Source organism: Hyla sarda, chromosome 9 (genome assembly GCF_029499605.1).
Source record: "Hyla sarda isolate aHylSar1 chromosome 9, aHylSar1.hap1, whole genome shotgun sequence".
In the NCBI taxonomy this organism is placed as follows: domain Eukaryota; kingdom Metazoa; phylum Chordata; class Amphibia; order Anura; family Hylidae; genus Hyla; species Hyla sarda.
Window position 1 is genome coordinate 74,044,961 of NC_079197.1, and position 72,089 is coordinate 74,117,049.

General features: G+C 45.6%; 1 long non-coding RNA gene and 1 other non-coding gene across 2 annotated transcripts; one reads left to right on the plus strand and one right to left on the minus strand.

The window, feature by feature from the left end:
* Positions 1–4,667: 4,667 nt before the first annotated feature.
* Positions 4,668–50,479, minus strand: LOC130291130 (uncharacterized). Its single transcript, XR_008847800.1, has 4 exons — positions 50,407–50,479; positions 13,039–13,110; positions 12,831–12,908; positions 4,668–4,767 (listed from the first exon to the last, which is right to left on the minus strand). It is a non-coding gene; the product is annotated as an uncharacterized LOC130291130 (long non-coding RNA).
* On the plus strand, positions 17,053–17,239 carry LOC130292232 (U2 spliceosomal RNA). The gene has a single exon (XR_008848139.1). It is a non-coding gene; the product is annotated as a U2 spliceosomal RNA (small nuclear RNA).
* Positions 50,480–72,089: the final 21,610 nt, after the last annotated feature.

Below are 72,089 nucleotides of genomic sequence, written 5' to 3' on the forward strand. Positions count from 1 at the left end.
ATTTAAATAACTAATTAATATAATATAAATAACAACATAAATAAACATAAAAAAATTGTAAACAATAAAAGTGCAATGTTAAACTGTAGTAACATGAAAAGTGCAGAAAGTAAGTGTCATAGTGAATCAAACATCAGCAGCCATGTCACTTGCTGGGTATTCATCAGGCCAGTGGAATCCAATATATTGCCCGTCAGGATCTGGAAATTCAGACCTAATAAAATTGACGACACATGATGGTATTGGCTTTCGTTGTTTAGGCCCAAGGATTCCATGCGCAAAACAAGAGTAGGATCTATAAGCGGACTTGCGAATAACCCTACAAATAAAATAAGATTAAAATAGTGTAAAAATTATGAATAATTTACAGATATGTGGATTTAGATTCAAATTTCACAAACGTGGGGGAAGACTTATAAAGACCTACATCATGTTGTTACACTTACATGAGTTCATAAGGCTGTGGTGGAGCTAAAACCATGTGCTACCGTATCCCTGCCGTATGGTAAATCATTTCAATGAGCCGACCGGAGTGATCCTCAGTGAGGTTGGCTCATTTTTGTCCCGTATGCACTTTCAACCGTACCTAAAAAGGTGAAGTAAAACCATGGTCGACTATGGCTTTAGGTCTGTGGAAAAAGCGCATACAGGGCAAAAATGAGCCAACCATAATCGGCATTTCACTCCGGTCGGCTCATAGAAAGGAATTAACATACGGTTGCATATGGCAGGGATACGTGATCCCCCGGTTTTATCTCCCCCAGCCGTATACGCTAAAGTTTGTGTAAATGTACTTTGAGATTGGTAAATTATTTGCACACAAAAAAATAAATAAAAAATAAAATGAATTGTAATAGCAACTGCAATTATGTTCATGTAAACACAGAGAAATGCTGATATGCACATTTTTAATTTTCAAGTTTTATGAAAAGGTCAAAAAAAGAGAGTAATATTTAAAAACATAAAGAAAAATGTTTCTAAAAAAGATATAAAAATTAATATACAATACAATATTATTACCTTTTGCGATTTTTTAACAATTCTTTGGCACTTATCCATCCACTGAACTTTTTTCTTTAACCCCTTAAGGACACATGACGTACTGGAACGTCATGTGTCCACTCCCGATCTATAACGCGGGGCCACGGCGTGGCCCCGCGTCATAGCGGGTCGGGCCCGGCCTCTAACAACGGCCGGGACCCGTGGCTAATAGCGCGCGGCATTGATCGCTGTGCCGCGCGCTATTAACCCTTTAGACGCGGCGTTCAAAGTTGAACGCCGCGTCTAAAGTGAAACCGAAAGCATCCCGGCTAGCTCAGTGGGCTGTTCGGGATAGCCGCGGTGAAATCGCGGCATCCCGAACAGCTGACAGGACAGCAGGAGGGCCCCTTCCTGCCTCCTCGCTGTCCGATCGCCGAATGACTGCTCAGTGCCTGAGATCCAGGCATGAGCAGTCATCCGGCAGAATCGTTGATCACTGGTTTCTTATGAGAAACCAGTGATCAACATAGAAGATCAGTGTGTGCAGTGTTATAGGTCCCTATGGGACCTATAACACTGCAAAAAAAAAGTGAAAAAAAAAAGTGAATAAAGATCATTTAACTCCTCCCCTATTAAAAGTTTGAATCACCCCCCTTTTCCAATAAAAAAAAAAACACAGTGTAAATAAAAATAAAAATAAACATATGTGGTATCACCGCGTGCGGAAATGTCCGAATTATAAAAATATATCATTAATTAAACCGCTCGGTCAATGGCGTGCGCGCAAAAAAATTCCAAAGTCCAAAATAGTGCATTTTTGGTCACTTTTTATATCATTTAAAAATGAATAAAAAGTGATCAATAAGTCCTATCAATGCAAAAATGGTACCGTTAAAAACTTCAGATCACGGCGCAAAAAATAAGCCCTCATACCGCCCCATACACGGAAAAATAAAAAAGTTATAGGGGTCAGAAGATGACAATTTTAAACGTATTAATTTTCCTGCATGTAGTTATGATTTTTTCCAGAAGTCCGACAAAATCAAACCTATATAAGTAGGGTATCATTTTAATCGTATGGACCTACAGAATACATATCAGGTGTCATTTTTACCGAAAAATGTACTACGTAGAAACGGAAGCCCCCAAAAGTTACAAAACAGCGTTTTTTTTTTCAATTTTGTCGCACAATGATTTTTTTTCCCGCTTCACCATAGATTTTTGGGCAAAATGACTGACGTCATTACAAAGTAGAATTGGTGGCGCAAAAAATAAGCCATCATATGGATTTTTAGGTGTAAATTTGAAAGAGTTATGATTTTTTAAAGGCAAGGAGCAAAAAACGAAAATGCAAAAACGGAAAAACCTCCGGTCCTTAAGGGGTTAAATCTCAAGTTGACTAACTCCTCGTGTTGTAGAATACAAGTTAGTCCTTTATCAAAGTGGGGATTAAGAATATCCTCTTCCTGGCAGCAGATGCTCTCATCTATTGTTGGCATAATTTTGCAATTTTGGCACTTGCACCAATGTGTATTCCCAATTCTTGGATCATTATAGTTCAATGTGGTTCAATGTGGATAAATGTAAAGTTATGTATCTGGGTACTAATAACCTGCATGCGTCGTTTGTCTTAGGGGGAATTAAACTGGCAGAGTCACTGGTAGAGAAGGATCTGGGTGTACTTGTAGATCACAGACTACAGAATAGCATGCAATGTCAGGCTGCTGCTTCCAAAGCCGGCAGGATATTGTCATGTATCAAAAGAGGCATGGACTCAAGGGACAGGGACATAATACTCCCCCTTTATAAAGCATTGGTACGGCCTCACCTGGAATATGCTGTTCAGTTTTGGGCACCTGTCCATAAAAGGGACACTGCGGAGTTGGAAAGGGTGCAGAGACGCGCGACTAAACTAATATGGGGCATGGATCATCTTAGCTATGAGGAGCGATTAAAGGAGTTACAATTGTTTAGTCTTGAGAAGAGACGTTTAACCCCTTAAGGACTCAGGGTTTTTCCGTTTTTGCACTTTCATTTTTTCCTCCTTGCCTTTAAAAAATCATAACCCTTTCAATTTTCCACCTAAAAATCCATATTATGGCTTATTTTTTGCGTCGCCAATTCTACTTTGCAGTGACATTAGTCATTTTACCCAAAAATGCACGGCGAAACGGAAAAAAAAATCATTGTGCGACAAAATCGAAAAAAAAAACGCCATTTTGTAAATTTTGGGGGCTTCCGTTTCTACGCATTGCATATTTCGGTAAAAATTACACCTTATCATTATTCTGTAGGTCCATACGGTTAAAATGATACCCTACTTATATAGGTTTGATTTTGTCGCACTTCTGGAAAAAATCATAACTACATGCAGGAAAATTTATACGTTTAAAAATGTCATCTTCTGACCCCTATAACTTTTTTATTTTTCCACATACGGGGAGGTATGAGGACTCATTTTTTGCGCCGTGATCTGAAGTTTTTATTGGTATGATTTTTGTTTTGATCTGACTTTTTGATCACTTTTTATTCATTTTTTAATGTTATAAAAAGTTACCAAAATACGCTTTTTTGGACTTTGGAATTTTTTTGCGCGTACGCCATTGACCGTATGGCTTAATTAATTATATATTTTTATAGTTCAGACATTTACGCACGCGGCGATACCACATATGTTTATTTTTATTTTTTTTTACACTGTTTTATTTTTCTTATGGGAAAAGGGGGGTGATTCAAACTTTTATTAGGGAAGGGGTTAAATGACCTTTATTAACACTTTTTTTTTGCAGTGTTATAGGTCCCATAGGGACCTATAACACTGCACACACTGATCTCTTATACTGATCTCAGGCGTGTATTAACACGCCTGTGATCAGCATTATCGACGCTTGACTGCTCCTGCCTGGATCTCAGGCACGGAGCAGTCATTCGTCGATCGGACACCGAGGAGGCAGGTAAGAGCCCTCCCGGTGTCCGATCAGCTGTTCGGGACGCCGCGATTTCACCGCGGCGGTCCCGAACAGCCCGACTGAGCAGCCGGGATACTTTCAGTTTCACTTTAGAAGCGGCGGTCAGCTTTGACCGCCGCTTCTAAAGGGTTAATACCGCACATCGCCGCGATCGGCGATGTGTGGTATTAGCCGCGGGTCCCGGCCGTTGATTAGCGCCGGGACCCACGCGATATGATGCGGGATCGCGGCGCGATCCCGCTTCATATCGCGGGAGCCGGCGCAGGACGTAAATATACGTCCTGCGTCGTTAAGGGGTTAAGGGGGGATATGATAAACGTATATAAGTATATTAATGGCCCATACAAAAAATATGGAGAAAAACTGTTCCAGGTTAAACCCCCCAAAAGACGAGGGGGCACTCCCTCCGTCTGGAGAAGAAAAAGTTAAGTCTCAAGGGGCGACACGCCTTCTTTACCGTGAGGACTGTGAATTTATGGAACGGTCTACCTCAGGAACTGGTCACAGCAGGAACAATTAACAGCTTTAAAACAGGATTAGATACATTCCTGGAACAAAATAACATTAATGCTTATGAAGAAATATAAAATCCCATCCCTTCCCTAATATCGCGCCACACCCCTACCCCTTAATTGCCTGGTTGAACTTGATGGACATATGTCTTTTTTCGACCGTACTAACTATGTAACTATGTAACTATGTCACCTGGGATGTCATTGATGCTTGGCCACTCTGGATCGTTTTGGAAAGAGTGCTCATGTAGCTCGCCATGTAGTTCTGCCTTTTTTCTTAGTCTTTCCAGAAGAGCTTTTCGTTTCTAAAAATGAATACAAAAAGATAAAAAATTGTATACAATAAAAAAATTTAATCCTCTTGAACAATATATTAAATGGACATAGGGGTGTCACAAAAAATTTTGGGGACCACTTACAGTAGCCCTATGGGGGACTGTTTTATCCAAACCCACCAGTTCCTGCTAAAATGTTTGTCCAATGCATCAAGCTACAGACAAAATAGGAAAGTACAGAAATTTAGGAATAAATTAACCCATTAAACATTATCATTTTGGTGAGTCAGAATACCATTGGAGGCTGAGTATGAAGTCAGCCTCCAGGGTCTATTGTTGGTGTATAGGAATGAATGGGCTAGATCTATAACATTGAGATTTTTTGGCCCATTGAATTCAATGGCCCATTGTGGTCTATGGAGATCCTGTGTCAAATGAAGTAGAAAACTAAACAGCAGGGTACTGGTAGTAATATGTATGGGAGACCCTGGTGTGGGTTCAATTCCTGGGTTCAGCTCAAGTTGTGTGATTATCCTTTAATTAGGTTTGACAGATATAGGTCAATTGATACTTTGAACCGTGGAAACTAGGTTGATTGGATACCATAAATGGGCAACTAGGTTAATTGAAAAAGGAGGTAATGTGTTTTATTCAATTGACCTAGTTCACAAAAGTTCAAACTAATATGAGTATAATCACAGAACTCTATGGGGAAGATTCATCAAAACCAGTGTAGAGGAAGAGTTGTGCAGTTGCCCATAGCAACCAATTGGATTGCTTCTTTCATTTTTTAAAGGCCTCTGAAAAATGAAAGAAGCAATCTGATTGGTTGCAATGGGCAACTCAGAAACTTTTCCTCTGGACAAGTTTTGATAAATCTCCCTCTATATCAACAGAGGAATTGAACCCACACCAGGGTCTCCCATACACATTACTAACAGGACACTGCTGTTCAGCTTTCTTACAAGTTTACCACAATATTGCCATAGACCACAATGGGCCCTTGGACTTAAATAGACAAAAAATCACTATGTTATAGATTTATTAATTTTATTTATTTATTTATATAGCGCATACAGATTCCACAGCGCTTACAATTATGGGGTACAAACAAATACAAGTATCAGACATAAAATTACACAATAACTATTCAAACAAGAGGTGTGGGGATATGTTGGGGATATGTTGAGGCCAATTAGAGACTACTGTAGGCCTGTCTGAAGAGATGTGTTTTTAGGCCACGTTTGAAACTATGGATGTTGTTGTTGAGTCTGAGGGATTAAGGGATAGCATTCAAGAGAACCGGTGCAGCACGAGTGAAGTCTTGTAGACGGGAGTGAGAAGTTCGGATTATAGAAGATGTTAGTGTGAGATCATTAGCAGATCGGAGAGAACGTGTAGGATGGTAGACGGAGATGAGAGAGGAGATGTAGGGAGGTGCAGCATTGTGGAGAGCTTTGTGTGTGAGACTGAGGATTTTGTACTGTATTCTGGACTGAATTGTTAACCAGTGTAGTGACTGGCACAGGGAGGAGTCGTCGGTGTAGCGGCTGGAGAGGAGATGAGTCTGGCTGCGGCATTAAGGATGGACTGAAGAGGAGAGAGTTTGGAGAAAGGAAGGCTTATAAGTAAAGAGTTACAGTAGTCGAGACGGGAGTGAATCAAAGCAATAATGAGAGTTTTAGCAGTTTCAGTAATGAGAAACGGGCGGATTCTGGAAATGTTTTTTAGATGCAGGTGACAAGAACGTGAAAGAGACTGAATATGGGGAGTGAAAGACAGATCAGAGTGAAGTATAACTCCAAGACAGCGAGCCTGCTGCCCGGGAGTTATGGTAGTACCACATACCGAGATGGAAATGTCAGGGTTAGGTACAGTATCAGTTGATGGAGAAAAGACAAGAAGTTCTGTTTTAGAAAGATTTAGTTTCAGATATAAAGAGGACATGATGTCTGAGACGGCAGAGAGACAGTCACTGGTATTCTGTAGGAGTGCAGGGGTGATGTTGGAGGAGGAGGTATAAAGTTGGGTGTCATCAGCGTAGAGGTGGTACTGGAAACCAAATCCACTGATTGTTTTTCCAATGGGGGATGTGTAGAGTGAAAAGAGTAGAGGACTTAGGACCGATTCCTGGGGAACCCCGACAGCAAGGGGAAGAGGAGAAGAAGTAGAGCCAGAAAACGAGACGCTAAACAAGCGGCCAGAGAGATAGGAGGAAAACCAGGCGAGAGCAGAGTCCTTGAGACCGATGGAGCGGAGACTACTGAGGAGGAGTTGGTGATTCACAGTGTCAAAAGCCGCAGTCAGGTCCAAGAGAATCAGTAAAGAGAAATTGCCATTTGATTTGGCCATCAGAAGATCGTCAGTGACTTTGGTTAGGGCCGTTTCTGTGAATGGAGTGAATGGAGCGGAAACCAGACTGTAAGGGGTCAAGGAGAGAGTTCTCGGAGAGATAGCGGATAAGACGGGAATAGACCAAGCATTCCAGGAGTTTGGAGATAAAGGGGAGATTTGAGACGGGTCGATAGTTGGCTGCACAGGAAGGGTCCAGAGATGTTTTTTTCAATAGTGGGGTTATGATAGAGTGTTTGAAGGAGGAGGGAAAGACCCCAGAAGAGAGGGAGAGGTTGAAGATTTTAGTTAGGTGACAGCTGATAGCAGGAGAGAGAGACTGGATGAGGTGTAAAGGCATGGGGTCACTAGAGCAGGTAGTGGGGCGGGCGGAGGAGAGGAGCTTGGAAACCTCATCCTCCATTACAGGCTCAAAAACTGAGAGTGATTAAGAGGAGACGTGGCTAGGAATTGGATCAGAACTTTTAGGGGACTGGGAGAGGATTTCATCACGAATTTCATCGATTTTAGTTTTGAAGTATTTGGCCAGGTCTTCAGCACAGAGATCAGTGATTGGGGTCTGTACTTTAGGCCGAAGGAGAGAGTTGAACGTGTCAAAAAGGTGTTTTGGGTTGTTAGACAGAGAGGAGATGAGGGAGGTAAAATATGTTTGTTTGGCGAGGTGAAGAGCGGAGTAATAGGATTTAAGCATGAATTTATAGTGCAGATAGTCTGAAGAAGTCTTAGTTTTCCTCCAGAGACGTTGAGCACACCTAGAGCATCGCCTGAGAAAGCGGGTTGTTAGCGTGTGCCAGGGTTGCTGCCGTCTGTGTCGGGAGATTCGTGTTTTAGAGGGTGCCATTTGATCCAGGGTAGACTTTAGGGTGTCATGGTAATGTTTGGCTGCTAGATTAGGGAAGGAGAAAGAAGTAGACATGTGCAATTCGGTTCGGCACGAATGTCTAATTTACCCAATTTTACCATTTTCGTGCATTCGGATCGATCCGAATGCACGAAAACATATTTTGAACATTCCCGAATAGCGACGATAATACGAATAGCAAAGTAACGAATACATTCGTTATTTCCCCGAACATATACTGTAAATAACGAATGCATTCGTTATCCGTAAACGAACGTGAAGAATTCATTCTGATAACAAAGATAATGAAAAGGATACAGATACAGTTTGATTTTTCGGATACATTCGGTAGATCTTTTTATTCTTTTTTTGGACTTTAGCGATCCTAAAAAATTATGGAGATACCTTTTTTATTAAAATTTCGTAGGGTATCATAAAAAAATCATAATAAAAAAGATACAGTAGTGATGGAAAAAATTGTATCTAATGAAATGTATCTTTTTTATTATGAAATGTTTATTCATTTTTAAACAGGGATCAATTTATGTGAGCGGGTAAAGCACTAAAAATGTAGCCGACAATAGTAAAAATGTAGTGTGTGCGTGTTTTTCACTTTTTAAAAAAAAAACATTTTTTAGGTAGTACTACTACTCCCAGCATGGAACACACTGTTCCATGATGGGAGTAGTAGTTACCTGTACTAATTGACAGATCGCCGGGGTCCCTTGCGATCCTCTTGTATAATGTACAGATGCGGCGGCTGCTCTTCTATGGTCCCCTGCACTCACGTATATATACACATATTCATATTTCCCGCAGAGCTGTGATTGGCCAAATCATTCCAGCCAATCACAGCTCTCTGTGAGAAATAGGAATATGTGTATATATACGGCCGTGCAGGGGACCATAGGAGAACGGCCGCCGCATTCATACATTATACAGGAGGATCGCAGCGGCTGTCAGGAGTGATACCTGCAGTGATCTTTCCTTTACTACAAGTACTACCACTCCCAACATGGAGTACACTCTGCACCATGCTGGGAGCTGTAGTACCTGCATTCATTGACAGATCGCAGCGGGTGTCAGAAGTAACACTCGCTGCGATCTGTCTCTATTAATGCAGGTACTACAGCTCCCAGCATGGAGCAGAGTGTGCTCCATGTTGGGAGTACTAGTACCTGCAGTAAGGGACAGATCCCAGGGATGTCACTTCTCCTGACACCCGCTGCGATCGTCCTTATCTGAATGTCAGGATCAGCTGTTCTCAGGGCTACAGAGCCGGGAGAACAGCTGACGCTGAGCCGTAGGTATACATCGTATATCTACTGCCCAGCAAGAACTTACAGTGAGCCTGCAATGTGTATACAGTATACACATTGCTGGCTCACTTAACCCCTTGCTGAGCTGTGCGCTATGCGCAAGCCCAGCAAGGGAAGAGTTAACTTACACTGCTGGACAGTGTAGGTTAACCCTTTGGACGGTATACACTATATACAGCTATCTATAGATAGCTGTATACAGTGTATACAGAAGACGAAGTCCAGCTTACTTCCCTCGAGTCCCGGGCCGGTCCGTGTAGCTCCGCCCCCTAGTGATGACGTCATTAGGGGGCGGAGCTACAAAAGGGAGCAAGGCTAGTTAATCTGAAGCTCTGTTCACATTGTACGTTTTGTATAATGTGAACAGACCCTTCTGGCAGTGTCTACCCAGACAGGGAGACTCCAGCTGTTGCTAAACTACAACTCCCAGCATGCCCAGACAGCCAAAGGCTGTCTGGGCATGCTGGGAGTTGTAGTTTTGCACCAATTGGTGGCTCCCTGTTTGGGTAGACATTGCATCATGGGTGCTCTCCCCAGCGGACAGCGCCAAAAATGTCATAACCAATTTTTTTGTGTTTTTTTTCGTTTCAGATCCGTGTATGCAGAGGATTACTGCGGATTCGATGGATTATGGCGGATTATTTTTTTTTCCTTTAATAAAATGGTTAACGAGGGCTGTGGGGGAGTGTTTTTTTAAATAAAATAATTTTTCCAATGTGTTGTGTTTTTTTTTTTTTTTATTGAATTTTCAGGGTTAGTAGTGGAAGCTGTCTTATTGACGGAATCCATTACTAGGCCAGGGCTTAGTGCTAGCCCCAAAAACAGCTATCGCTAACCCCCAATTATTACCCCGGTACCCACCGCCACAGGGGTGCCGGGAAGAGCCGGTACCAACAGGCCCGGAGCGTCAAAAATGGCGCTCCTGGACCTAGGCGGTAACAGGCTGGCGTTATTAAGGCTGGGGAAGGCCAGTAACAATGGTTCTCGCCCACCCTGGTAACGTCAGGCTGTTGCTGTTTGGTTGGTATTGTGCTGAGAATGAAAATACGGGGAACCCTATGCGTTTTATTTTTTATTTTTTTATTTAAATTAAAAAAAAAAACGCATTTAAATATTTATTTAAAAAAACACTCCCCCACAGCCCTCGTTAACCATTTTATTAAAGGAAAAAAAAAATAATCCGCCGTAATCCATCGAATCCGCAGTAATCCTTTGCATACACGGATCTGAAACGAGAAGAAAAAAAACACAAAAAATTGGTTATGACATTTTTGGCGCTGTCCGCTGGGGAGAGCACCCATGATGCAATGTCTACCCAAACAGGGAGCCACTAATTGGTGCAAAACTACAACTCCCAGCATGCCCAGACAGCCTTTGGCTGTCTGGGCATGCTGGGAGTTGTAGTTTAGCAACAGCTGGAGTCTCCCTGTCTGGGTAGACACTGCCAGAAGGGTCTGTTCACATTATACAAAACGTACAATGTGAACAGAGCTTCAGATTAACTAGCCTTGCTTCCTTTTGTAGCTCCGCCCCCTAATGACGTCATCACTAGGGGGCGGAGCTACACGGACCGGCCCGGGACTCGAGGGAAGTAAGCTGGACTTCGTCTTCTGTATACACTGTATACAGCTATCTATAGATAGCTGTATATAGTGTATACCGCCTAAAGGGTTAACCTACACTGTCAAGCAGTGTAAGTTAACTCTTCCCTTGCTGGGCTTGCGCATAGCGCACAGCTCAGCAAGGGGTTAAGTGAGCCAGCAATGTGTATACTGTATACACATTGCAGGCTCACTGTAAGTTCTTGCTGGGCAGTAGATATATGATGTATACCTACGGCTCAGGATCAGCTGTTCTCCCGGCTCTGTAGCCCTGAGAACAGCTGATCCCGACATTCACATCAGGAAGATCGCAGCGGGTGTCAGGATAAGTGACATCCCTGGGATCTGTCCCTTACTGCAGGTACTAATACTCCCAACATGGAGCACACTCTGCTCCATGCTGGGAGCTGTAGTACCTGCATTAATAGAGACAGATCGCAGCGAGTGTAACTTCTGACACCCGCTGCGATCTGTCTATTAATGCAGGTACTACAGCTCCCAGCATGGTGCAGAGTGTACTCCATGTTGGGAGTGGTAGTACTTGTAGTAAAGGAAAGATCACTGCGGGTATCACTCCTGACAGCCGCTGCGATCCTCCTGTATAATGTATGAATGCGGCGGCCGTTCTCCTATGGTCCCCTGCACGGCCGTATATATACACATATTCCTATTTCCCACAGAGTTGTGATTGGCTGGAATGATCTGGCCAATCACAGCTCTGCGGGAAATATGAATATGTGTATATATACGTGAGTGCAGGGGACCATAGAAGAGCAGCCGCAGCATCTATACATTATACAAGAGGATCGCAAGGGACCCCTGCGATCTGTCAATTAGTACAGGTAACTACTACTCCCATCATGGAACAGTGTGTTCCATGCTGGGAGTAGTAGTACTACCTAAAAAATGTTTAAAAAAAAAAGTGAAAAACATGCACACACTACATTTTTACTATTGTCGGCTACATTTTTAGTGCTTTACCCGCTCACATACATTGATCCCTGTTTAAAAATGAATAAACATTTCATAATAAAAAAGATACATTTCGTTAGATACAATTTTTTCCATCACTACTGTATCTTTTTTATTATGATTTTTTCATGGTACCCTACGAAATTTTAATAAAAAGGGATCTCCATAATTTTTTAGGATCGCTAAAGTCCAAAAAAATAAAACATTTACCGAATGTACCCGAATACCGAATGTATCCGAAAAAAATCAACCCGAATACCGAATGTATCCGAACAATCTAAAACGAAAATATTGCCGAACCAAAATTTTTTTCCAAAACGAAAAAACAAAACGAAATGAAACGAAAATTTTTCTAGTGCACAAGTCTAGAAAGAAGAGATTGGTGATAGTGAAGATTGTAGAAGATAGATGTAGCCAAGTGGTCTTCAAACTGTGGCCCTCCAGATGTTGCAAAACTAAAACCCCCAGCATGCCTGGACTGTGAGTGAGTTGTAGTTTTGCGACATCTGGAGGGCCACTGTTTGAACAACACTGATCTAGCCCATTCATTCCTATACACCAACAAATTAACCCATTAAACATTTGAGGTTTGTTTATTCAAAATACCATTGGAGGCTGAGTATGAAGTCAGCCTCCAGGGTCTATTGTTGGTGTATAGGAATTAATGGGCTAGATCTATAATATTGAGATTTTTTGCCCATTGAATTCAATGGCCCATTGTGGTCTATGGAGATCCTGTGTCAAATGAAGTAGAAAGCTAAACAGCAGGGTACTGGAAGTCAGCCTCCAGGGTCTATTTTTGGTGGATAGGAATGAATGGGCTAGATCTAAAACATTATTTTATTTTATTTTTTTTATTTTGCCCATTGTGGTCTATGGAGATCTTTTGTCAAACGGGGTAGAAAGCTAAACATCAGGGTGCTGTTAGTAATGTGTAGGTTAGACCCTGGTGTGGGTTCAATTACAGTGTTCAAATGATCTTCAAGTGTAGCTTGTTGATATGCTTACCGGCGTTATTTCATGTATTGTTGCAGCTGTTTCCTCCTCACTGTCACTTTACGTCTCCTGTTGAATACTATAATCTTCCTATTTAAAAAAAAAAAAAAAAAAGTGAATTAATATAATAATAAGTATAAAAAAATGCTATATATATATATATATATATATATATATATATATATATATATATATATAAATAATAAAGAATATTAATTACCTCATCAGAAGATTCTTCAGGATTATATTCTTCATCCCTTTCCTCCTCTGCAGCATATGAATATCCAGTTGCCTTTAGTAAATAGATTAATAGAGTATGTAATAGCCTAAAGCAAAATTCTCCATTACTTGGTTTTGGTCTTGTTGAGATAACATGTTAGTGGCTATCATCCTTTTTCAGTACAATAATCAATTATACAAGGTTTAATAATACTCTGCACATTGTATTCATAGCGACAGCAAGCTAGGGCTGCTCAATATCATATTTTGAGCCTGTATGCTATGCACGCTCAGCTAAGCAAACTCATTATCATGTATTGAGTGTGCATGCTATGCACACTCAGCTATGCAGGCTCATTATCATGTACTGACTGTGCAGGCTATGCACGCTCAACATCAGGTATTGATCAGATAAGCACGCTAATTATTATGTATTAAGTGTGCATGCTATGCACTCTCATTATGATGTATTGAGCCTGCATGCTATGCACGCTCATTATAATGTATTGAGTGTGTAGGATATACATGTTCAATATCATGTATTGAGCATGCATGCTATGCACACTCATATATTAACGTTCATTATTATGTATTGAGTATGCATCCTATGGATGCTCAATGTAATATATTGAACATGCATGCTACACACTTTCATTATGATGTATTGAGCCTGCATGCTATGCATGCTCATTATCATGTATTGAGTGTTTGCCATGCACGCTCAATATCATGTATTGATTGTGCATGCTATGCACGCTCAATATCATGTATTGACTGTGGATGCTATGCATGCTCAATAACATGTATTGAGCATGCATGCTATGCACGCTCATATATTCACGTTCATTATCATGTATTGAGTGTGTATGCTATGCATGCTCAATATCATGTATTGACTGTGCATGCTATGCACGCTCATATATTCATGTTCATTATTATGTATTGAGCATCCATGCTATGCACTCTCATTATGATGTATTGAGCCTGTATGCTATGCATGCTCAATATCATTTTTGAGTGTGTATGCTATGCATGCTCAATATCATTTATTGAAAATGTATGCTATGCATGCTCATTATCATGTATTGATTGTGAATGCTTTGCATGCTCAATATCATGTATTGAACATGCAGGCTATGCACGCTCAAAATATTCACGTTAATTATGTATTGAGTGTGCATGCTATGCATGCAAAATATCATTTATTGAGCATGCATGCTACACACTTTCATTACGATGTATTGAGCCTGCATGCTATGCATGCTCATTATCATGTATTGAGTGTTTATGCCATGCACGCTCAATATCATGTATTGATTGTGCATGCTATGCATGCTCAATATCATGTATTGACTGTGGATGCTATGCATGCTCAATAACATGTATTGAGCATGCATGCTATGCACGCTCATATATTCACGTTCATTATCATGTATTGATTGTGCATGCTATGCATGCTCAATATCATGTATTGACTGTGGATGCTATGCATGCTCAATAACATGTATTGAGCATGCATGCTATGCACGCTCATATATTAACGTTCATTATTATGTATTGAGTATGCATCCTATGGATGCTCAATGTATGCTACACATACATGCTACACACTTTCATTACAATGTATTGAGCCTGAATGCTATGCACGCTCATTATCATGTATTGAGTGTGTATGCTATGCATGCTCAATATCATATACTTACTGTGCATGCTATGCATGCTCAATATCATGTATTGAACATGCAGGCTATGCACGCTCAAAATATTCATGTTTATTATTATGTATTGAGTGTGCATGCTATGGATGCTCAATATCAGGTATTGAGCATGCATGCTGTGCACTCTCATTATCATGTTTTGAGCCTGCATGCTATGCACGCTCATTATCATATATTGAGTGTGGATGGTATGCACTCTCATTATCATGTTTTGAGCCTGCATGCTATGCACGCTCATTATCATATATTGAGTGCGGATGGTATGCACGGTAAATTTCTGATTTTGGACTCATTTGGGACTTTGGATCACTATCTATATTGTAGTGCTGCGGTTTTATTGAGTAACACCGGATCACTCCAGTATAGATGGTGAGCAAAAAAAGCACATTTATTCCATTGGGGGGAGGTTATGGTGTTATGTGCAATACAGTCTAGATGGTGATATAAATTGTGAATTCATTCCATCAATAAATATGCACAATTTTTGAATGGAATAAAATCTTTTGTTTTTAATCACCACCTATCCTGAATTGCTGCGGTGTTCCTAATGCAATAAAATATGCAATCAGTGAGCACATATTGGCTGTCCAGGCATGCTGGGAGTTGTAGTTTTGCAACATCTGGAGGGCCACAGTTTGGGGACCACTGGTATAGATGGTGAAAAAAAAGAGATTTTATTCCATTACAAAAATGACGCATCATTTTTGAATGGGATAAAATCACTATTATTCACACCATTTATAATGCACTGCGGTCTGCAGTCATTCATTGGGGATTGCAGCTTTGTGACATTTTATTTTTATTGTTTTGGGCATATAATCAATTGTACTACCCACCATTTTGATATTATAAATTCCCTCAGGGCACAGTACAGCAGCTCCGTTCTCAGACTCTCCTCCTCTCTGAATGGTACGTGCAAAACCAAACAGAAAGGAGGAGACTCAGAGGCTGCCGTCCCTCCCAGCCTGTATGCGCGCCTGTATGCGCGCTCCCGACATTGAGCGCAGAATACAGCAAGATGGGCGGAAGTGGTGGCCGGCGAGGCTTCAGATGACGTCACGCCGGCCCCCCCGCCGACTTCCTGCAATCGTGAGACTGCTCAACTCTGAGCTACCGAAGAGGAGTGGAAAAAGGTATTGTTCTAATGTTTTAAGAGGATAAAAAAAACAGGGATAGATGTAGACAGTGTGAGGGAAAGATGGGGAGGGGGAATATGGACATTTTAGTTGAGGATAGCTACTCTTTAAGAGCACATACCTCAGCTCTTCAATAAAATAATTTTTTTTATATATCTATATATATATATATATATACACCGTATTTATCGGCGTATAACACACACTTTTTAGGCTAAAATTTTTAGCCTAAAGTCTATGTGCGTGTTATACGCCGATACACCCCCAGGAAAGGCAGGGGGAGAGAGGCCGTCGCTGCCCGCTTCTCTCCCCCTGCCTTTCCTGGGGTCTAGAGCCCTTCTCACCCCCTGGCTATCGGCACCGCTGCCCGTTCTGTCCCCCTGACTATCGGTGCCGGCGCCGATAGCCAGGGGGAGAGAAGGGGCAGCAGCACCCATTGCCGGCGCCGCTGCCCCGTTGCCTCCCCCCATCCCCGGTGGCATAATTACCTGTTGCCGGGGTCGGGTCCGCGCTGCTGCAGGCCTCCGGCGTGCGTCACCGGAGTCGTTGCTATGCGCTGCACGGCGCGGCGCACTGACGTCATGCGCCGCGCCATGCATAGCAACGACGCAGGGGACGCGTGCCGGAGGCCTGCAGCAGCGTGGACCCGACCCAGGTAATTATGCCACCGGGGATGGGGGGAGGCAACGGGGCAGCGGCGCCGGCAATGGGTGCCGCTGCCCCTTCTCTCCCCCTGGCTGTTGGCACCGCTTCTCTCCCCCTGGCTATCGGCGCCAGCACCGATAGTCAGGAGGACAGAACGGGCAGCGGTGACGATAGCCAGGGGGTGAGAAGGGCCGGCAGCAGCGCTCTAGACCCCAGGAAAGGCAGGGGGAGAGAAGCGGGCAGTGACGGCCTCTCTTCCCCTGCCTTTCCTGGGGGTTTATCGGGGTATACACGCGCACACACGCACCCTCATTTTACCATGGATATTTGGGTAAAAACTTTTTTTACCCAAATATCCTTGGTAAAATGAGGGTGCATGTTATAGGCCGGTGCGTGGTATACCCCGATAAATACGGTATATATATATATATATATATATATAGATAGATAGATAGATAGATAGATTAAAAAAAAGTCAGTTCTGTTATGGTGAATATATTTATTGTGTGATTGACAATTGATTGGTAATAAAGGTTTTTTCAATCAAAAATCTGTTCTTATCAGTTTAATATCTGATACGTCCCCTATCTGGGGACCATAAATTAAATGGATTTTTGAGAATGGGAGCCGATTTGGAAACTTGCTTCCGTCGCCCAATGCATTGACCCGATATGGCAGTATCTTCGGGTACAGTGCACCACCCCATTCTAGTGTTAAAAAAGACAGATTCTTATTTAATCCTCTGTGGGTGCTGCTGCAGCTGTTGCCTGCCTTGTCATGTCAGTCAGTCTGGCTGCAGAAGGTGCCGCTGCTGTCCAGACCCAGTACTGCTGAATGGCCTCCTTAATTGGATAAGCTCATCGTATCCTCACAAAAAAAAAAAAAAAGAGTTCCACAATTAGAGACCACAATAATGAGTTGCACTGACTGGTTTATGAACGTCTATCCATTTGGCGTTTTACTGACCATGTTTGCACACTGATTGATGTCATAAAAAATAAAAAAATAATAATAATACTAATCTAGCACACCTGTGCAGGTTTGACATGACATGATACGTAGCTGTCTTGCAGGTGGTGCTTAATCCTGTTAAATGATGTGAGAGTCTCATGGTTATTCACAAGGGTGCGTCATTGCTGTTGCTTGACCATGCATTGGTTCTGTGGTCAGTGAATGATAAAAACAAAATTTGCCATTCATTGATTGATGGGAAATCAGCCATGAGGCATTTGTTTTTAGAAACTGCTGCTCACAACCAATGTTGCAATGGAGTGTCTCCATCTGCTGGTGGTATTGGATAAGCATTAGTGCTATGATGGGGTCTGAAGAAGAAGAAGAAGATGGAAAAAAATTAATAAAAAAAAAGAAAGAAAGAGAGAGAGACTGACTGAGTGAGTGGGTAAGAGAGAGAGTGAGTGAGTGAGAGTGAATGAGTGATTGAGTGAGTAATTGAGTGAGTGAGAGAGAGAACAAATGAATTACATAGTTACATAGTTAGTATGGTTGAAAAAAGACATACGTCCATCAAGTCCAACCAGGGGATTGAAGGGAAGGATGTAAGGGGATAAGGGAAAGGGATGTAGTTTTATAATTCTGCATAAGCTTTAATGTTATTTTGTTCCAGGAATGTATCTAACCCTGTTTTAAAGCTGTTAATTGTTCCTGCTGTGACCAGTTCCTGAGGTAGACCGTTCCATAAATTCACAGTCCTCACGGTAAAGAAGGCGTGCCGCCCCTTTAGACTAAACCTTTTCTTCTCCAGACGGAGGGAGTGCCCCCTCGTCCTTTGGGGGGGTTTAACCTGGAACAGTTTTTCTCCATATTTTTTGTATGGGCCATTAATATACTTATATACGTTTATCATATCCCCCCTTAAACGTCTCTTCTCAAGACTAAACAATTGTAACTCCTTTAATCGCTCCTCATAGCTAAGATGTTCCATGCCCCATATTAGTTTGGTCGCGCGTCTCTGCACCCTTTCCAACTCTGCAGTGTCCCTTTTATGAACAGGCGACAAAACTGAACAGCATATTCCAGGTGAGGCCGTACCAATGCTTTATAAAGGGGGAGTATTATGTCCCTGTCCCTTGAGTCCATGCCTCTTTTGATACATGACAATATCCTGCTGGCTTTGGAAGCAGCAGCCTGACATTGCATGCTATTCTGTAGTCTGTGATCTACAAGTACACCCAGATCCTTCTCTACCAGTGACTCTGCCAGTTTAATCCCCCCTAAGACATACGACGCATGCAGGTTATTAGTACCCAGATGCATAACTTTACATTTATCCACATTGAACCTCATTTGCCAAGTGGATGCCCAGACACTTAGTCTATCCAAGTCATCTTGTAACTTATGCACATCCTCTATAGACTGTACCGTGCTACAAAGCTTGGAGTCATCTGCAAAGATAGAAACAGAGCTGTTAATACCATCCTCTATATCATTGATAAATAAATTAAACAGCAGCGGGCCCAGTACTGAACCTTGGGGTACACCACTAATAACCGGGGACCAATCAGAGTACGAATCATTTACCACCACTCTCTGGGTACGATCCATGAGCCAGTGTTCAATCCAGTTACAAACTAAAGTTTCCAAGCCCAAATTAAAGTGAGTGAGTGAGTGAGTGAGTGAGAATGAATGAAAGTCTGAATGACAGAAAGAAAAAAGTATGAAGAAAGAAGTATGAAGAAAAGAAAATGTATATGGAGTTGCAAACATGAGTGCAATCTACAAAGCTGTTGAGGCTGGTCCTCATGGGAGGATTGTTGCACCCAGGACCTTTAGTTCTATTAAATGTCATTCAATGCCACTGCCAGGTGTAAACAGCAGAAGAACCAGAAGCACCAACAGCACGACCATGGGTTGTTAGATTACCCTGATTCAGCAAAGAGTCCAAAAGGATGCAGGTGAATACTGTTTATTTTCAGTTTCTCGTTACAGTTGGTTTGATTCCGTGTCCGGACAGCCAGGGAGGTGGCTACAGGCAACAAAGGTAGGCGAGTTGTTTTCATATGCAGATCTTAACCCCTTAAGGATGGAGGGCGTGCCCATACGCCCCCGTTTAAAAGTCCTTAAGGACTGAGGGTGTATGGATATGCCCGTGGGAATTTCGGTCCCCGCCGCTAGCCGTCGGGGAACGGACCGAGATGCCTGCTGAAATCTTTCAGCAGGCATCCTGTGAAAATGCCTAGGAGGGTCCTGAGAACCCCCCATGTCGGCCATGGCGGCAAATCAACGTTTGTGGCAATTCCGGGCTGATCGGGTCTCTGATGACCCGATTGCCCGGAAAATAGGGATGAAAGGATTTGTCAGTGACAGCCCCAATCCTCCTAAGGGATAGGAGCGAGGTGGCAGTGGTGCCATCCCCCCCTATCCCCTGCCATTAGTAATGACTACTGACCAATGGCAGTTAAAGGCGGAGGGGTTACCATGGAAATTCCCCGCTCTGCCCGCCCCTGGATGTCAGGCAGAGAGGGGGGGGGGGGAGAAGATGGTGGCGGTACCTGGGGGTTTGCCCCCCCCTCCATGCGAATGTACAGGGTACATTCACAAGGGGCGGGGGTTTACAGTTAGTCTCTCGCTGCAAGCTAGAGATGCAGGAAATTTTCTGCTGCAGCTCAAACTCCCAGCAGGAAACTCGCTGTAATCCCCCGGCAGTCTGAATGTACCCTAAAAACACTACCTACAAACATACCCCTACACAGTCCCCCCCCCCCCCCAATAAAAATGAGAAACCTCTGGTATGGCACGGTTTCTAAAACGTAGTCTCCAGCTGTTGCAAAACAACAACTCCCAGTATTGCCAGACAGCCATTGACTGTCCAGGCATGCTGGGAGTTTTGCAACAGCTGGAGGCACTCTGTTTGCGAAACACTGCCGTAGGGTAATTTTAATATCCGAGGCAAGTCTAACTCTTGCATCCATAATTTAGGCCTTAAATGCGCATGGCGCTCTCTCACTTTACCGTACTCGGTAAAAATTGCCCAACAAATTTTGGGGGGCTTTTTCTCCTTTTACCTTTTACAGCGGTTCTGACATAAACGCACAAAAATAAATACCCACATGTGACCCCATTTTGGAAACTACACCCCTCACGGAATGTAAGAAGGGGTATAGTGAGCTTTAACACCCCACAGGTGTTTGACAAATTTTCATTAAAGTTGGACGTGAAAATGAAAAATTTTATTTTCTTCACTAAAATGCTGGTGTTATCCCAAATTTTTCATTTTCACAAGGAGTAATAGGAAAAAAAGCCATTGATGGCTGGGAAATATTGGAACATGGAGGTAGGCATCTTTGATGTCCACTGAAGAAAGAAATTCCCCTTGTTCCATGGATGCCACTACCGAACGGAGGGATTCCAATCAGAAGTGGCGGATGAGAAGATGAAGGTTGAGACGCTTGAGGTCCAGGATTGGCCGCACAGAACCGCCCTTCTTGGGGACCACAAAAAGATTGGAATAGAAACCCCAAAAACGTTCCCTTGGAGGAACGGAGACAATAACTCCCTGGAGAAGCAGGGACCGGAGAGCCTCCCGAAACTGTTTCGCCAGAGAAGGAGACAAGGGGGCCCGGGACTGAAAAAAACGATCCCTCGGGAGGGAGGCAAATTCCATTCGGTATCCGTTGGACACCACGTCCCTGACCAATGAGTCCTGAATGTGTGTGGTCCAGATGTCTTGAAAAAGTAAGAGACGACCTTCCACCCGAGAAAAATCTGCGGGTGAGGGCATCACTTGATGCGGAAGTGGGTTTGCGTTTGCCCGATTTGGCCGCAAAACGGCCGGAACGGTTGGTGTCCAACTTCCAAGACGGGCAAGCCCGGAATGAGGGAGCCTTCTTGTCCCGCGAAGGCACCTGCCTAGACCCCTTATTAGGGCCAAAAGTCCGAAAGGACTGAAAGGAAGAGGACTTCCTCTGGGAAGTAGAGCGAGCCTTATTTTGAGGCAACAAGGAACTCTTGCCCCCCGTCGCCTCAGAGATAATCTCGTCAAGGCGCTTGCAAAAAAGACAGGCACCAGTATAAGGAAGCTCGGTGAGAGACCTTTTGGAAGCGGCATCCGCATCCCAAGCCTTAAGCCACATGGAACGGCGGTGGGCCACCAGGTGACCCACAGGAAAGGCAGCACAACGGGCTGACTGCATGGAAGCTGTGCACAGAAAGTCCCCAGCTTTAGAGCATTGGAGAACCAAAGCAGACAGATCCTCTGGGGGGATCCCGCCTGGATACCCTGACGGAGTTTTGAGCACCACACCGATAGGGCCTTGGACACCCAAGCCGAGGCGAAGGTGGGAAGCAGAGAAGAGCCTGCTGCTTCAGAGGCAAACTTCGCTAAGGACTCCACCTTCTTGTCCGTCGAATCCTTGAAAGCAGCCATATCTGCTAGCGACAGTGTAGTAGCCTTAGAGAGGCGGGAAATTGGTGGATCCACCAAGGGAGGGGAAACCACCTTAGAGGCAAGGTCCTTGTCGAATGGGTAACGCACCTGAACCTTCTTCATTCCCGGGAGCCTCTTGTCTGGATGTTTCCATGCAGATTCCAGAAGGGTGTCAAATTCAGCGTGAGAGCTGAACCTTTGAGGTGCCAGTTTAGCATGATGAAAAGATACTTCAGGAGTCACATCCGAAGATCCTGGGTCCTCTAAGTGAAAGGTGTCTCTTATGGCCGCAACCAATGAGTTCACCATTTCAACTGTATCCGAGCGGTCCTCCGAGTCAGATGCCGATTCGAAAGCCTCATCCACCAGTTCACCAGGAGAATGTGAACAAGTGGAGGCAGCCCTGGAGGGGGGCGACCATGACCGGGTACGCGACTCTTGCGAGGCAGTGGCGATTCCTGGAACGTCCTCTGGAGAAGCGACGTTTGTGACCAGATGACACGGGGGGGCGGGACCCATGAGGGGAGCACCCACGTCTACCTGAAGACTCAATGGAAGAGTCAGAAGATACACCCCTAGTATGCCTGTGAGAGGGTGAAGTATGTGGAGAAGAGGAGTGGGGCCCTTTAGAGGGTTGGCACAGGGCAGACCTCTTCAAGGCAGACACCACGTCACGAGAAGCCTCAGCCACCGAACGGGAGACTTGAGTCAAGTCAGCCCATATACTGGGATAGGGAAGAAACCCAGGCTGGAGGGGCGGCCGAATCCACCAGAACTGAAAGAGCATCCGAGGGTACCAGGGGGTCTGGGGCAGCAGAGGAGCAGGCAGAGCAAGTGGGTTCAGCAGAAACAGGCATTTTGGAATTACAGTTCTTACAGACCAAATAGGAAACTAACGCTCCATTTGTCTGTTTAGAGGGAGGAACAGTTCTGGGTACGAACATAATGAAAAAAGAACTATCTCACCAGAGTCTGTGTCCCCTGTGGCGGCTGCTGTGAGGAGAACTCCGCTCTGTGTAGATAGATAGGGAGAAACAGGCCAGCCAATAGCCAGAGAGGGGCGTGCCTGGAGCAGGGGCCCTGTCTGATTGGCCTCTGCCACCGAAAATCGCACGCACGGCGCTGATTGGAGGACAATCCGCGCCTCCAGTGAGCTCCGGCGGCCCTGTGGGCGGAGCTATAGCGCCCCGCCCGCCGAGAACAACAATAGTAATGGCGCCCGCTCCTTGCCCCAGGCGCACATGTCAGCCGCATATGCGCCCACGGGGAAGTGAGCGGGCGATACACATATCCGCCGACAGTCGTCTGCTGCCGAAAGCGAAAGTAAGTCGGCGCTTTATGCGCCCGAACAGTAAAAGCACCGCGGCTGTCAGCCACATAGTAAGCGCCGCGGCTGTCAGCCGCATAGTATAACACACACACACATGTGCATAATAATAAAGTAAACCATTCATTCCCAATATGCCATTGCGCGCCCCTTTTCTAGAATAAAAGATAGAGCCCCTAACACAGGCCAGCCCCTTGGACCCTGAAAGGTGGGCCAAAAAATGAGGGTCTCCAGAGGTTGCAAGTCAGCACCTAAAGGGAGAAGAATATATACTCATCTCAATCAGAAGTACTTACCTAATGGAGTCTTCTGTGAGGTCTTCAGTCAGCTTTCTGTTACCTGCATCACGCTGAGCTACCATGTGCGAGCAAAGCGAGCAGGGAATAGGGGGACCCGGACCCATGAGGTACAACCCCAGACGCTGACCGTTGGCGAGAGGGGGTGAACAGCGCATATACACAATGTCTGTGCCCCCTCAATTACAATGAGGAAACAGTGAGCCGCAGTTCCTGAGTCCCCACCTGAAAACATGAAAGAAAACGGAATAAAAAACTAACACATACCCTAACTAGGAAAAATAAGAAACAGAAGACCATGTCCACCTCCTTCAGACACTAAGCTAAAACTGATTAGCTCAGGGCCTAGAGGCGGGTATATCCTGCTGGGAGGAGCTGACTTTTTTTGTTGCCATAGTGTCATACCTCCTAGAGACAGCAGCATACACCCATGGTCTGTGTCCCCCAATGGAGCCGATAGAGAAAATCTAATTTTCCATTTTTACACCCAACTTCAACGCAAAGTCGTCAAACACCTGTGGGGTGTTGAGGCTCACTATACCCCTTGTTACATTCCTTGAGGGGTGTAGTTTCCAAAATAGTATGCCATATGTTTTTTTTGCTGTTCTAGCACCATGGGGGCTTCCTAAATGCAACATGGCCCCAAAAACCATGACAGCAAAATTTGTTTAAAAAAATCCTACAGTTGCTCTTTCCCTCTTGAGCATGTTGTGAGCCCACAAAGCACTTTATGTCAACATATGATGTATTTACGTACTCGAGAGAAATTGAGCTACAAATTTTGGGGGGCTTTTTCTCCTTTTACCACTTTTAAAAATGAAAAAAATGGGGCTACAAGAATATGTTAGTGTAAAAAATGCAGATTTTGATTTTTCTCCTCCACTTTGCTGCAATTCTTGTGAAAGACCTAAAGGGTTAACACACTTTTTGAATGTCATTTTGAAAACTGTGAGGGGTGTAGTTTCTACAATCGCGTCATTTATGGGGTATTTCTCACAGAATGGCCCCTCAAATCCAGTTCAAACTTAACTGGTCTTTGAAAAATTCAGATTTTAAAATTAGAAAATTGCTGCTATACTTTGATGCCCTCTAATGTCTTCAAACAGTAAAAAATTGGTCAATTTTATGATGCCAACATAAATTAGACATATTGGGGGACATTTACTAATCTAGTCTATTCTGGGTATGCTAATAGACCAGCGTATGTGGTAGTCTCCTGTCTATTGTGCTCCTAATTTATCAAAGGTCTCACAGCCCTTGATAAATTCTGTGCTCAGACTTCAGGGTCTACAGCTTAAACTGCATTTAGACCTGCTCCAACATGGTCTGACATTTCAGCGTATTTTGGGCAGATGCGACTTGTCGCACAAAAGTCGCACTTGATAAATTTAGCACCAATGCATTTTCCAATGCATTTCTGTCTAAAATAGACTTGCATGCATCATGTTCTAAAAATCCTCTAGAGCAAAAGTCGCAGAAAAGTCGCACATATTTAGACTGCGACTTTCTGTGCGACAAATTTAGACAGGAAAAATCAGTCTAAATCTCTATAGGTACTGGTTTATGCCTATGGCATTAGATGGCTATTTGTCTTCATTTGTCTGCTGTATGTAATGAGCCTGTTCTAGGAGGTTGTGTGTAATGTAAATGACAGAAGTAGTTTATATTGGATTTTATTTGGACTGTTTTTAAAATGACTTTTCTGATCAGGAGATTGCTCTGGTTAATAAGGACACCATTGGTAGAAGCCCAGGTCCTGACCTCTTCATCCTAGTCTTTTATAAACACTTTAACCCCTGAAGGACGCAGACCATTTTGACCTTAAGGATGCAGATGTTTTTTGCAAATCTGACCTGTGTCACTTTATGCATTAATAATTCTGGGATGCTTTAAATGGGCACTGTCAGATACAAAAACTTTTGTTATGTGGTAAAGCATGTATAACCAATAGGTTTGGCAATTGCTTTCATTAAACTATTTTCAGTATTTCATACTGAAAAAGCCAGTCAAACAACTGCCCCCCCCTGCCTGCTTGTACACATACTAGTCCTGCTGTGTCCATGCATCATCACCTACATCATGGACACACTTCCTTGATTGACAGCTGTGAGCGCAGGGCTCACAACTAGAGGAAAAATCCTCCCACTGTCAGCTTGTGTCCCGCTACTGTCAGTGAGGACAAGCTGGGAGTTGTAGTTTTGCTAATGCTAGGGGAGATGTGAGCAGACAGCATACTGAGGGAGGGGGGCGGAGACCTGCACAATGAGGCCACGCCCCCTCCCTTTGAGAGGAATTCAGACTAGTGACCTAAATTAAAAGTGTAAAAATAAATAAATAAAGGTGCTAGACACATAAAAATTAGATGTACATGGTCAGGATTAGGTACTGAGTGATTTAACTTATGGATTTGATTCCGAGTCAGTTTTTTCGGGCAGTCACTGGATGTCGTATATCTGGATTTTTCCAAAGCATTTGATACGGTGCCTCATAAAAGGTTGGTGCATAAAATGAGAATGATGGGGCTGGGGGAGAATGTGTGTAAGTGGGTGTGTAACTGGCTCAGTCATAGGAAACAGCGGGTGGTTATTAATGGTACTTATTCTGATTGGGTGACTGTTACTAGTGGAGTACCACAGGGGTCAGTCTTGGGTCCTGTTCTGTTTAACATATTTATAAATGACCTTGTAGAGGGGTTGAATAGTAAAGTAACAATATTTGCAGATGATACTAAACTCTGTAAAGCGGTAAACACTATAGAGGACAATGCACGGTTACAAATGGATCTGGATAGGTTGGAGGTTTGGGCTGAGAAGTGGCAAATGAGGTTCAACACTGATAAATGTAAGGTAATGCACATGTGGGGGGGGGGGAATTCGGGCTGGGATCATATATTAAATGGGAGAACACTTGGGACGACTGACATGGAAAAGGACTTAGGAGTCTTGGTCAACAGTAAATTTAGCTGTAGTGACCAGTGTCGGGCCGCTGCTGCCAAGGCTAATAAAATCCTGGGGTGCATCAATAGGGGCATAGATGCCCATGACAAGGAAATAATTCTACCGTTGTACAAATCACTAGTCAGACCACACATAGAATACTGTACAGTACTGGGCACCAGTGTACAAGAAAGATAAAGTGGAGCTGGAGAGGGTTCAAAGACGGGCAACCAGAGTAATAAGGGGAATGGGAGGACTACAGTACCCAGAATGATTATCAGAATTAGGGTTATTTAGTTTAGAAAAAAGAAGGCTTAGGGGAGACCTAATAACTATGTATAAATATATCAGGGGACAGTACAGAGATCTCTCCCATGATCTATTTATACCCAGGACTGTATCTAAAGGGGGCATCCTCTACGTCTAGAGGAAAGAAGGTTTCTACACCAGCAAAGACGGGGGTTCTTTACTGTAAGAGCAGTGAGACTGTGGAATTCTCTGCCTGAGGAGTTGGTCATGGTGAACTCTGTAAAAGAATTCAAAACGGGTCTGGAGCCATTTTTGGAGAGTAATAACATCGCTGGTTATGTATATTAGATTTATAGGGACAGAACGTTGATCCAGGGATTTATTCTGATGCCATATTTGGAGTCAGGAAGGAATTTTTTACCTCTAGTATGAGGGTTTTTTGCCTTCCTCTGGATCAACTCAGTAGGGACTCATTAGGGTTATAGGTTGAACTTGATGGACTCTGGTCTTTTTTCAACCTCATGAACTATGTTACTATGTTACTATGATAAATCTCCCCCATTGTGTTTGTGAATCAATATAAAATTTATTTGGAATATCCATTTTCCTTACAAGCAGAGAGTTTCAAAGTTAGAAAAATGCAAAATTTTCAACATTTTCATGACATTTTGTGATGCAAGTAACGACAAAAATTTACCGCTATGTTAAAGTAGAATATGTCACGAAAACCTACACTAGCTAAATCCCCTAGGGATCTCTGGGCCGACTTATTAATGAGCAACCTACTTGGGGAAATAAATCCCCTCAGGATTAACCCTGACTAAAGATCCCCTAAAAATTTACTTTTATTAATGCTTCTTTAAAATATTTCTTGACTTGTGTAATTCACATTTCTTGCCACAAGATGGCAGTGGTGTTTTAAAATATTGAACGCTGTGCACAGCTAACTCTGAGATAGTTTCGGAAATAGTTTTTCATGATATAAAACGTAATCCTCCCTTGCTTTAAAGTAAGGGAGGATTATGTTTTAATAATAACGCTGTGCCAGTGTCCCAGTTTAGTTAGTAACTCCCGTGCCCGAGCTGCAGCAGGGCACCGGAACTAACTAGATAGAAGAGTCTAAATACCAGTCTGTCTGACAGACACTGAGCAATTTCAATAGTACGGAGTTAGCTGTGTACAGCGTTCAAGATTTTAAAACACCACTGCCATCTTGTGGCTAGAAATGTGAATTACACAATTACAGGGGTTCCTGTAAAAGCCAGGGTATGGATTGCATTGCTTATTGCTCCATCAGAGTGAAATGGACTCCTGTCCTTCTTTTAAGCAATGATGTGGATTTAGCCTGTGCTGTATGTACGGGTGGCTGACTGCCACCCACCCAGAGAGTGTATGGGAGACTGCCTGCCTCCCTCCTTTCCTATGCATGGGAGGCCGCCTGCCAGCCTTCCTTTCTTCCCTATAAGTAGTGTGAGTGCTCATGAAGGGGGCATGGTTGGTTCCACCCCTTTACCGGTTATCACCTCTGGGCCTTTTGGCTAAGATCAAGTGTAAAAAAAGGGCTTGCGATAGACCGCATCCTTGTGCACGGTATTTTGTGTGAATACTTGCACTTGGGTGACTTGAGAGCACATACCTCAGCTCTTCAATAAAATAAAAGAATATATATATATATATATATATATATATATATATATATATAAACAAAGTCCCGAAATCACAGCACCAGTCAGGTCATGGATCTTGAAATACTGGATTATTTTATTCTTCCCCACAGCAAATGCGTGGGGACCTTCACTACAGCCAAGATCGCAGCCATTGCAGCCATCCTCTTATATATTATTATTTTTTCTAATATATGCCCTCATTCATGTCATCTAGGAATAAAATATCAGTTGCATGATAATTTGATGTCAGCATTTACTGTTGTACTATTCAAACATGATTTGCTAGGTTACAAGTGTTTGGTTACAATGCGCATGCACAGCCGGCCGGCTGGATCGCGATATGTCCAGTGTGATAACACGATCGTCGGACCCGTTTGCGCAGCCGCAGAACACAAATGGTGATTAGTGTGGGTAAGGGCATTACGCGCACCTGATCAGCACACATTACTGTGAGCGATCGAGAGCGGAAGTGATGCGCTGATACGTAGGAACTTTTCCGACGCATGCGCAGTCGCTTTGTATACAAACAAGAATGAGAACGGAGATGGCAGCGATCGGCATGTTCTGGGTGCGATCGAGTTATATATTTGGCTGATACTGAAGGTACCTATATAACACTATATAGCACTGTATGTCATATGGCACAGGGCACTTTATATGTGTATTGATTGTATTGTATATAGACGGATGCTATGTCAACTTGACATCACTGTGATTAACAGAGCATTGCTCCAATTAAATTTAAATAGAGGTGCATTTTTAGATAATTATACATTTGTATCACATGAGTTGTAGCCAATGAAATGTATCTGTGATATATATATATATATATATATATATATATATATATATATATATGCACATTTTGTATTTGTATTATGCTTGATAAAGGCTACTACTGCCGAAACGTTGCATTTGCTGTGGGGAAGAATAAAATAATCCAGTATTTCAAGATCCATGACCTGACTGGTGCTGTGATTTCGGGACTTTGTATATATATATATATATATATATATATATATATATATATATATATATATATATTGTTAACAGTGTTTCCCAACCAGGGTGCCTCCAGCTGTTTAGGCTATTTGGGCATGCTGGGATTGGTAGTTTTGTAATAGCTGGGGGCATCCTGGTCGGGAAACACTGATTTATGCATGTGTGTGTATATATCAATGTTTCGCAACCAGGGTGCCTCCAGCTGTTGGAATACTACAAATCCCAGCATGCTGAGAGTTGTAGTTTTGCAACAGCTGGATACACTCTGGTTGGGAAATATATATATATATATTTTTTTTTTTCTTTCTTTCTTATGATATATACATATATATACACACACACACGCACAGTAGTGTATTTCAGGGGGTGTAATCCAAACCTCCCTCTCCGGTGTGTCCAACAATCCAGCGTCAAAATTAAGACGCTGGATGATTTTGAACTGTCCCATTCAAATAAATGGGATCAGTTCTAGCATTAGTTTCCCTCCAGTGCACGCCTGACATATGTGAACCCGGCCTCATTCGATCTGCAGGGTGCCAGTGTATAGTTGGTATCTACCACTACAGTTTATGTTATTGTATGTCAGAATATTGGTCTTTTTATCGTGGTTTTTAATTTGGAATAATATAGCGGTATTGTGTGTCTAGCAAATATTGTGTGTCTACAAGCTTTGTGGCTTGTGCTCCTGATCATTTAACCCTTTCAGGACTCAGCGTTTTTCCGTTTTTGCACTTTTGTTTTTTCCTCCCCACCTTCTAAAAACCATAACGCTTTCAGTTTTCCACCTACAGACCCCTACAAGGGCTTGTTTTATGCACTACCAATTTTACTTTGTAATGACATCAGTCGTTTCACAATAAAATCTAACTTGTTTGGCTTTTGCGGCCCCACTTTTAATTTTGCCCAGCGCCACATTAAATCTAAAACTGGTCCTGAGTGTATGTGTATGGCTGTGTGTGTGTATATAGGGGCAGTGTATGTGTATGAGGCTATGTATATGGTATGGGGCTGTGTATGTGTGTATATAGGGGCAGTATATGTGTATGGTGCAGTGTATGTGTATGAGGCAGTATATATGTGGGCTGTGTATGTGTGTGTACATAGGGGCGGTGTATGGGGGGCAGTGCATGTGAGTATATGGGGGCAGTACATGTGTATGGGGCAGTGTATATGGGGGCTGTGTATGTGTGTGTAGATGGGGGCAGTGTATGTGTATGGGGCAGTGTATTTTGTATGGGGCTGTGTATGTGTGTGTATGGGGGCTGTGTATGTGTGTGTATATGGGGGCAGTGTATGTGTATGGGAGCAGTGCATGTGTATGGGGCAGTGTAGGTGAGTATATGGGGGCTGTGTATGCGAGTATATTTGTATGGGTGTATGTGTAAGTGTATGGGGCAGTGTGTATGGTATGGGGCAGTGTATGTGTATGGGGGCAGTGTATGTGTATGGGGCAGTGTATATGGTACAGGGCTGTATGTGTGTGTGGGGGGGACTGTGTTTGTGTGTATGGTGGACTGTGTGTGGGGGCTGTGTCTAAGTGTGTGTATATAGGGGCAGTGTATATGGTATGGGGCTGTTTTTGTGTATGGGGGCTGTGTATGTGTGTATATGGTGGCTGTGTATGTGTATGGGGGCAGTGCATGTGTATGGGACTGTGTGTGTATGGGGTTGTGTACGTGTGTGTGTTTATAGGGGCAGTGTATGTGTGTATGGGGTTGTGTACGTGTGTGTATATAGGGGCAGTGTATGTGTATGGGGCAGTGCATATGTATGGGGCTGTGTGTAAGGTATGGGGGCAGTGTATGTGTATGGGACAGTGTATGTCGTCAGTTTATGTGTATGGGGCAGTGTATGTGTATGGGGGCAGTGTATGTGTATGGGGCAGTGTATGTGTATGGGGCAGTGTATGTGTATGGGGCAGTGTGTGTGTATGGGGGCAGTGTATGTGTATGAGGGGGCATTGTATGCTTATGGGGGGCATTGTATGTGTATGGGGGCAGTGTATGGTATGGGGCAGTGTATGTGTATGGGTGCAGTGTATGTGTATGGGGCAGTGTATGGTATGGGGCAGTGTGTATGGTATGGGGCAGTGTATGTGTATGGGGCAGTGTATGTGTATGGTGCAGTGTGTATGGCATGGGGCAGTGTATGTGTATGGGGCAGTGTATGTGTATGGGGGCTGTGTATGTGTATGGTGGGCAGTGTGTATGGTATGGTGCAGTGTATGTGTATGGGGCAGTGTATGGTATGGGGCAGTGTGTATGGTATGGGGCAGTGTATGTGTATGGGGCAGTGTATGTGTATGGTGCAGTGTGTATGGCATGGGGCAGTGTATGTGTATGGGGCAGTGTATGTGTATGGGGGCTGTGTATGGGGGCAGTGTGTATGGTATGGGGCAGTGTATGTGTATGGGGCAGTGTATGTGTATGGGGGCTGTGTATGGGGGCAGTGTGTTTGGTATGGGGCAGTGTATGTGTATGGGGCAGTGTATGTGTATGGGGGCTGTGTATGGGGGCAGTGTGTATGGTATGGGGCAGTGTATGTGTATGGGGCAGTGTATGTGTATGGGGGCTGTGTATGGGGGCAGTGTGTATGGTATGGGGCAGTGTATGTGTATGTGGGCAGTGTATGTGTATGGTGGCAGTGTATGTGTATGGGGCAGTGTATGTGTATGGTTGCAGTGTATGTGTATGGGGCAGTGTATGTGTATGGGGCAGTGTATGGTATGTGGCAGTGTGTATGGTATGGGGCAGTGTATGTGTATGGGGCAGTGTATGTGTATGGTGCAGTGTGTATGGTATGGGGCAGTGTGTGTGTATGGGCAGTGGCGTTGCGACCCGGGTGCGGGGGGTGCGGCCCGCACCGGGTGACACCAACCTAGTGGGGTGACACCAAGACGCTCCGTAGCACCCACACCCCCTCCCCAGCTACACTGACACCCCCCTATGTGCCCGACCAGCCTCCCATCCGTCAGCACAGCCCCCCGCCCCCCCGTGCTGTGTGTGCGGTGCGCCCGTCCGTTAGCAACTCCCCCCCTTTCAGTGCGCCCGTCCGTCATCACGCCCCCCCTCACCTTCACCAGTACTGTGCCCGGCCTCCGCTCCCACGTCTGCGCCGGCCTGACGTCACACCGCATGGCCGCGCAGGGGGACGTCAGTTACGTCACTCGCATTGCGCCCGGTGAGAAGGATCGCTGCGCTGGATGGGTGAGTGTGTGTGTCTGTCTCTATCTATGTTTGTGTGTGTGACTCTGTGTACAGTGTGTGTGTGTGTGTGTGTGTGTGTGACTGTGTGTTTGTGTGTGTGACTCTGTGTACAGTGTGTGTGTGTGTGTGTGTGTGTGACTGTGTGTTTGTGTGTGTGACTCTGTGTACAGTGTGTGTGTGACTGTGTGTGTGTGACTATGTGTGTTTGTGTGACTCTCTGAGTGTGTGTGTGACTCTGTGTATTTGTGTGACTCTGTGTGTGACTGTGTGTTTGTGTGACTCTGTCTGTGTGTGTGTGTGACTGTGTGTGTGACTGTGTGTGTGTGTGACTGTGTGACTCTGTGTCTGTCTGTGAGTGTGTGTCTCTCTGACTGTGTGTGTTTGTGTGTGTCTCTCTGTGTTGTATGTGTTTTTTTTTTTTTTGTGTGTGCATATGTGTGTGTGTGTGTGTGTGTGGGGGGAGACTTTGACGCATTGTGGGGAACCTGCAAGGGAACCTGCGGCCTAATGTGGGGAGTCTATGCTACCTAATGTGGGGAGTCTATGCTACCTAATGTGGGGAGTCTATGCTACCTAATGTGCGGAGTCTATGCTACCTAATGTGCGGAGTATATGCTACCTAATGTGCGGAGTCTATGATACCTAATGTGCGGAGTCTATGCTACCTAATGTGGGGAGTCTATGCTAGCTAATGTGGGGAATCTGTGCTACCGAATGTGGGGAAACTGCTACCTAATGTGGGGAATCTGTGCTACCTAATATGGGGAAATTGCTACCTAATGTGGGGTAACTGGTACCAAATGTGGGGAATCTATGCTGCCTAATGTGGGGAAAAGATGCTACCTAATGTGGGGAAACTGCTACCTACCTAATGTGGGGGAACTGCTGCCTACCTAATGCCTACCCTGGCAGTATCACCCCCATCATCCATCGGCAGGATCATCCCCCTGGCAGTAGCACCCTCATCATCCGCCAGCAACAACCCCCCCCCCCCCAGCAGCACCTCCATCAGCAGATCCTGATGGTGGATGATGGCGGTGCTCCTGATCCTGCCGATGGATGATGGGGGTGATACTGCCAGGGGGGGTGGCCAGTAGCACCCTCATCATCCTTCAGCAACACCCCCCCAGTAGTAGCACCCCCATCATCCACTAGCAACACCACCAATACCCCCCTCCCGTGGTAATAGCATCAGCTAACGGATGTTGAGGGGTGTTACTGCGGTTGTGGTATTATATTCAGAGGGTGCACTGTATGGCAACGTTATATTCAGAGGGCGCAGTTTGTGGTAGTGTTATATTCAGAGGGCACAGTGGGTTGTAGTATTATATTCAGAGGGCGCAGTTTGTGGTAGTATTATTAGAGATGAGCGAACTTACAGTAAATTCGATTCGTCACGAACTTGTCGGCTCAGCAGTTGATGACTTATCCTGCGTGAATTAGTTCAGCCTTCAGGTGCTCCGGTGGGCTGGAAAAGGTGGATACATTCCTAGGAAAGAGTTTCCTAGGACTGTATCCACCTTTTCCAGCCCACGGGAGCACCTGAAAGCTGAACTAATTTATGCAGGAAAAGCCATCAACTGCCGAGCCGAGAAGTTTGTGACTAGTTGAATTTACTGTAGTTTGCTCATCTCTAAATATTATATTCAGAGGGCGCAGTGGGTGGTAGTAATATATTCAGAGTGTACAGTATGTGTTGGTATTATATTCAGAGGGTACAGTATGTGATAGTATTATATTCAGGGGTACAGTATGTGATAGTATTATATTCAGAGGGTACAGTATGTGATTGTATTATATTCAGGGGTACAGTATGTGGCAGATTTATATTCAGAGGGTACAGTATATGGTAGTATTATATTCAGAGGGTACAGTATGTGATTGTATTATATTCAGGGGTACAGTATGTGGCAGATTTATATTCAGAGGGTACAGTATATGGTAGTATTATATTCAGGGGTACAGTATGTGATAGTATTATATTCAGGGGTACAATATGTGGCAGATTTATATTCAGAGGGTACAGTATATGGTAGTATTATATTCAGAGGGTACAGTATGTGATAGTATTATATTCAGGGGTACAGTATGTGGCAGATTTATATTCAGAGTGTACAGTATGTGTTGGTATTATATTCAGAATGTACAGTGTGTGGTATTATTATATTCAGTGGGTATGGTGTATGGAAGGTTTATAATCAAAGAGTATAGTGTATAGTAGTATTATATTTAGTGGATACAGTGTCTGGCAGGTTTATAATAATACTTGTTTTCATATAGAGGATGAGAATGCGCTGACATAGTGAGGAGACGTCTGGGCGTCACATTCTACAGACAGAAGATTTAGCTGGACCAGGCGGTATGTACCATCTGAATTAGATAAGGGAAGACTATAGAGAAGACGTCACTGATACCATTGTACATTCTCCTCTCTATGTCCTATCAGAGCTGTAGTCGCTTGTCAGTTCTACAGTTATGGTCAGTGAAACTACAACTCCCAGCATAACCTTACCACTACATAAAGGGGTACTCTACTGGAAAACATTTTTTTTATCAACTGGTGCTACAAAGTTAAACAGATTTGTAAATTACTTCTATTTAAAAATCTTAATCCTTCCAGTACTTATTAGCTGCTGTATAAGCGATTCACAGGAAGTTATTTTCTTTTTTAATTTCTTTTCTGTCTGACCACAGTGCTCTGTGCTGACACCTCTGTCCATGTCAAGAACTCTCCAGAGTAGGAGAAAATCCCCATAGCAAACCTATCCTGCTCTGGACAGTTCCTGACATGGACAGAGGTGTCAGCAAATGGCACTGTGGTCAGATTGGAAAGAACTACGCAACTTCCTGTGGAGCATACACCAGCTTATAAGTACTGTAAGTATTAAGATTTTAAATAGAAGTAATTTAAAAATCTGTTTAACTTTCTGGCACCAGTTGATATAAAAGTAAATGTTTTCCAGTGGAGTACCCCTTTAAGTAATTCTGGGAGCTGTATATTTAAATGGTGAAAACTTCTTTAACACTTTCCCATTCTGTGGCAACTGGTATATCTGATTATTATACTGGAATTTCTCACAATGCGCTACAACAGTGGTGTCTGTCACAACCGGCTAAAAACTTACTGGGGGGAGGGGGAGGTATGGGGGTGACACCATTTTCTACCGCACCGGGTGACACTAACCCTAGCAACGCCACTGTGTATGGGGGCAGTGTGTATGGTATGGGGCAGTGTATGTGTATGGGGGCAGTGCAGGGCTCGAGTCCTGCAGGAACAGCGTTCCTTTGCATTTTCCACAGGAGGAATGCTGTTCCTTACATTAGTCGTGCAGGACCGACCTCTCTGTTTTTACCCTCCCTCCGTCTCCTCCCCTGGCCCAGACTGCTAGATGCTGGAGATGTAGGACCTGTGATGATGTCACCATCACATGTTGGGGCGGAGCTTAGCTGTGGTGGAGAGGGAAGATTGTGGTTGAAGGACCTGTGTGATGCTGTGGAGGAGGCGGGGCGGAGCTGGAGGAGACATGTCACCCCAGTAAGGTAATTACATGGAAGATTTGTTACAGTGTGTCACCCCAGTAGTAAAGTGATTACAGGAGGAGGAGGTTTGTTACAGTGTGTCACCCCAGTAGTAAGGATATTACATGATGATGAGGTTTGTTACAGTGTGTCACCCCAGTAGTAAGGTAATTTCATGAGGAGGAGGTTTGTTACAGTGTGTCACCCCAGTAGTAAGGAGATTACATGAGGAGATTTGTCACAGTGTGTCACCCCAGTAGTAAGGAGATTACATGAGGAGGGGATTTGTTACAGTGTGTCACCCCAGTAGTAAGGTAATTACATGATGAGGAGGTTTGTTACAGTGTGTCACCCCAGTAGTAAGGTGATTACATGAGGAGGAGGTTTGTTACAGTGTGTCACCCCAGTTGTAAGGTGATTACATGAGGTGGAGGTTTGTTACAGTGTGTCACCCCAGTAGTAAGGTGATTACATAGGAGGAGGTTTGTTACAGTGTGTCACCCCAGTAGTAAGGTGATTACATGAGGAGGAGGTTTGTTACAGTGTGTCACCCCAGTAGTAAGGTGATTACATGAGGAGGCTTGTTACAGTGTGTCACCCCAATTCTAAGAAGATTACATGAGGTTTCTTACAGTGTGTTATCATGATGATAGGGACATAAGGAGGTTTTTGTTACAGTGTATTATCAGAATGATAACCCCTTAAGAACATTGGGGGAGATATATAAAGACCTGTGCAGAGGAAAAGTGGAGCAGTTGCCCATAGCAACCAATCAGATCGCTGCTTTCATTTTCAGAGGCCTTTTAAAAAAATAAACAAGCGATCTGATTGGTTGCTATGGGCAACTGGTCAACTTATCCTCTGCACAGGTTTTAATAAATCTCCCCCATTGGATGTAAATATACATCTTGGTGCCCTGGTACTTAAAGAAGTACTCTGGTGCAGAGTTTTCCTGCTCCGTCCTGCCCGGGCTGCAAAAAAATGAAATTAAACCATCTCTCACCTTCCTGGGTTCCCGCGGAGCGCCACTACAGCTGATGGGTCCTCCGGTCCATCTTATTCATACTTCCATGTGAACGAATCGTCACATGGCGCTCAGCCTATTATGGGCCGAGGCAGAACATCGCGGCGGCAGGCGATAGGCTGAGCGCCATGTGACGCTTCATTACACCCGGAAGTATGAAGAGGATGGACCGGAGGACCCATCAGCTGTAGTGGCGCTCCGCGGGAACCCAGGAAGGTGAGAGATGGTTTATTTTCATTTTTTTTTGCAGCCCGGGCAGGACAGAGCAGGAATACTGCCCCAGAGTACTCCTTTAAAAGGGTACTCCTCCTCTAGACATCTTATCCTCTATCCAAAGGATATGGGATAAGATGTCTGATCGCAGGGGTCCCGCCATTGGGGACCCCTGCGATCTCGGCTGTGCCCCCCCCCCCCCCCCCCCCCATCTTGGGTGAGTTCCTACACTTTTTTTTCCAGGACTTGACCCCTGGGGCAGTGTATGGGGCATTCCTGGGGGCCCAAAGCAGCTAGCCCTTTAGCCCCACCGGTCCACTGCGCTGCAGCCAGGGACGGTTTTTCCTATAAGGCACTTTTCATGGGGGCAGCAATCCCGACCGCTGAACACCCCCCCCCCCCCTCCTGTGACAGGCACCGCGGTGGCAGGCGGCTTCAGGACTGTGCGCATCATTATGAGTCCCCACAGTCACAGATGACTCATACAGCCGGGCCCCCAACTGTGAGCCGCTCCTGCCATCAGTGGAGATCCTGGGGAGGGGAAATATACCTGCTCTGTTGTGTCCTATGTGTACACATATGGACCCCTTCACTGCCTCCCTATAGCAGTGTTTCCCAAGCAGTGTGCATCCAGCTGTTGAAAACCACAACTCCCAGCATGCCCAGATAGCCAAAAGCTGTCTGGATATGCTGGGAGTTGTAGTTTTGCTATATCTGTATGCACTTGCTTGGGAAACACTGCCATACACACAGCGATCTCAACCTCCAGCTCAGCTCCTCCCCTGCTGGTCATGTGATCATAGACTCATACGGAGGCCTGCTGGGGTCAGAGGAAGGACCAGAGTGCAGGTGAACAGTGGATGATGGCATGACAGGCAGGTTACATAGGTAACACTATAAATACTGTGCCCTGACCCCTGCCAATCCTCACCCATTGTGAGTTCTAACCCTGTACTGTGTATATCCCTCTACTATGACATCACTGTGTGTATTATCTCTGTATGGTGACATCACTGTGTGTATTATCCCTGTACTGTGACATCACTGTGTGTATTATCCCTGTACTGTGACATCACTGTGTGCAGTTTCCCTGTACTGTGACATCACTGTGTGTATTATCCCTGTACTGTGACACCACTGTGTGCAGTTTCCCTGTACTGTGACATCACTGTGTGTATTATCCCTGTACTGTGACATCACTGTGTGTATTATCTCTGTATGGTGACATCACTGTGTGTATTATCCCTGTACTGTGACATCACTGTGTGCAGTTTCCCTGTACTATGACATCACTGTGTGTATTATCTCTGTATGGTGACATCACTGTGTGTATTATCCCTGTACTGTGACATCACTGTGTGCAGTTTCCCTGTACTATGACATCACTGTGTGTATTATCCCTGTACTGTGACATCACTGTGTGCAGTTTCCCTGTACTGTGACATCACTGTGAGTATTATCCCTCTACTGTGACATCATCATGTGTATTATCCCTGTACTGTGACCTCAATGGGGGAGATTTATCAAAACCTGTGCAGAGGAAAAGTTGCCCAGTTGCCCATAGCAACCAATCAGATCGCTTCTTTCATTTTTAACAAGGCCTCTGCAAAATGAAAGAAGTGATCTGATTGGTTGCTATGGGCAACTGGTCAACTTTTCCTTTGCACAGGTTTTGATAAATCTCCCCCAATGTGTGTATTATCTCTGTACGGTGACATCACTGTGTGTATTATCCCTGTACTGTGACATCACTGTTTGTATTATCCCTGTACTGTGACATCACTGTGTGCATTATCACTGTACTGTGACATCACTGTGTGCATTATACTGTACTGTGACATCACTGTGTATTATCCCTCTACTGTGACATCATCGTGTGTATTATCCCTGTACTGTGACCTCAATGTGTGTATTATCTCTGTACGGTGACATCACTGTGTGTATTATCCCTGTACTGTGACATCACTGTATATATTATCCCTGTATTGTGACATTATTGGGTGTTTCATTTCTGTACTGTGACATCACTGTGCGTATTACCCCTGCACAGGTCAGGAGGCATTATCACTATATGTGAGGGTGAGGTATGGTGTATCATATAAGGTTTAATGTATGACAAGTGTTACGCCGAGCGCTCCGGGTCCCCGTTCCTCCCCGGAGCGCTCGCCTCATCCTCCTTGCTGCAGCGCCCCGGTCAGATCCACTGACCGGGTGCGCTGCGGTCCCGCCTCCAGCCGGGATGCGATTCGCGATGCGGGTGGCGCCCGCTCGCGATGCGCACCCCGGTCCCCGTACCTGACTCGCTCTCCGTCGGTCCTGTCCCGGCGCGCGCGGCCCCGCTCCCTAGGGCGCGCGCGCGCCGGGTCTCTGCAATTTAAAGGGCCAGTGCACCAATGTTGGTGCCTGGCCCAATCTTCCCAATTACCTATTAGTGTGATCACCTGTGTACTTCCCTATATTACCTCACTTCCCCTGCACTCCCTGGCCGGATCTTGTTGCCTTAGTGCCTAGTGAAAGCGTTCCCTTGTCTGTTCCTAGCCCGTGTTTCTGACCTCCTGCCGTTGCCCCTGACTACGATCCTTGCTGCCTGCCTCGACCTTCTGCTACGTCCGACCTTGCTTCTGCCTACTCCCTTGTACCTCGCCTATCTTCAGTATCTTCAGCAGTCAGAGAGGTTAGCCGTTGCTAGTGGATACGACCTGGTCACTACCGCCGCAGCAAGACCATCCCGCTTTGCGGCGGGCTCTGGTGAAAACCTGTAGTGGCTTAGAACCGGTCCACTAGCGCGGTCCTCGCCATCCCTCTCTGGCACAGAGGATCCACTACCTGCCAGCCGGCATCGTGACAGTAGATCCGGCCATGGATCCCGCTGAAGATCCTACACTGGTCGCCCAGCTAGCCCTAAAGATCGCCCAACGAGATCAACAGCTGGCATACTTGACCTCCGAGGCACTGCGTATTCAGTCACAGATACAGCAGCTGCAGATACAGCAACAGCTACAGCTGCAACTACCATCTCCTCCGCCGGCTCCTGCAACTCCTCCGCAGCAACCGGCCGTTCCTAACCCCTGCTTGTCCCTGCCGGACAAATTTGGCGTAAAGATCGCCCAACGAGATCAACAGCTGGCATACTTGATCTCCGAGACACAGCGTCTTCAGTCACAGTTACAGCAGCTGCTGCCGCAGATACAGCAACTTCAGTCACAGCAGCTGCTGCCGCAGATACAGCAACTTCAGTCACAGCTACAGCTGCAACAACCATCTCCTCCGCCGGCTCCTGCAACTCCTCCGCAGCAACCGGCCGTTCCTAACCCCTGCTTGTCCCTGCCGGACAAGTTTGATGGGGACCGCAATGATTCTGCCACAGCCACAGTCCAGTCCTTCTTCGCTGAGGTCCGTGGTGTCTTCGAGGAGCCTGCCCGAGCTTCTTCTGCCGAGATTGCCCTGCTGAACCTGGAACAGGGTGTTTCTTCCATTGGCGAGTACGCCATTCAGTTCCGTGCTCTTGCTTACGAGTTGTCCTGGAATAGTGAGGTTCTCTGCGCGACCTTTAAAAAAGGCCTATCCAGCAACATTAAAGATGTTCTGGCCGCACGAGAGACTCCTGCTGACCTACATGAACTCATTCATCTTGCCACTCGCATTGACATGCGTTCTTCCGGATGGCGTCTGGAGCTCCGCCTGGATATGGACTTTGTTCGCACGAAGCGTTTTTTCTCCCCGGCTCCTCTCTCCTCTGGTCCTCTGCAATCCGTTCCTGTGCTTCCCGCCGCGGAGGCTATGCAAGTTGACCGGTCTCGCTTGACACCTCAAGAGAGGACACGACGCCGCATGGAGAATCTTTGCCTGTACTATGCCGGTACCGAACACTTCCTGAAGGATTGTCCTATCCGTCCTCCCCGCCTGGAAAGACGTACGCTGACTCCGCACAAAGGTGACACAGTTCTTGATGTCAACTCTGCTTCTCCACGCCTTACTGTGCCTGTGCGGATATCTGCCTCTACCTTCTCCTTCTCTACTATGGTCTCCTTGGATTCCGGATCTGCAGGAAAATTTTTTTTGGCCTCTCTTATCAACAGGTTCTACGTCCCTGTGACCAGTCTCGCCAGACCCCTCTACATCTATTGTATTAACAATAAAAGATTGGACTGTCTCATGCGTTTCCGCACAGAACCCCTCCTAATGTGCATCGGACCTCATCACGGAAAAATTGACTTTTTTTTCCTCAGGTTCTTTGGCCCCAAGAAGAGGGGGAGACCCAAGGGGGGGGGTACTGTTACGCCGAGCGCTCCGGGTCCCCGTTCCTCCCCGGAGCGCTCGCCTCATCCTCCTTGCTGCAGCGCCCCGGTCAGATCCACTGACCGGGTGCGCTGCGGTCCCGCCTCCAGCCGGGATGCGATTCGCGATGCGGGTGGCGCCCGCTCGCGATGCGCACCCCGGTCCCCGTACCTGACTCGCTCTCCGTCGGTCCTGTCCCGGCGCGCGCGGCCCCGCTCCCTAGGGCGCGCGCGCGCCGGGTCTCTGCAATTTAAAGGGCCAGTGCACCAATGTTGGTGCCTGGCCCAATCTTCCCAATTACCTATTAGTGTGATCACCTGTGTACTTCCCTATATTACCTCACTTCCCCTGCACTCCCTGGCCGGATCTTGTTGCCTTAGTGCCTAGTGAAAGCGTTCCCTTGTCTGTTCCTAGCCCGTGTTTCTGACCTCCTGCCGTTGCCCCTGACTACGATCCTTGCTGCCTGCCTCGACCTTCTGCTACGTCCGACCTTGCTTCTGCCTACTCCCTTGTACCTCGCCTATCTTCAGTATCTTCAGCAGTCAGAGAGGTGAGCCGTTGCTAGTGGATACGACCTGGTCACTACCGCCGCAGCAAGACCATCCCGCTTTGCGGCGGGCTCTGGTGAAAACCTGTAGTGGCTTAGAACCGGTCCACTAGCGCGGTCCTCGCCATCCCTCTCTGGCACAGAGGATCCACTACCTGCCAGCCGGCATCGTGACAACAAGGTTATATTCAGAGGCGCAGTATGTAATAGTATCATATTCAGAGACTGCAGTGTGTGGTAGTGTAATATATATAGGGGATACAATCTGTGGCAGTATTATACTCAGTGGGTATAGTGTGTGGTATTATTATATTCCAAAGGTACATTGTGCAGTAGTATCATTCAGAGGGTACAATGTGCAGTAGTATCATATTCAGAGAGCACAGTGTGTGGTAGTGTTATATATAGAGGATACAATCTGTGACAGTATTATACTCAGAGGGTATAGTGTGTGGTATTATTATATTCCAAAGGTACATTGTGCAGTAGTATCATATTCAGAGAGCGCAGTGTGCAGTAGTATATTCAGAGAGTGCAGTGTGCAGTAGTATCATATTCAGAGAGCAGAGTGTGCAGTAGTATCATATTCAGAGAGTGCAGTGTGTGCCAGGTTTATATTCAGAGAGCAGAGTGTGCAGTAGTATTATATTCAGAGAGTACAGTGTGTGCCAGGTTTATTTTCAGAGAGCAGAGTGTGCAGTAGTATTATATTCAGAGAGTGCAGTGTGCAGTAGTATCATATTCAGAGAGTGCAGTGTGCAGTAGTATTATATTCAGAGAGTGCAGTGTGCAGTAGTATCATATTCAGAGAGTGCAGTGTGCAGTAGTATTATATTCAGAGAGTGCAGTGTGCAGTAGTATCATATTCAGAGAGTGCAGTGTGCAGTAGTATCATATTCAGAGAGCAGAGTGTGCAGTAGTATTATATTCAGAGAGTACAGTGTGTGCCAGGTTTATATTCAGAGAGCAGAGTGTGCAGTAGTATTATATTCAGAGAGTACAGTGTGTGCCAGGTTTATATTCAGAGAGCAGAGTGTGCAGTAGTATTATATTCAGAGAGTACAGTGTGTGCCAGGTTTCTTTTCAGAGAGCGCAGTGTGCAGTAGTATTATATTCAGAGAGTGCAGTGTGCAGTAGTATCATATTCCGAGAGTGCAGTGTGCAGTAGTATCATATTCAGAGAGCAGAGTGTGCAGTAGTTTAATATTCAGAGAGTACAGTGTGTGCCAGGTTTATATTCAGAGAGCACAGTGTGCAGTAGTATTATATTCAGAGAGCGCAGTGTTCAGTAGTATTATATTCAGAGAGTGCAGTGTGCAGTAGTATCATATTCAGAGAGTGCAGTGTGCAGTAGTATCATATTCAGAGAGCAGAGTGTGCAGTAGTTTAATATTCAGAGAGTACAGTGTGTGCCAGGTTTATATTCAGAGAGCACAGTGTGCAGTAGTATTATATTCAGAGAGTACAGTGTGTGCCAGGTTTATTTTCAGAGAGCGCAGTGTGCAGTAGTATTATATTCAGAGAGTGCAGTGTGCAGTAGTATCCTATTCAGAGAGTGCAGTGTGCAGTAGTGTCATATTCAGAGAGCAGAGTGTGCAGTAGTTTAATATTCAGAGTACAGTGTGTGCCAGGTTTATATTCAGAGAGCACAGTGTGCAGTAGTATTATATTCAGAGAGCGCAGTGTGCAGTAGTATTATATTCAGAGAGTGCGGTGTGCAGTAGTATCATATTCAGAGAGTGCAGTGTGCAGTAGTATCATATTCAGAGAGCAGAGTGTGCAGTAGTTTAATATTCAGAGAGTACAGTGTGTGCCAGGTTTATATTCAGAGAGCACAGTGTGCAGTAGTATTATATTCAGAGAGTACAGTGTGTGCCAGGTTTATTTTCAGAGAGCGCAGTGTTCAGTAGTATTATATTTAGAGAGCACAGTGTGTAGTAGTATTATATATCTTGAGGGTACAGTGTGCGATTGTATTCTATTCAGAGGATAAAGTGTGAGGTAGTATTATTTTCAGAGAAGTCCGAGTTTGGCAGCATTATATTAATTATCATTTTCATGTAGAGGATCAGACTCCGCTGACAAAGTAATTGTCACAATTCGGCTGGCTGGAGGTGGATCCTCTGTGTCAGCGAGGGATTGGCGTGGATCGTGTCGGTGGACCGGTTCTAAGATGCTACTGGTATTCACCAGAGCCCGCCGCAAAGCGGGATGGTCTTGCTGCGGCGGTAGCAACCAGGTCGTATCCACCGGCAACGGCTCAACCTCGCTGACTGCTGAGAAGGCGTGGGACAGAAGGACTAGGCAGAGGCAAGGTCAGACGTAGCAGAAGGTCGGGGCAGGCGGCAAGGTTTGTAGTCAATGTGGATAGCAGAAGATCTGGAACACAGGCTTTGGACAACACTAAACGCTTTCACTGGCACAAGGCAACAAGATCCAGCAAGGAAGTGCAGGGGAAGTGAGGTAATATAGCCAGGGAGCAGGTGGATGCTAATTAGGCTAATTGGGCCAGGCACCAATCATTGGTGCGCTGGCCCTTTAAAACTTAGAGAGCTGGCGCGCGCGCGCCCTAAGGAGCGGAGCCGCGCGTGCCAGGACATGACAGCCGGGGGCCGGGACAGGTGAGTGACTTGGGATGTGATTCGCGAGCGGGCGCGTCCCGCTATGCGAATCGCATCCCCGCCGGCAATGTCAGTGCAGCGCTCCCGGTCAGCGGGTCTGACCGGGGCGCTGCAGAGAGAGGAACGCCGCGAGCGCTCCGGGGAGGAGCAGGGACCCGGAGCACTCGGCGTAACAGTAATGAACCAATGCCATCTGGGCGTCAAGTTCTGCAAAGAGAAGATTTAGCTGGACCCAGTGGTATGTACCATCTGAATTAGATAAGGGAAGACTATAGAGAAGACGTCACGTGTAGTCACTGATGTCATTGTGTATTCTCCACACTATAGAGAAGACGTCACCTGTAGTCACTGATGTCATTGTGTATTCTCCTCACTATAGAGAAGACGTCACCTGTAGTCACTGATGCCATTGTGTATTCTTCCTCACTATGAGAAAGGTGCAGGAAAAAAGTCGTGATCTTCTGTGGCGCTGCCTCTTTGAGATCGAGATGCAAGTTCAGTCACATATGGTAGAATCTTAATTATTGGGCCTGGAGTGCTGCAGATTTTCTGTGTATGTATGTATGTATGTATGTGTATATATATATATATACACACACACACACACACACACACACACACACATAAAACGTCCTCCTCTAGGAAACAGCACCCAACACGAAGTCCAGGTATTATGCAGACTACAAGCATTGCTTGAAAAAGGCTTGCTAGCCGAAACATCGCACTTTATGCTCTGATGCAAATAAAAACCTTGTAGCCTGCATAATACCTGGACTTCGTGTTGGGTGCTGTTTCCTAGAGGAGGAAGTTTTATGGGGATCCAGTGTGGCATACTGGGGGACACTTTGCACCGCACTAGAAGCCGTCCTGTGCTCGAATTTTCACGGTGATTCATATATATATACAAATATACACACCATTGTTTCTCAGGGTGCCCCAAGCTGTTGCAAAACTGCAATTGGGCATGGTGGGAGTTGTAGTTTTGCAACAGCTGGAGGCACACTGGTTGGGAAACGCTGATGTGTGTGTATATATATATATATATATATATATATATATATATGTATAAAACGTGCATGTGTGAGAAATATCTACTGCATCTTCAGTCACGGTATGTGTTATTGCAGTGTTAGTCAAGGTATGGCAGTATTGTTGTGTTTTGGTATGGCATTGTTATTTAGTCACGGTATGGCGATATTGTTCTGTTTTGGTATGGCATTGTTATTTAGTCACGGTATGGCGATATTGTTCTGTTCTGGTATGTCGTTTTTATTCAGTCGCGGTATGGGGTTTTGTTCTGTTCTGGTATGGCAGTGTATGTGTATGGGGCAGTGTATATGTGTATGGGGCAGTGTATATGTGTATGGGGCTGTGTATGTGTGTGTGGGGGCTGTGTATGTGTGTATATGGGGGCTTTGTATGTGTATATGGGGGCTTTGTATGTGTGTATGGAGGCTTTGTATGTGTGTATGGGGGCTGTGTGTGTGTGTATGGGGGCTGTGTATGTGTATATGGGGGTTGTGTATGAGTATATGGGGGTTGTGTATGAGTATATGGGGGTTGTGTATGAGTATATGGGGCTGTGTATGTGTATATGGGGGCTGTGTATGTGTATATGGGGCTGTGTATGTGTGTGTGGGGGCTGTGCATGTGTATATGGGGGCTGTGTATGTGTATATGGGGCTGTGTATGTGTGTGTGGGCTGTGTATGTGTGTGGGGGCTGTGTATGTGAATATGGGGGCTGTGTATGTGTGTGTGGGGGCTGTGTATGTGTGTGTGTGGGGGCTGTGTATGTGTGTATATGGGGGCTGTGTATGTGTATATGGGGGTTGTGTATGTGTATATGGGGCTGTGCATGTGTGTGTGGGGGCTGTGTATGTGTATATGGGGGATGTGTATATGGGGGGTTGTGTATGTGTATATGGGGGTTGTGTATGTGTATATGGCGGTTGTGTATGTGTATATGGGGCTGTGTATGAGTATAGGGGGCTGTGTATGTGTATATGGCGGCTGTGTATGAGTATAGGGGGCTGTGTATGTGTATATGGGGGCTATGTATGTGTGTGTGTGGGGGCTGTGTATGTATGTGTGGGGGCTGTGTATGTGTTTGTGCGGGCTGTGTGTGTATATGTGGGCTGTGTATGTGTGTGTGGGGGCTGTGTATGTATGTGTGTGTGTGTGGGAGGGATGTGTATAGGGGCTGTGTATGTTTGTTGGACGTGAATTTTTATTTTTTTTTACTAAAATGCTGATGTTACCCCAAATTTTTCATTTTCAAAAGGGGTAATAGGGGAAAATGTCCCCCAAAATTTTAAACCCCATTTCTCTTGAGTAAGGAAATACCTCAAATGTGGATGTAAATTGATCTGGGGGTGCACTAGAGGGCTCAGAAGGGAAGTAGCGACATTGGGCTTTTGGAAAGCGAATTTTGCTGAAATGGTTTTTGCAGGGCATGTCACATTTAGGAAGCCCCCATGGTGCCAGAACAGCGAAAAATACCCCACATGGCACACTATTTGGGAAACTACACCCCTCAAGGAATGTGACAAGGGGTATAGTGAGCATTTACACCCCACTGGAGTTTGACAGATCTATGTAACAGTGGGCTGTGCAAATGAAAAATTAAATTTTAATTAAAAGACCACTGTTTCAAAAATCTGTCAGTCACCTGTGCGGTGTTCAGGCTCACTATACCCCTTGTTACGTTCTGTGAGGGGTGTAGTTTCCAAAATGGGGTCACATGCTGGTATTTCTTTTTTTTTTTTGCATTTATATCAGAACCACTGTGACCAGCAGCCACCCCTGTGCAAATCACCAGTTTAGGCCTCAAATGTTCATGGTGCTCTCACTCCTGAGCCTTGTTGTGCGCCCGCAGAGAATTTTACACCCACATATGGAGTATTTCCGTACTTGGGAGAAATTGTGTTACAAATTTTGGGGGTCTTTATTTCCTTTTACCTCTTATGAAAATGAAAAGTATGGGGCAACACCAGCATGTTAGTGTAAAAAAGAAAAAAAAATTGCGCTAACATACTGGTGTAGACCCCAACTTTACCATTTCATAAGGGGAAAATTTGTAGCGCAATTTCTTCCGAGTACGGAGATACTCCATATGTGGCCGTAAACTGTTTCCTTGAAATACGACGGATCTGTAGTGAGAGAGCGCCATGCGCATTTGAGGCCTGGATTAGGGATTTTCATAAGGGTGTACCCGGATGCAAGCGTTTCACTTGTCTCCTCCACCAAAAATGCTGTACGTCAGTTTTCCCCAAACAGGGTGCCCCAGCTGTTGCAAAACTCCCAACATGCCTGGACAGTCAATGGCTGTCCGGGAATACTGGAAGCTGGAGGCTCCGTTTTTGAAAAATTGCCGTACAAGGCGTTTTTTATTTTTAGTGGGGGGGGGGGGGGGGCGGAGACAGTGTAAGGGTGTAGTGTATATGTAGTGTTTTACTCTTCATTTAGGGTTAGTGTAGTGTAGTGTTTTTATGGTACGTTCACCCAGGCGGGGGTTTACAGTGAGTTTCCCGCTACAGCGGAAAATTTGCCGCATCTCAAACTTGAAGCAAGAAACTTGCTGTATACCCCCGCCCATTTGAATGTACACTGTACATTCACGTGGGGGTGGGGGCAAAACTACGACTCCCAGCATGCACTGACAGACCGTGCATGCTGGAAGTTGTAGTTATGCAACAGCTGGAAGCACACAGGTTGGGATTGGGAAACACTGAGTTAGGTAACAGACTAACGAAGTGTTTCCGCACCACTGTCTGTTTCCTAACTCAGTGTTTCCTAACCCATGTGCCTTCAGTTGTTGCAAAACTACAACTCCCAGCATGCATGGTCTGTCAGTGCATGCTGGCAGTTATAGTTTTGCAACAGCAGGAGTTGGGAAACACTGAGTTAGGATACAGACAATGTTTCCCAACCAGTGTGCCTCCAGTTGTTGCAATACTACAACTCCCAGCATGCACAGACAGCCGAAGGGCATGTTGGGAGTCGTAGTTATGCAAGAACTGGAGGAGAACAATTTGGAGACCACTATGTAGTGGTCTCCAAACTATATCCCTCCAGATGTTGCAAGACTTCAACTCCAAGCATGCCCAGACTGCCCAGGCATGCTGGGAGTTGTAGTTTGGCAACATCTGAAGGGCCTCCGGATCGGTAAGTGGATCTTCGGCGCCGGTCCCCGCCGGTTTCCCCGTTCTGCGCCGCCTATTGTGGGTGGGCAGGACGGAGAAAACGAAAGTTAACCCCCCCGCCCCCGATCTGCTATTGGTGGTCACCACCAATATTGGTGACCACCAATAGCAGGGATAGGAGGGGTGGCACCCCTGCCACCTCACTCCTATCACTTCAGGGGGATCGCAGGTGTCTTAGTCACCATAGACCTGTATGACCTGGAATCGGCGCAAATCGCAAGTGTGAATTCACTTGCGATTTGCGCCGATTGCCGACATGGGGGGGGGTCTAATGACCCCCCCGGGCATTTGCACGGGGTGCCTGCTGATTGATATCAGCAGTCACCCCGGTCCGGTCCCCACCCGGCGCACGGCAGGGACCAAAATTCCCACAGGCGTATAGATACGCCCTTTGTCCTTAAGTACCAGGACGCAAGGGCGTATGCATACGCTCTTTGTCCTTAAGTAACAGGACGCAAGGGCGTATGCATACGCCCTTCGTCCCCAACAGGTTAAGTACCAGGACTCAAGGGCGTACCCATACGCCCGTGGTCCCCAACAGGTTAAAAAAGCCACCTGATTGGTTGCTATGGACAACTTCTCCACTTTTCCTCTCACAGGTTTTCATAAATCTCCCCCAGTATGTGGGAATATTCACAAATTTTTAGGGCAGTTTTACAGTATCCAGAATAGGGCATATTTGATTATAGCAGAGTGTGGCGCAGTTACATACTTTGCAGCACAGTGTTTTACTGCACTACCCTCTGCTGTAATCTAATAAAAAATGCATAATTAGAAAAATCAATTGGGGGGGGGGGGGGTCCCTGGGGGCAGACTCAGGGACAGGCCACTAGGTTGAAGCGAACCCCGGCCTTTACCTGTGTAAGGGGGCCAGAAATCTCTGATGGCAGCCCTGTCTCCTACCCTATATATAGAGGATAACTTTTAAAGATTGCACTTACACCACTGCCATCAGGTGTTGCACCAACTGGCCTCGACATATGCATGGAGCTGTAGGTGGGCATTTGCCAGGACCTTAGGCGCTCCTCAGTATGACATGATGAGATTGTGGCATAAAGATGCAGAATTCTTTCCCCTTATTCATCAGCTTTAGCCATCTAGCTTCGAAGAAATATTCTATACATTGACCAATATTATGGCCTGCAAGTTTAGCTCAGACTTTGTGCTCCTAGATCAGTGTTTCCCAACCAGGGTGCCTCCAGCTGTTGCAAAACTACAACTCCCAGCATGCATGGACAGCCTTTGGCTGTCTGGGCATGCTGGGAGTTGTAGTTTTGCACAGCTGGAGGCACCCTGGTTGGGAAACACATTCCTCTGGAAGCCATTCATGGTACCAGACAGTTTCCCCCACATGGTAGTCAGTAGCAGTGCCCTTCCCCTCCCCCTCCTGGATGTTTACCTTCTGCGGCTCTTCTACCCTCTTCCCAGCGGCTCCGGCGGCGGGGGCTTCCTTAGCATGGGCTCTTCCTTTCTCTTCCTCTGTGCTCTGGCATCTGATGAAGTCACTCGTTCGCAGAAGCAGGAAGAGCTCAGCCTGGCCTCTTGTGTTCTCTGGCTAACTTGAGCCAGCGAGCACAAGAGTGATTGACTGGGTGAGGAGCCAATGGCTCTGTCAAACCTTCCACCGAGCACCGCATTTAACTGCAGACGCCTCATTAAGAGGCATTTACAGTTAAATGCGGGACATATGGGGGCCAATAGCGGGAATGTCCCGTCGGATCTGGGATGGTTGGGAGGTATGGTTATAGGGCTCAGAATATGGAGATTTAATATAGAAAATAAAAGGAGAAGCACAAGAAATGAAAATGCACAGCATTCTAAAAGAATTAAAGGGGTTATCCACCATAAGGTGATTTTAGTACGTACCTGCCAGACAGTAATGGACATGCTTAGGAAGGATCTGCGCTTGTCTTGGGGCTAAATGGCTATGTTGTGAGATTACCATAACACTGTGGCTAGCTTTTTGTGAACTGGTATTTCCTGTTTGAGTTTTCTTCTTTGCCTACAAATCCTATAATTCAATTTTCCTCCCTCCCACACATCAGCCACCCGACCCATTAAAACATAAATGAGCTGCATCCATTCAAAAGACCTGTGTTTTCAATCAGGGTGCCTACAGCTGTTGCATTAGTTGCAGATTGAGCTCACTCCCACCAAGCAATTGCTCAAGCCATTGAAGCAGACAGGCTCCCTGTCATCAGCTGACTAGTGATTGCAACCTGGGAAAAATCTGAGACAACAGTCATTTTGTATGCTGTTTAAAAATAAATCAAATAAGAAAAAATAATATATTATGAACTACACTAACATTACAGCCCCTGTAGCATAGTCAAATAAAACAAAAATCCCGGAATACCCCTTTAAGGGGTTATCCAGATGCTAAAAAAACTTTATATATTGTTAGGGGTGACATGAAAGTAAAACAAAACATATATTTATGTAAACGAAGAAAGTAGAAACTGATCCAGCACTTGGATAAAAAGTTGCAGCTTTATTTTGGTCCGAATCCGACAAACAAACTTTCCACGGTAAAACCGACACCCTCCCTTGTCATACGCGTTTCAGGCGCATGCGCTCTCTTCCTCATATATTTATGTACCTGACTCCCTGTCATCTGGTCTCCCTCAGCTCTATCTACCTAATTCTGAGACAAGCTCTTCTTGAATCTGATTGTCTGAGCCTCGACACTAGGGGGAAGAGTGTTTCCCTTAAGTAGGAAGTAGGTAAAGTAGTGGGGGACTAGATAGCATCACAGCAGGGTGATTGCAGGATGGGGTAAGGGGGGATTTGTGATCCGTTGTGCTCCTCCATGTTGTTTCAGCTCCCCAAGAAGGAGCGAGTGCAGCACCAGATCCCGGCTCCCAGTCCTGTGCACTAAAAGACTTGTATTGTAGGCTGCAGGTCCTGGCAGGTGTACAGAACAGGAGCAATAGCTCTGCACTGGAATGTACAAACCGTGGACTCCACAGTGCCAGGACCCTTACACTACAAATCATTCTTTGGTCTTGGCAGTTTAGAGCCCATGTTGTGTACATTCAAGTAGTCATCCCTTACACTTGCAGGGTGCTGTAAGAGATCTGACAACATCCTACTCTGAAATCACACAATCAGCTCCAGCTTACCCCCTATGTAAATCACAGCCCCTCACTGCAGCATCAGAACACAGTATTGTAATGAAGGGTATGCTCATCTGACAGATTCACTGTCAGTCAGAGAGGATCCAAAAACCTTCATATCTCGAGAATGGGGGAGGAAGAATTTTTTTAACTAAGAACACCGGTAGATTTAGGGCGCCCTAAGATTTTAAGGGGTATTAAAAAGTCACAATGTCTGGGGAGGCCACAGGTCCTAGAGAACAGAGGACGTTACTGTACACTCTGGCTGCATGGTACTTGGCGCACCAGGACGTACATGTATGTCCTGAGTCTCTACTGGATTATGAATCGAGCGCAGTAGCTGTTTACTTTATAGAGCTGCGGCTAATGGCAGACATCAGCCATCATGCTGATACCCTATATTAACCCTTCAGATGCCATGATCAATACTGATCACGGCTTCTGAAGCATAACAGAGAATATGAGGCCACCATATCACCATCAGACACCCACTGCACAATCTCTGGGGTATAATGAGTCAAGATGGCAGCCAAATCTCCTCTCACCTGCTCCTGGCCCACTTTGGCAATCTTTTTCTGGCAGACCATAGAAGCAGATCTCCGATATTACTTATCACTGCTATGCCTATGCATAATCTAATGACTGCTATAAATATTCTCCAATGGAGTTAAGAGGAAAAAAAAATGTTTATATAAGTAAAAAAGCTTCCACCCCAATGAAATAATAAATAACCCTCTTTTCCATTTTACAAGTGAAAAAAATTAGATTAACAAAAATATTTGGTATTGCCGCGTGTGGAAATGTCCAAACTAAATAAAATAAAATGTAACCCCCCTTAAGGACATTGGGATTTTTGATTTTTTTTCCTCTTTGCTTTGTAATAGCCTTTACATTTTACACCTAAACACTCATAAAAGGCTCCTTTTTTGGCTTCACTAACTGTACTTTGTAATAACATCACAAATGTTATCACAAAATCTACTGTGAAACAAAAAAATAAATATTTGTGGGGCAAATAAATTCTATTTTGTAAATTTTGGGGGCTTCTGTTTCTAATAATGACACATTCAATGACACTGACCTTACGGTTTTCTTAATGTCATATTTTATTAGTTCAGACATTTACGCACACAGTGATACCACATAATTTCAAACCTTAACCCCTTAAGGACCGAGCCCTTTTTCACCTTAAGGACCAGAGCATTTTTTGCAATTCTGACCACTGTCACTATAAACATTAATAACTCTGGAATGCTTTTAGTTATCATTCTGATTCCGAGATTGTTTTTTCGTGACATATTCTACTTTAACTTAGTGGTAAAATTTTATGGTAACTTGCATCCTTTCTTGGTGAAAAATTCCCAAATTTGATGAAAAAAATGAAAATTTTGCATTTTTCTAACTTTGAAGCTCTCTGCTTGTAAGGAAAATGGATATTCAAAATAAAAAAAATTTGGGTTCACATATACAATATGTCCACTTTATATTTGCATCATAAAATTTATGAGTTTTTACTTTTGGAAGACACCAGAGGGCTTCAAAGTTCAGCAGCAATTTTGAAATTTTTCAAAAAATTTTCAAACTAGCTATTTTTCCGGGACCAGTTCAGGTTTGAAGTGGATTTGAAGGGTCTTCATATTAGAAATACCCCATAAAAGACCCCATTATAAAAACTACACCCCCCAAAGTATTCAAAATGACATTCAGTAAGTGTATTAACCCTTTAGGTGTTTCACAGGAATAGCAGCAAAGTGAAGGAGAAAATTCAAAATCTTCATTTTTTACATTCGCATGTTCTTGTAGACCCAATTTTTGAATTTTTGCAAGGGGCAAAAAGGAGAAAATTCTTACTTGTATTTGAAACCCAATTTCTCTTGAGTGAGCACATACCTCATATGTCTATGTTAATTGTTCAGTGGGCGCAGTAGAGGGCTCAGAAGGGAAGGAGCGACAAATGGTTTTTTGGGGGCATGTCACCTTTAGGAAGCCCCTATGGTGCCAGGACAGCAAAAAAAAAAAGCATGGCATACCATTTTGGAAACTAGACCCCTCAGGGAACGTAACAAGGGGTAAAGTGAACCTTAATACCCTACAGGTGATTCACGACTTTTGCATATGTAAAAAAAATTAAAACATTTTTACCTAAAATGCTTGTTTTCCCAAAAATTTTACATTTTTAAAAAGGGTAATAGCAGAAAATACCCCCCAAAATTTGAAGCCCAATTTCTCCCGAGTACGGCGATACCCCATATGTGGCCCTAAACTGTTGCCTTGAAATACGACAGGGCTCCAAAGTGGGAGCGCCATGCGCATTTGAGGCCTAAATTAGGGACTTGCATAGGGGTGGACATAGGGGTATTCTACGCCAGTGATTCCCAAACAGGGGGCCTCCAGCTGTTGTAAAACTCCCAGCATGCCTAGACAGTCAGTGGCTATCTGGCAATACTGGGAATAGTTGTTTTGCAACAGCTGGAGGCTCCGTTCTGGAAACAGTGGCGTACCAGACGTTTGTCATTTTTATTGGGGAGGGGGGCTGTGTAGGGGTATGTGTATATGTAGTGTTTTTTACTTTTTATTTTGTGTTAGTTTAGTGTTTTTAGGGTACAGTCGCACGGGCGGGGGTTCACAGTAGTTTCTCGCTGGCAGCTTGAGCTGCAGCAGAAAATTTGCCGCAGCTCAAACTTGCAGCCGGATACTTACTGTAATCCTCCGCCCATGTGAGTGTACCCTGTACATTCACATTGGGGGGGGGGGGGGGGCATCCAGCTGTTGCAAAACTACAACTCCCAGCATGTACGGTCTATCAGTGCATGCTGGGAGTTGTAGTTTTGCAACAGCTGGAGACACACAGGTTGTGAAACACCGAGTTTGGTAACAAACTCAGTGTTTTGCAACCAGTGTGCCTTCAGCTGTTGCAAAAGCTACAACCCCCAGCATGTACGGACAGCGGAAGGGCATGCTGGGTCTTGTAGTTATGCAACAGCCGGAGGCATACTACATTAGCTGGGGATGCTGGGGATTGTAGTTATGCAACAGCTGGAGACACACTGGTTTGCTACTTAACTCAGTGTGCCTTCAGCTGTTGCAAAACTACAACTCTCAGCAGTCACGACAGCCAACGGGCATGCTGGGAGTTGTAGTTATGCAATCACCAGATGCACCACTACAACTCCCAGCATGCACTTTAGCTGATTGTGCAAGCTGGGAGTTGTAGTTATACAACAGCTGAAGGTACACTTTTCCATAGAAAGAATGTGCCTCCAGCTGTTGCAAAACTACAAGTCCGGGCATGCTGGGAGTTGTGGTGGTCTGCCTCCTGCTGTTGCATAACTACAGCTCCCAGCATGCCCTTTTTGCATGCTGGGATCTGTTGCTAAGCAACAGCAGGAGGCTGTCACTCACCTCCTGCTGCTGCTCAGGGAACAGGTCAGTCCCGCCGCCGCTGTCGCTCCTGGGGCCCCGATCCCAACAGGGACGCCGGGGATCGGGGTCCCCAGCACCCGGGGTATTCTGCCCGCACCCGCTCACGTCCTCCGGAAGAGGGGCGGAGCGGGTGCGGGAGTGACACCCGCAGCAGGCGCCCTGATTGGTCGGCCGGTAATCCGGCCGACGAATCAGGGCGATCGTGAGGTGGCACCAGTGCCACCTCACCCCTGCTGGCTCTGGCTGATCAGCCAGTAATTCCGGGTCATCGGGTCACTGGAGACCCGATTGACCCGGAATCCGCCGCAGATCGCTGGACTGGGGGGACATGGGGGGACATAATGACCCCCCTGGGCGATATGGGGGGACATAATGACCCCCCTGGGCGATATGCCGGGATGCCTGCTGAACGATTTCAGCAGGCATCCGGCCCCGACTCCCCTCTGGCTAGCGGCGGGGGACGGAAATGCTCAGGGCGTATCCATCCCTCGGTCCTTAAGCACTTGGAAACGGGGGCGTATGGGGTTAAGAACTCTTAAGGGCAATTTTCGTTCTTTCCTCCTCCCCTTCTGAAAATCATAACGCGTTCAATTTTGCACCTACAGACCCATATGAGGGCTTTTTATTTGCGCCAATAAGTTTACTTTATAATGACATCACTTATTTTGTAACATAATCTGCGGCAAAACAAAAAAAAAACTTATTTGTGGGGTGAAATAAAAAATAAAAAAAGACCATTTCGCAACTTTTTAGGGCTTTCGTTTCTACGCAGTGCACCTTTCGGTAAAAAAGACACCCTTAAAAAAAATTATAATTACATGCACCAACATTAGTATGTTTAACCCCTTTTAAGGACCAAGTCCAGTTTGACCTTAAGAACAATGCTAATTTTGTTTTTGCATTTTCATTTTCTTCCTCCTCGCCTTCTAAAATCCATAACTCTTTTATATTTCCATCCACAGTCCCATATGAGGGCTTGTTTTTCTGCGTGACCAATTGTACTTATAAAAGCTCCTCTCATTTTACCATAAAATGTACGATGAACCCAAAAATACACTTTTTCAGTGAGAAAATTTTAATAAAAAACACAATTTTGCTAATTTTGGAGGGTGTCGTTTTCACATTGTACACTTTACAGTAAATATTAAGTTTCTTCATTCTTTGGGTCAATACAATTAAAATGATGCCCATCTTTACATACCTTTCTATTACTGTGTTCGTAGGAGATACAGACTGTCGTGTCCGGCACTGCAAGGGTGTAGTGCGTAGATTGCACTGGTAGCACACACAGTTTGATTGGTGTGAGGTTAAAGAGGCTGCTAAAACTGGTAGTGCAGGTAGAAGAGCACAAAGCGCTACTGTAATATGCAGAGAGAGGAACCGCACTCACGTGTGTATCCGTGCAGAAAGTCTTTATTCCATCAGTTTTTATTCCATAAATATTTTTAGTTACACAGTTTTTTTTTTTATGGGTAAAGGGGGGTGATTTTATTAGGGAAAGGGTTAAATCATCTTTATCCACTTTTTTTTTTTTGCAATGTTATAGCCCCCATAGGGGCTACATACACACAGGGCTACATGAGGGCTCATATTAGGGGAGGGGCTTATTCACATATATTAACTTTTTTTTAAGCCCCATAGGGGGCTATACCATGCAATCTTTTGATTGCATACACTGTTCAATGCAATGCAATAGCATAGCATCTATCAGTGTTATCAGTGCTCTACTGCTTCAGCCTGCATGGACGGCTGGGAGCAACAGAGGACCGATCGTCCAGCGAGGAGGCAGGTAAGGACCCTCCACTGTCCATTTAGCTGATTGAGACATCGCGATTTCATCGCAATAGTCCCGATCAGCTCCGCTGAGCTGCCAGGATGCTTTCAATTTCATTTTAGATGCCGCAATCAACTTTGATTGCGGTGTCTAAAGGGCTAATGCCGGACTTTTGGCCCCAATAAGGGGTCTGGGCAGGCGCCTTCGCGGGACAAGACAGCTCCCTCGTTCCGGGCGCGCCCGTCTTGGAAATCAGACACCAACCGTTCCGGACGTTTTGTGGCCAAATAGGGCAACCGCAAACCCACTTCCGCATGAAGTGATGCTCCCACCCACAGATTTTTTTCTTCGGTGTAAGGTCGTCTCTTACTTCTTTGAGACATCTGGACCACACACATTCAGGACTCTTGGGTCAGGGACGTGGTGTCCAACGGATACCGAATCAAAATTGCCTCCCTTCCGAGGGATCGATTTTTTTCAGTCCCGGGCCCCCCGGTCTCCTTCTCTGGCAAAGCAGTTTCAGGAGGCCCTCCAGTCCCTACTTCTCCAAGTAGTTATTGTCCCCGTCCCTCCAGGGGAACGTTTTTGGGGTTTCTATTCCAATCTTTTTGTGGTCCCCAAGAAGGGCGGTTCTGTGCGGCCAATCTTGGACCTCAAGCGTCTCAACCGCCATCTTCTCATCTGCCACTTCCGAATGGAATATCTCCGTTCAGTAGTGGCATCCATCGAACAAGGGGAGTTTCTTTCTTCGGTGGACATCAAGGATGCCTACCTCCATGTTCCAATATTTCCCGGCCATCAGCGGTACCTCCGCTTTGCGGTTCCGGAGGGGTATTTTCAATTCGTAGACCTCCCCTTTGGTCTGGCCACTGCTCGTCGGGTCTTTACCAAGATCCTTGCGCCAGTGATAGCCCTGTTGCGGTCGAGAGGAGTCTCAGTGATCCCTTACCTGGACGACCTTCTCATCAAGGCTCCCACCAGAGTCCAGACTCTGGAGAATGTGGATTTCACTCTCCAGACCTTGGATCGCTTCGGGTGGATGGTCAACCGGGACAGGTCTGACCTCTCTCCCACCCAGTCTCTGATCTTCTTGGGACTTCAATTCAACACGGCCATCTGCCCGGATTTGCCTTCTGCCGGACAAACGTCTGACTCTCCTGTCAGTAGTTCTCTCCCTTCGGGCCCAAGTCCCAGTTTCCATCCACATTTGCATGGAAGTCTTGGGTCGGATGGTAGCGGCCATGGAGGCCGTACCCTTTGCCCAGTTTCATTACCGCCCCCTTCAACTGGCGATTCTCTCTCGATGGGACAGATCTCCTCTGTCTCTCGATCGCAAGATTGCTCTCCCTTGTCGGATCCGTCAATCTCTGCTCTGGTGGCTCCGCTCCCCCCTTCTTCTTCAGGGGCGATCATTTCTTTCCCTCCACTGGCAGGTAGTTACAACAGTTGCCAGTCTGTCGGGCTGGGGCGGTGTGTTCAGGGACTAAACGGTTCAAGGCCTCTGGTCTCCCCGGGGAGCCCTTCTTCCGATAAACATCTTGGAACTGAGGGCGATTCTTCTTTGTCTTCTTCATTGGGAGTCCCTGCTTCAGACCCGCCCTGTCCGAATCCAGTCGGACAACGCCACGGCCGTAGCGTACATAAATTTGCAAGGCGGCACTCGCGGCTCGGCAGCCATGGCCGAGGTGACAAAGATTCTCATCTGGGTGGAAAACAAGGTTCCGGCCATTTAGGCGATTTACATTCCGGGTGTGCTCAACTGGGAAGCGGATTTCCTCAGCCGGTCCTCAGCCGACCCCGGCGAGTGGTCCCTTCATCCAGAGGTCTTTGCGCAGATCTGCGACCTCTGGGGCATTACAGACGTGGACCTCTTCGCGTCTCTGCACAATCGGAAGATTCTTCCATTTGTTTCAAAGTCCCTGGACAGGGGCCCCTGGCTCTAGCCGTGGACGCCATAGTGATTCCTTGGGCAGGGTTTGCCCTGCCCTATCTGTTCCCTCCCCTTCTGCTCCTTCCCAGGGTTCTGAGGAAGCTCAAAGCAGAGGACATTACCGCCATACTGGTAGCTTCAGATTGGCCCCGAAGGACGTGGTACTCCGACGTGGTCAGGCTCCTGGACGACTCTTTGCTGCGCCTTCCACTTCGTCCGGACCTGCTGTCTCAGGGTCCTCTTTGCCACCCCAATTTACAGTTGCTGCATTTGACAGCGTGGCGGATGAGACCGCGGTTTTGAGAGCCCGCGGTTTCTCTTCCCAAGTCATTCGCACCATGCTCAGGGCTCGTAAGCCCTCCTCGGAAAAATTTACAGTCTTATTTTCGTCAGTGTGAAGCTCAGGTCTTGTCTCCTGTTACTTTTTCTGTTCCCCGTCTTATCTCCTTCTTGCAGTCGGGATTGGGTTGTCTCTCAGTTCCCTTAAGGGTCAGGTTTCGGCCCTTTCTATTCTTTTCCAGCGTCCTCTGGCTTCTAATTCTCATGTCCGGACCTTCATTCAAGGAGTGGCGCATTCTGCCTCTCCTTATCGGTCACCTTCTCCCACTTGGGACTTGAATCTGGTTCTGGGTGTCCTCCAAGGTGAACCCTTTGAACCCCTTAGGAAGGTGTCCCTGGGCCTCCTTTCTTGGAAAGTGGTGTTTCTTCTTGCGATCACCTCCATTCGGAGAGTGTCTGAATTGGGAGCTCTCTCCTGCTGTTCTCCGTTTCTGGTGATTCACTGTTAGGTCCTATCTCTCTATCACTTCTTCATTTCGTCAGTGCGATTCCTTTTTCGTTCTTACGGAAGGTCGTAAGGGACAACCTGCTTCCAAGGCCACCATTTCTCGGTGGATCCGGTCTGCCATTTTGGAAGCCTATCGCTGTATGGGGAAGATTTCTCCCATCAGGGTTGTGGCTCATTCTACCCGTTCTGTTGGTGCATCCTGGGCTCTCCAGAACAAAGCCTCGGCCTCGCAGATTTGCAAGGCGGCTACTTGGTCGTCTTTGCACACTTTCTCGAGGTTCTACCAGGTTCATACCTTTGCATCGGCTGATGCTAGTCTGGGCCGTAAAGTGCTGCAGGCGGCAGTGGAACAGCCGCCTGCCTGACTGATTACCTGCCCACCCAAGGGACGGCTTTGGTACATCCCATGGTCTGTGTCCCCCAATGGAGTCGATAGAGAAAAGGAGATTTTTTAATGCTTACCGTAAAATCTCTTTCTCGAAGGATCCATTGGGAGACACAGCTCCCGCCCTTTTGGGTTTCTCTTTGGTTCTCTGTCCGAGGGTGTGTTTAGTTATGCTTTTTCTTCTGGTTCTTGGACAGTTCGTGTTTTTTCCTTGACCTGTCGGTCCTCTCCTATTGCTCTGGTACTAAAACTGATTAGCTCAGGGCCTGGAGGCGGGTATATCCTGCTGGGAGGAGCCGACTTTTTTTGTTGCCATAGTGTCATACCTCCTAGAGACATCATCATACACCCATGGTCTGTGTCCCCCAATGGATCCTTCGAGAAAGAAATTTTACGGTAAGCATTAAAAAATCTCCTTATTTTTTAACCAATGTATATTACAAATACGCATATAATGGTATTATATACATTGTCTAAAAAGTTTTTGTTGACAACAGGTACACTTTAACCCCTTAACGACCAAGGACGTAAATGTACGTCCTGGTGCGGCGGTACTTCGTGCACCAGGATGTACATTTAAGTCCTGTACATGACCGCGAGCATCGGAGCGATGCTCGGGTCATGCGCGGCAGGTCCTGGCTGCTGATAGCAGCCAAGGAGCCTCTGATAATGGCCGACATCTGTGATCGCACGGATGTCTGCCATTAACCCCTCAGATGCCGTGATTAAACGTACTAATTTGGTTTTAAAAGTTTGCTATTTGTTTTTAAGCACAAAAATAAAAGAAAAGTATGTAATCATGGTTATCTTTTTAATCGTATCGACCCACAGAATAAAGAACACATGTCATTTTTACCATAAATTGTACGGCGTAAAAACGAAACCTTCCAAAATTTTAAAAATTGCGTTTTTCTTTTTCATTTCACCACATAAATAGTAGTTTTTTGTTTGCGCCATATATTTTATGGTAAAATGAGTGATGTCATTACAAAGGACAACTGGTCGTGCAAAAAACAAGCCCTCATAATATAGTCTGCGGATGAAAATATAAAAGAGTTACGATTTTTAGAAGGCGAGGAGGAAAAAACGAAAATGCTAAACTAAAATTGGCCTGGTCCTTAACCCCTTAAGGACTCAGGGTTTTTCCGTTTTTGCACTTTCGTTTTTTCCTCCTTACCTTTTAAAAATCATAACCCTTTCAATTTTCCACCTAAAAATCCATATTATGGCTTATTTTTTGTGTCGCCAATTCTACTTTGCAGTGACAATAGTCATTTTACCCAAAAATGCACAGCGAAACGGAAAAAAAAATCATTGTGCGACAAAATCGAAAAAAAAACGCCATTTTGTAACTTTTGGGGGCTTTCGTTTCTACGCAGTGCATATTTCGGTAAAAATTACACCTTATCATTATTCTGTAGGTCCATACGGTTAAAATGATACCCTACTTATATAGGTTTGATTTTGTCGCACTTCTGGAAAAAATCATAACTACATGCAGGAAAATTTATACGTTTAAAAATGTCATCTTCTGACCCCTATAACTTTTTTATTTTTCCACGTATGGGGTGGTATGAGGACTCATTTTTTGCGCCGTGATCTGAAGTTTTTATCGGTATGATTTTTGTTTTGATCGGACTTTTTGATCACTTTTTATTCATTTTTTAATGATATAAAAAGTGACCAAAATACGCTTTTTTGGACTTTGGAATTTTTTTGCGCGTACGCCATTGACCGTACGGCTTAATTAATGATATATTTTTATAGCTCGGACATTTACGCACGCGGCGATACCACATATGTTTATTTTTTATATTTTTTTACACTGTTTTATTTTTTTTATGGGAAAAGGGGGGTGATTCAAACTTTTATTAGGGAAGGGGTTAAATGACCTTTATTAACACTTTTTTTTTACATTTTTTTTGCAGTGTTATAGGTCCCATAGGGACCTATAACACTGCACACACTGATCTCTAATGCTGATCACTGGCGTGCATTAACACGCCTGTGATCAGCATTATCGGCGCTTGACTGCTCCTGCCTGGATCTCAGGCACGGAGCAGTCATTCGTCGATCGGACACCGGGGAGGCAGGTAAGAGCCCTCCCGGTGTCCGATCAGCTGTTCGGGACGCCGCGATTTCACCGCGGCGGTCCCGAACAGCCCAACTGAGCAGCCGGGTCACTTTCACTTTCACTTTAGAAGCGGCGGTCAGCTTTGACCGCCGCTTCTAAAGGGTTAATACCGCACATCGCCGCGATCGGCTATGTGTGGTATTAGCCGCGGGTCCCGGCCGTTGATTAGCGCCGGGACCGACGCGATATGATGCGGGATCGCGGCGCGATCCCGCTTCATATCGCGGGAGCCGGCGCAGGACGTAAATATACGTCCTGCGTCGTTAAGGGGTTAAGGTCAAACGGGCATGGTCCTTAAGGGGTTAATAACTAAATATGGAGAAAACAAAAAAACATGAATATGTAAAAATGAAAATTGGCCTAAAGGGGTTAACAAATGTTTACATAAACATTTGGTATCTCTGTAATCGTATGGACCTACAGAATAAGTTGCTAAATTATGGTTTTGGTTTCAGTTTCATCTCTCATAGATGCCTGGCACCTGCAGAATCCTTCCGTCAAAGATTACTTGCACTTTTCAGCAGCTCATAACTCTTACCAGAGACTGGACTACTTGTTTGTCCATTCTTCTCTCTTACCACACCTCACAGCCACAGGTATTGATGTTATTTCTCTGACCATGCTCCTGTTCACCTCTGTCTTCTCCTTTCTAAAACCACCTCTAAACCTGGAGATGGTGCCTAAATGAACACATTCTAGAGAACCCACAGGCCGTCTCAGATATTCAGTCTCATCTTGATTCCTATTTCAAGCTGAATTGTGACTCTGGCCCGCCTGTACCAGTCATATGGGAGGCCCACAAAGCCTGCATTATGGGAATTTTCATATCCTGGGGCTCTAAACTAACGAAAGCTAGCCAGCATGAGAATGACTCCCTTTTGCAATAAATAGCTGCATTGGAGAGGATCCACAAAGCCTCACATACAGCAGACACCCAGAAAGAACTATGCTTCCTCTGAGAAAAACTTCTCAACCATAAATCATCTAAAGCATACTTACATTTCAGGCACTGCATCTACGCTCATGACAATAAGCAACACATTCATGAGGTGAGAACCACTGGTGGCGCTCTTAGCACCTCCACACCAGACATTGAATTTGCTTTCCAGCGGATCTACTCCAAATTATACAACCTTAACGATAAAAGTCCCCCATCCAAAGTGAGTGAGCGGAATTTGCTAATTGAGCAGTTCCTTAAAGTTCTATCTCTTCCTCAACTGCATGAGGACATGTCTGCAGAGCTTCTCACCCCTTTTACACCAAAAGAGGTAAAAGTAGTGCTCTCCTTCCCCCCCCCCCCCCCCGGAAAAAGCCCTAATCCAGACAGACTACGACTACTTTATTACAAGGAGTTTCAAGATATCTTACTACCCCCATCTCACAAATCATGTGCTCCTCACTGTTCCAGGGTACCCCTCTCCCTAAGCAGTCTCTAGAAGTAGGGATCGATCGATTATCGGTTTGGCCGATTTTATCGTCCGATATTCACGATTTTGGCCGTTATTGGTATCGGCAATTACCTTGCCGACAATCCTATAATGGCCCCCGCCCACACCGCACCACCCGCCGCACCCCCCACCGCACCGCCCCGGCCCCATGGCCTCCCCCATCCCCGGTTTTATAATTACCTGTTCCCGGGGTCCACGCTACTTCTGGCTCCTGCGGCGTCCTGTGTTACGCTGTGCAATGACGAGTGACGTCCTCAACGCGACCTCTCTGTCAGCGCGCACAGTGACAGCTCAGGAGGACGCCACCGGAGCCAGATGTAGTGTGGACCCCGGGCCCTGGGAACAGGTAATTATAAAACCGGGGATGAGGGAGGCAATGGGTCCGGGGCGGTGCGGTGGGAGGTGCGGCGGTTGCGGTGATAGGACTCAGGAGGACCCCCGGACAGGCAGGGGGAGAGAAGTGGGTGGCGGCGGCAGTCTCTGACACTGCAAAAGCTGCTGCAGTTCATTGATTTAAAGCGCCCGCTTTAAATCAATGATCTGCAGCGGAGGGGGGGCTGGGGGTTTCGGTGGGTTGGGGGGGGGGGTCTTGTGTCTAATAAAAGTCGGAGCTTCTGAATGTCTCCTTCCCATCTTCTAAAACCTCCATGCTCAAATCTCAGTCTCAGTTTGCCTGGGCTCCCACTTCCCTCAAATATCTAGATGTCCACATCACAGCAGAGATGGGCACTCTCTATGATGCCAACTACAAACCACTTTTACATGACATACCATCCTTACTGGAGGAGTACGATATCACCCTCATATCATGGCTTCAATGTAATGTTCTCCTGAAACTCACATATAGGATGCATGTGGTCCCAATAGCCCTGCCGGAAGCATTTTTTGCCTCTATACTGCCTCTGTTTTCTAAATTCCTCTGGAAGCAGAAGAAACTGGTAGGGATAAAAGACTGATTCAGTCTTTTATCCCTACCGTGGCTCCCTAAAACGCGTCTGGTACAGACTGCTTACTTGCACAGAGACCGGGACACATCAGAGCATTCTATTACCACAGCAGAGTCCCGAACAGTCACCGCTAATCAGCCGCAGACAGCACCGGCTCCCAGCGCTACAGCCAGCAACGTCATCTCACACCGGACCTCCATCCCTCTCCTGCTCCTGTTTCCCCATGCTGCCGATTCACAGATGGCAGGCACCGGAGGACCTCCAGCGCTGAGGAGCCGGTAAGAGGCACATAGTGCCCGTTCTTCATTGACCTCTTCTTGTATTTTGTCCCCGTGCCGCCGGGGTATAGGAGAGTGCATCTTGCACAACTGTATATAACCTGATACGCCTGCAGCGCTATTACGCGCATCTATTTTAAGCATTATTTTAGCCCCAATTGTATTTTACTCATTTTTTAATATATGGTTAATATTATTTGTGTGTCGTCCGAAGCAAGGGCACTGCCGAGGACCTCACTATGAAACTATTGTAATTAATGTAATCGAATAAATAGGGATCAACCGATATCGTTTTTTTAGGGCCGATACCGATAATCGGTGGAGGTTAGTGCCGATAGCCGATAACTTATACCGATATTCCGGTATAAGTTATCGGCTATTTATCCCCCCGCGACACCGCTGCAGATCATTGATTTAAAGTGGGCGATTTAAATCAATGAACTGTAGTGGCTTTTGCGGTGCCATAGGCCGCCGCCGCCACCCGCTTCTCTCCCCCTGTCTGTCCGGGGGTCCTGAGTCCTATCACCGTCACCGCTCCCCCCACTGCCGCACCGCGACCGCCCCCCCCCGACCCGCCGCACCGCGACCCCCCACCGCTCCGCCCCGGCCCCATTGCCTCATCTATCCCCGGTTTTATAATTACCTGTTCCCGGGGCCCGGGGTCCACTCTACGTCTGGCTCCGGCGGCGTCCTCCTGAGCTGTCACTGTGCGCACTGACGGTGACGTCGCGCACGTCACGTCACTCGTCATTGCGCACAGTGTAACGCAGGACGCAGCAGGAGCCAGAAGTAGCATGGTCCCCGGGAACAGGTAATTATAAAACCGGGGATGGGGGAGGCAATGGGGCCGGGTGGTGCAGTGGGGGGTGCGACGCGATGCGGTGGGTCGGGGGGGGGGGGCCGTCGCAGTGCGTTGGGGCGGGTAGGGGGGCGGTGCGGGGGCGGGGCAAGGTAATTACCGATAATGCCCAATATCGTGATTATCGGCTGATAATATCGGCCAAACAGATAATTGGTCGATCCCTACTAATAAATGTTTAATATTTGACACAACTCTTCATCTACTATCTCTTTAATATTCTATTCTTCATCTTTCATCTTATACCCCTAGCATGGCAGGACTGCTCCATTTATTTATGTATATACAGTTGGGATATACCCACAAATCTTAGGTACTGGGGTCTGCAGTCACTGTTCTATGATTGCTGTATTGTGAATTAAAACCAATAATATTGCCCCCCTCTACTAGTTTTCGGTGCAGCAGCACCGTCCTCAGGAGGATAATAAGGCAACACCCTTCCTCGTGGTCCTCCCGGTCAAACATGCCCTATGTAGATTAACTCATCATTAGGTGCCAGACAATCAGCCAATCTCTCCTGCCTGTTTAGTAGTCCAATGCACAGGTATGTCTTAACATTACCTGTGCTCCTATGATCCAAAAGGTTCATCCGCCATCCTTCAGGTGTGTAACGTCATCTGCAGCTATCATATCTTTTTTTTTTTATCTTTATGTAACTTTTTAGTCTCCAAAAGGGTGGTACACTAGGCCAGAAGGGCCTCCCCTATAACATCAATAAAGGAATAATCCAAGACAAAACATTCCATTTAAGAGAAATAAAACAATACAGCAATCTCCTCAACAACAACTTGATGAAATATAATCGCCACTCTCTTCCCTATTCCACCCCTCTGAAGACATATAAATAACCAACCCCAATCCCTAACCCCCCCACCATGCCCAGTTAGGCCCCGAAACCCTCTTCTCCCTCAGCACTAGGTCCAGCTTATCATATATCGCCAAGAAAAAGGAGGACGCTAGGACCTAATCTCATACTTGCTTAACTCATAAAGAGCATCCTTATATAAAAGCTTGTCAGGGAAAACCCTCTATATTCTTATATTCTGACGTCTCACAGAATTCCCTCCAGGCATACCACGTTTGCTGAAACTGTTCACCGGCATCATGGATAAAAGAAGTCAAATTTTAAAGAGCCATTAAATCATTTAACTTGGAAACCCAGAGAGACAAAGATGGAGCATTAGATTTTTTTTACAAAGAATTGGAACACAGGCTCTAGCGGACATAACTAGAAACCTCAAAAGAGGCTTCTTATATATCTTAATGGGTACCTCACAGTGATGGAGAAGAAAAAGAGCTGGAGACAGATCTATTTTCATGCCTGTTGCAGCCTTTATGATTCGCGTTACCCCCTCCCAAAATTGGGTCAACAGAGGACATGACGACCAAAAAAGCCCTCTGCGTCCCCACAACGCCAGAAAGCAGACTCTACATGTGACCACATGGCATGAGGTTGAGTTGGCACTCTGTACCACCTAGATAAGATTTTATATCTAGCTTCCTAGGAGTGGGAACTAATCGTGGACTGGTGTAAAACTGAGACCTCTGCACGGGGGTCAGAGAGATCTGTAGGTCCACCTCCCACTTAGAAATAAAACTCAGGGGTCCCCGGTCCGGGGAAACATCAACACCTCATAAATTCTGGACACCGAGTGTCTCACGGAGCCATCCCCTGAGCAAAGCACCTCCATCACTGTTAATAGGGAAACAAATGCAGAAGGCAAGGGAAAAGTCAACAAACAATGGCGCAATTAGGCAGTCCTCCATTATCCCAGCGGGCATGGGTCCACCACCTCCATCGAAGCGGAGCTGGTCAACCAATCCTGTTCGTGCAAAAGATGTCCAACCCGAAATTTACCCGCTGTTATCCAGGCTTGAAAGACCGGGTCATTCAAGCTCGGGGAGAATGAAGGACTGCCCAACACTGGCGTGATAAGGGAATTTGTAGTAAACAAACAAACCCAGCTTTTTCTATCTGCGCATGCCCCCAATGTGGGACCCAAAATGGGGGTCAAACGCAATGGCCGTACTTTGTTGGTAGGACACAAGGCAAACAGCAAAGCAGGATTTTAGTAAATGATTGTTCTAGCTCCACCCATGGCTTGCTGTGAGCATGGCAACACCAGTCAACCCCTCGTGTTAACAATACAGCTTAAAAATAGGACCGCATGTCCAGAAAGCCAATCCCTCCAGCCGCCTTTGGGCTACAGAGAGCAGCCCTTTTCAATCTCACCACTTTCCCTCCCCATACAAACTTATTTTGAAGAGATTCAAGAGCAGAATTGGGAGTCATTGGAAAGCGTGAAGAAATTTTGGTAAGATCATCATCTTCTAAGGGATACATTTAATGGCTCTGATTTAGAATAGTTTATTTTAAAATTCGGGAGCTTTGAAAAACATTCCAGTTCTTTCATAAGGACAGGATGGGAAATCCGTGGTTTGGTGATTAAAAACAAAAGGTCATCAGCATAGGATGCCTTATCTGTATCCTGACGACCACCTGATTTTACACTAGTGGTCCCATGGTGAGAATAAAAATCAGTGGGGACAGGGGACACCCCTGTCCAGTGCCATTATGTATTGAGAAGTCCCCTGAGAGTATGTGGTTCATCCTTACACATGCTGTTGGTGAGGAATATAGAGCCATTATCCAATTTTAAAACACGACTGTATAAATCTGAGTGTCTCTTCTCAAAAAAAAAATTAAAAAAATGAACACGATCAAATGCCTTTTCGGCGTCTGTTGAAAGTAACATGGCAGGTATAGCTGTCGATTTTGCAATGTGGATCCGGATTTATTGCTTTCATGGTATTATCCCATGCTTCCCTCTCATCATAAACCCTGCTTGGTCTGAGTGAACAACTCCCATAAGCGTCGCCAGTACCTTTAGCAAAAAGATTTAGGTCCACATTAAGCAGGAATATAGGGCAAAACCCAGCACATGTGGACGTATCCTTTCCCTCTTTTGGTAACACCACCACGTGAGCACGCGTAGAATCAGCTGGTAAGTTGGTTCCCTTAGCCAGTGCATTAAAAGCCCGTAGAAAGTGTGGTGAGAGAATATCAAGAATAGTCTGATAGTATCCCAGGGGAATATTTAACTGAGAAAATTCAACTGCCCTTTGTAATTCTTCTGCAGATATCGGATTCTCCAAGTTGATTACATCCTCTTCACAAAGAGGAAGCATACCCGAAGAAGCAATATAGTCTTGTACTATATCCCGAAAATTAGGGATTTCCATAGAGAGATGCACCACAGAGTGTGAGCGAGTGCCTATAGAAAGTATATAAGATCTTGCTTATTTATTTATCCCACATTTATTTCCGTACTCATAAAATTGCCGTCTGCATTTTGTAAGCGTAGCTTTGGCCTTATCCAGCATCAGAGAGCGGACCTCCTGCCTCTTCTGAGCTAATTCCCCTCTGATTCTTACCAATGCATGATCCGAGAAACTTATGGTATTAATAGTAACGCATTGTAATATCTGGAGGTCGTGATGCTTCAGAAAAAAAATATCTAACCTAGAGTACATATCATGTATCGTAGAATATAAAGAATAATTACGCTCTCCAGGATGTCAAATGCGCCACGCGTCCATAAATCGATGTTCATGGAGAAGTGTACCAATACGCCTCAACGTTGAAAGTCTGACTCGTGAGGCTCAAGAGCTACATTAAAATCTCCCCCCAGAATCAGGGTACCCTCCCCAAATTCACTCAGACTCCAGTGCAGAGGCCTATGCACATGATATGATACATATGTACTCTAGGTTAGATTATTTTTTTCTGAAGCATCATGACCTCAAGATAATGCAATGCGCTACTATTGATACGATAAGTTTCTCAGATCATGCATTGGTAACCATCACTATTCTGATTCCCTCTTCATATGCGCTGCAGTGGCAATGGAGAATGAATCCATCCCTTCTGAATGATGTAGTGGTGGTGGAAGATATTAAATCCACCCTGGACAATTCTTTTAAGAAAAATGTAACAGAAAATGTCCCTACTCAAGGGAAGCTCATAAATGCATGGTTAGGCGTATATTAGTGAAGCATGGTGTCCGTATTAAAAGAGCTAGGGCAGCCCAGCTTTCCGGCTGTTGGCACAGTTGAGAGAGCTTTATGTGCGGCATAAAATGTCCCCGACAGATAGGCCACATGTGGGTGTTTTGTTTTTTCATTTATGTCAGAAGCGCTGTAATGATCAACCACCCCTGTGCAAATCATCAATTTAGGCCTCAAATGTATATGGTGCGCTCTCACTCCTGAGCCTTGTTGTGTGCCCGCAGATCGCTTTACGTCCACATATTGGGTATTTCCGTACTTCGGAGAAATTGTGTTTCAAATTTTGGGGTCTTTTTTTCCCTTTTACTTCTTGTGAAAATAAAAAGTATGGGGCAACACCAGCATGTTAGTGTAAAAACTTTTCCTTTTCATAAGGGGTAATAGAAGAAAAAACTACCAACATTTTTAAGGCAATTTCTCCCGAGTCTGGAAATACCTCATATGTGGCCCTAAACTGTTGCCTTGAAATATGACAAGGTTTTAGATTTGAGAGAGTGCCATGTGCATTTGAGACCTAATTTCGGGATTTTTAGATATGCAATAGGCTGGAGGCACGCATCTACAACTTCCAGCATGCTCAGACAGCCGTTTGCTGTTTGTGCATGCTGGGAGTTGTAGTTATGCAAGATCTGGAGGGCTACAGTTTATAGACCACCGTACGGTGATCTGCAAACTGTAGCCCTCCAGATCTTGCAAAACTATAAATCTCAGCATGCGAAGACAACAAACGGCTGTCTGGGCATGCTTGGATTTGTAGTTTTGCAAGATCTGGACAGCCACAGTTTAGAGACCACTGCACAGTGATCTCCAAACTCTGGCCCTTCAGATCTTGCAAAACTACAAATCCCAGCATATCCAGAGAGTAAATGGCTGTCTGGACATGCTGGGAGTTGTAGTTTTGAAAAATCTGGAGGGCCACAGTTTAGAGACTACGCACAGTTGTCTCCAAACTGTGGCTCCCAGATCTTTGAGTACCTCTTCCGCATCAACGACGCCTCCTGTCAGGATGGCAGTGCCGCTGATCTTTGCCTGCCAGGGTTGAGATGCCTGCCGCTGATCTTCACCCTCCCCTGCTCTTCCTGGACTACCATTGGTGGGCAGAGTGGAGGGACTAAATTTTGCCCCCGCTCCCTCCTGACTAACCAATGCCAAGGATAGGAGGGGTGGCACCCCTGCCACCTCACTCCAATCCCTTCAGGGTAATAGGTGCTGTCTCAGACAGCACCGGTCACCCTTATTTTCCGATCCATTGGGTCACCAGCTTGGCCCTGAAAAACAGCGATTGCTGTTATGGGTGGGTCTCAGGCCACCCCTAGGCGATGTGCCGGGAAAAAAAGCAGCCTATAGTGAAATAATGTCATACATGCCATTCCTGGTATTAACTAGCTGAGTACCCGGTGCTGCCCAGTTTTTCCTACCTTATCCTTGTGGGGGAGGAAAAGTAACATAGGAGGAAGCTTTTGTCCTCATATCCCATCCTTAAATCCTGACCCCATATCCCCTCCTCATATGCCGACCCCAAATCCCTTTCTCCTATTCCAACCTCATATCCTGTCACCATATCTTGTCCCCATATCCTGACCTCCATATTCTGTCCTTATATCCCATCCCTATATCCTGTCCCCATATCTCGTCCCCATATCCCGACCTCATATCCTGTCCTCATATCCTGACCTCATATCCCGTCCTCAGATCCCGTCCCGATATCTCGTCTCCCTTTTCCGACCTCGTATCCCGCCCTCATATCTCGACCTCATATCCTGTCCCCATATCCCGACCTCATATCCCATCCCCATATCCCGACCTCATATGCCGACCCATATCCTGTCGGATATCTAATCCTCATTTCTAATCCTCATATCTTGTCCTCAGGGGGGGCTGCGTTGTGGTTAAGATATTGTAAGCTAAAAATAAAAGGGGTGTGGCTTAAATG